Here is a 72,089-nt window from a genome sequence, read left to right as displayed (position 1 = left end):
AGTGAACTGGCGGTATATTTCCGTTATACATTGTATTAACATTTTGAACAGTCAACTTTTTGAACTTTTTGGATACAAGGCAATTCATAAAAGCATATACTTTAAACCCACCTACAAATTTTCAGTTTCTCTGCAGTTTTGCTCCTTGCTGTTTCTTTATCTGTCTTACTAATCAGCAAGCAGGCTATAGCACAGGAAGGAGAGGGTGAGTGTCCTGACTGGAGACAGTGCTGCACCCTGGAGATGTAAATGTGATCCAACAGTGTGTTTTTTTCTGTGGTGGCTGCCCAGACCAGTTGGGTATATCCTCTTGAGTGAAGAAGGTCAGATATTGGCTTCTTTTCTTTGCACAGAAAATCTTCATTGAAATCTCCACAGAGTATTATAGGTTGGCAATCCATTATTTCCAAAGATTCCAAGAGGCCCAGCAGGTTAGTAAGGAATTGGCCAATACTGTAATCCGGTGGCCTGTAAACAACAGCGATCAAAGCTTGTACAGGGGACTCCAGTTTGACAACCAAGAACTCCAAGTCAGTCACATTGTGATGATACTGCTTTTCAAAAGCCTTGAAATGGTTTCTGACTTACAAGGCGACACCTCCACCACTTTTACTTGCAATGTGAGGAAGGTTCGTGTACGAGAGGTGTCTGTTGCGTTTGAACAGCTTGTAGCCCTCCAGCTGGAGACTTTCAGCAACAGAAGAGCCTGAGAGATGAGTTTCAGTGAAACATAAAACATCTCCAAGTGTCAACTCATGGTGAGATTTGATATCTTCAATGTGAGCTGGTAATACTTCCGTGTTGTGATGGATAATTGTTAATGTTTGCTGTTTGTCTGTTGTCTGTAGAAACTTTAAGAGGGGCATAACACTTTCCAGTGATGCATTCTTTATTGAATCCAGGGAGGCTGTGATTTCAGGATCAGCAAAGATCTTCTTCTCATCAAAGTCGGTTATGTACAGTCCTTGCAGTGTAGTCGTTCTACTCAGAGCAACATAGGCCATTCCCGGTTGGAAGACCCGTTTCAATGAGACCACTGCTGACTGTATCGACATCCCCTGACACTTATGAATCGTACATGCAAAAGCCAACTTCAGGGCGAACTGCCTGCGAACAACTCCTTTCTGTCTCAGGTTTTCCTCTACCCTTTCTATGTACACCAAGTTGTCAGCATCACAAGATGACTTGTTACAGTATCTCTGTCCTGCATTTGGATTGTCCATCATAAGCCCAAGCTTGTTTACCGTAGTAGTACCATTCTCAGTCTGGATGATTATTCTTGCAATCTTGCCAAATGTCCCGTTAACAAGCCCGTCTTCTACATCAATGTTTTTTGTGATCATGATACGGGCACCTTCAGCTGCTTGCAGTGTGTCAATCAGATTGTCTTTGTGTCCTTTGAAAGGTTTGTGTTGCCTTAGCATCACTCCTGTCTTAGGGTCTTTTCTGTAATCGTCGGCATCTATGTTGGTGACGTTTGAATGGAGAGCAGACACAGTTGCAGCATTATGTTTGTGAACCTCTTTGTTGGTGGCAAATATGTGTAGCACGTCATTAGGGCAGTGGGTGGGATCTGTAAAAGCCTGAGCAAGCAGAGCTTTGTCATCATTGCTTAAGGTGACAGTCTTCTGCTTGACTCTGATTCTATTCAAAAGCTCAGCAAATGAAATGTCATCCTTCTGTCGCATGATCTCTGTCAGCGTGATCATCTGAAAGTTGTCTTTCCAGAGGTCATTGGTATTTTCCTCAAACACGCAGAGTGGCTTACTTTTTCCCAGCGGGGGGACCTGGTAAAAGTCTCCTACTGCTAGTACTGACATACCACCAAAAGGTTTCTTACTGCCTTTGATTTGCTGTAATCTCCAGTTGATGTAGGCAAACAGGGGCTTTGAAATCATTGACACCTCGTCAATAACAATGATCTCCGCATTTGACAGCTGTGCCCTCACTTCATCTATTAGATTTCCAAGTCCTTGGTAGGGTGGCTTCAAGCTTCTTGGCAACTTCAGCAGAGAATGCAAAGTGTTGCCTGAAATGTTGAAAGCTGCTGTTCCTGTAAATGCAGTTAGTAAAACGCTGGGCATGGATATGTCTGCTTCCTCAAGTAGTCTGGTAAGTTTACAGAGTATCTTTGTCGCCTCAGCATAGATGCACTTTATCAGGTGTGATTTGCCTGTCCCTGCACCACCAGTGACAAAGTAATAGAATGGGTCAGGATTTAGGCCACGCACACGGTTAGTGCACCAGTCACAAACTGAGTAGAATGTCTGAGCTTGTGTCCGGTTAAGGTTTCTGTACATTTTCCGAAGGAAATCAGGGCACATTTGTGGGGCCTTCACAGTAAGCCCAATTCCACCTGTTTGTTTGTGACGTGTATACTCCGGAACATCATCTTGTTCATTCTCATGAAGTGGCTCCCCTTCTTTGCGTTCCTCTATACATTCCAACCTATCCAACTCAGCTTCTGGGGCAAAGGTGTTCCAAGCATCTTCAACAGGGCCGTTTTTTACAAAGTCATCCAAGACTTGTTCCACAATTTTGTTGTGTTGTTCGAACTTCTTTTGGTTGCTGGTAACAATTGCAGACACTGCTCGAATTGCTTCTTCTCCTGGTAAGCTCACACAGGCGCCTTTGTAAAAATCCTGGTGTGTTGGGAACCTTACAGTTTTCAGTGATGACTCTGAACGGTGGGGGAGGTAGAGTTTAAGCAGTCTGCCGTAGTAGTTCTCGGGGTCCTTCTTCTCTGAGAAGCGTGCGTACCTGATGATTGCAGGCTTCCCTCTCGTGCGTTTTTGAATCATTCCCATTTTATTCAATAGGCTGACACGCTTGCTGTCTTCCTTCTGCTTGCCATAGACAACCCTGTAATGGGATGCAAAGTCTGCCAGACACATGGACTCAAACTCTGGTGTTTCGGGTCTGGCTCTGTATTTGTCGACAAAACTCGTCATCCACACATTAAGAGAATCGGCTGGTTTGTTCTGCAATGCACTGAGCGGGAGACTCATTTTCAGTGCGTTGTCACCAGTTGGCAGAAAAACAACCTCACGTGAGCAAGACTTCATTTTCAGGCTGCACGTACGGGCCACAGACTCCTGGGCGCTGACCTCTCTGTGTTTTGAATAAGCCTGAAGAACCTCTTTCATTTCTTCTCGTTCTGTCGCTGTTTCTGGGCTCATTTCTTTGACTATTGTTTTGAGATAGTCACTCAGCTCCCGTTCTGGCTTGGATATGTAGGACAACATGTACATGATGCAACCATACTCATCAAGAATGTACTGGATGTCCATGTTGGCGTTCCAGGCCGTCAGCAAATGTGGATTGTAGTTGTTCACCCAGCAGTCCTTGACATCACGCTTCATTAGAATCACGCTTGAGGAGGTCAATGCCTGAATGTACGAGTTGTACTGATTCAAAGTCATATCACACTGTACCAGTAGCTGTGACATGTCTTCAAGCTGCACTTTTGGGTTATTAAGCAAATCCCAGACTGGTTTCAGTTTGTTTTTGGCTGCTTGTGGTTTCATTGCACAATCTCCTTGTTCTTCTGGCATCGGGTAAGTTATCCTCGTTTTTCTAATAGGTGGCTTTGGAAATCCAAATCTGCATACTCTGTTACCTTTCTTGCATGATTTTGAATGAGATCTGCTGTGCATTTGAAGTTCTGTTACAAATCTGTGAAGTAAGGCCTGTTTGGCTTCATCAGGCAGCTGGCATGAGATGTTATGATCTATAAAGGCACACACCTTGTCATCACTGTCTTGTCCAAATATAGGAGCTCCTGCTACCCAACAGAGACAATGTATATGAGGGCTCCCTCTCGCCTGAAATTCAACCCGGTAAAAGTAATCGATAACTTCACCAATTGGCTGTGCAGGACCCAACAGCAGCTCTCGCATCAGAGCATCAACCCGTTTGTCAAACATGCGCATGGTGGTCACTGGGTTGCCTCGAAGAATGTCACACTTTTCAGCCCAGTCTAGCCCCGCAAAATCCACCTTTTGACCTTGTTGTGCCTTTATTGCCATTATTACCTCTGGCCATCTGAATTCTGCAGCAGAGAAGGTAAGAAAAAATGTTGGCTTACCCAATTGTCTGACCATGGCTAGCAAATTCTTCAGATTTTTATCCCAGTAAGCTGGACTCCCTCTCAGTGGTTGCATGAACCTTGTGGCATCTCGGTTTCGCACCAACCTCTCAACCTCACACTTGTCCTGTAGCAGCTTGTTGGATATTTTCCGTCCATCCCTGGTATTGGGTTTTCCTTTCCTTAACTGGATGGACATGCTGCTTTTGGCCATGTGTGTTTCTGTGACAAACTGCGCAAAGAAGAGGTAGCTTGTGTCTCTTGCAAAACGAGTATCAACACAAAAAAGCCTTGCATTGAAATACATGCTCGGGGACAGTTTGACTTGTCTTGCCTGGTCCAATGTATTCTGTCCAGTAGGGAACTGAACAGGGAAAGCCATTGCCTCAAGCCTAGGAACTTTAAAGAAGCTGACAGGTGTGTTTCCTTGTGCAGGTGCAATGCTGAATATTCCATCACCGTGTGTCAGTGCTTCCTCTCCAAGGTCAGATGGCTGCAAACAACTGTCTAGGCCAATTCCAGGTCTTAGTGTATCCTTCTCATCCTCTGCATTGGGAGGTTGTTGGTCATGGCCTTCCTGTTGCTCAGAAGCAGCCGGTAAACATGCAGACTGTACCTCTGATGGATCACAATTTTCGATGCGTTCAAGTATCTCCATTATTTCAGTTTCGTCACAACTGTCGAGTTCCATCCCATCATCCCATGAGTTTTGACAGACCTGCTACTACATTTCCCATGTTGACATAATGAAACAGCTGGTGGCCTTTGTAAGTCAGACGTCTTTTCAGCTTGACTCTGTGTAACTGGGATTTGCTGTGCGATCTTGGTAGAGTATTGACCGTGGTTTCCACCTCGGATGGCACACACACTACAGCGCCATGTATAGCTGCCTGTCGACCTTTGGGAAGTGTGATGATCTTGGCAAATGGCAGTATTTTGGCCAAAAGTTGTCTTTCCAGCACATTCAAATCGCAGAGCTCTGGGGGAATGGGCGCCAGCTCCATGTTGTTAGCTACAGCGATGGATGATTTGTGTCCTGCTTTTAAATGTAAATCACAGTTGTGACAAATCCATTCTTTGGTCCTTTCATCTGGTACGGTGCATTGTTCAGGTCCTTGACAGTGATTGTTGCACACATGGACATATTTCCCTGTCAAACAGGCAGCAACAATGTGTAGATTCTTCTTGTAATTGCTGTGAATGCAATGTTTCACTTGGTTAGGGAAAAGGGTGCGATGACACATCGTGCACACAAATGTTGGCCCAGCTTTAATGCATTCATGGAAAGTGGATATAGCTGTCTGCATTAGGCTGTTGTCCACTGGTTGACTGCATTCCCGCATGACATGAGTCCATCATTCTTATTTGAAGGCACATTGCATCTTATGGGTTATGCGAAAATCTGCTTGAGTTTGACGCTTCATTTTCATGTAACTCATGCAATGTTGCAAGTGACGTTTTCTGAAAGCAGGATCATTATGATATTTTCTGGTGATGTATTGCTTCTGCTTCAACTTGAAATCGACATTTGTGGCATATTTTCTGGTGATGTATTGCTTCTTCTTCAAGTTGTAATCTGCATTTGTCGCATATTTTCTGGTGGTGTATTGCTTCTGTTTCAAGTTGAAATCTGCATTTGTCGCATATTTTCTGGTGATGTATTGCTTCTGCTTCAAGTTGAAATTGGCATCTGTTGCATATTTGCGAATGATATATTGCTTCTGCTTCAACTTAAAATCAGTATCTGCTCTGTATCGGCTGGTGATGTATGTCCTTTTCTTATTGGTGACAGACATCTTTGTAGCCTTGAAATCACGCCTTCTTTCATTTCTGTGTCTTGTCTTCAGTTTTTGTCGTCTCTGTGCATTTAATTTGGACAATGCCTTACTGTCCTTCCATATGCCCTGTGAGGATTTCGCATCAACTGACCGTGGAGAATGCTTGCTGGCTGGGAATCCAGTGTGTGTTACATCTTTGGTCATCTGTGTCACTTTGTTCTCCACATGCTTTGCATTATGTGGTTTGTCAGATTGCACCAGTGGGGACAGCAAACCATCTGACAGACGTCTTGCACGATGAAATGAGACTGGCATGAAGTCATACTGCAGTCCATCAATAGGGCCTCTGGTGTCTGTAAGGAGCAATTCATACAACTTATAAATCCTTGCCCCCATATCACTCAAATGTGTAAAAGTGATCATAACAGCTTTTCCTTTTCCAGTGGCAGGAAGTCCATCCTTATTTCGACTATGAGAATCAAACAGTCCATATCTCCCAGACTTGTCTCTGAACAATGCAATGCAATATGGCACTACTATAAAAAGTGCATGTGTAACATCTGCATTGAGGCACTGAAGTCTTGTGGAGAGGTCAACAAACCAACCTTGGTTGTCACCGTCTACCGTGTCTCTCATACATCCCGATAACACTGGAGATTTAACAACGTTATACTCATATTTGTCAGTGTTGACTCTGAGGGGCACTTCTTCCATTGTCAAGTGTTGATGCTGATAGACATTTCTTTGTTTTAGCTGTTTTATTGTTGAGCCATACAAGCTGTTGCCCTTCTTCAGTATTTGATCAAGATCACCCTTTCTCACATCATCAAGCTCACTGTGGTATGCCAAAAATGTCAGAGCCATGCATGTACACTGTTTGTTCCTTAACCTTCCATAGCCATGATGACCCTGATGAAATGATGCCTGCACAGAAATCTCACTTGGTACACATGGTTTTTGCTTGCCATGGTTTTCAGAAGTGCCCATCACACTGTCACTGTGCTCTTGAACTTGACACTGAGTTGAACATGAAAATGACACCACAGGTTCACTATGTACCTCCTGGGCACATTCACTGTCACAAACCTCCATATCCACTATGCTGCTGTGGGGCTCCGGATCCAGTTTAGTCCAGCGTATCTTTGCAGCTTTAGATCTCTTTCCTTTAGATGGCATGATGATATTTGTGGAAGGAGCTATAATTCTCCTCAGAGCTTTGTTCGAAGAGCTATAATTCCCCTCAGAGTTGTGTTGGAGGAGGAGCTATAATTCGCCTCAGAGCTGTGTGGGAGGAGCTATAACTCCCCTCTGAGCTGTGTGGGAGGAGCAATAATGCTATAATTCCCCTCAGAGCTGTGTGGGAGGAGATACAATTCCCCTTAGTGTTGTGTGGGAGGAGCTATAATTCCCCTTAGAGCTGTGTGGGAGAAGCTATATTTCCCCTCAGAGCTGTGTGGGAGAAGCTACATTTCCCATCAGAGTTGTGTGGGAGAAGCTATAATTCCCCTCAGAGCTGTTTAAAAGGAGCTATAATTCCCCTCACAGCGGTGTGGAAGAAACTATAATTCCTCTCAGAGTTGTGTGGGAGGAGCTCTAATTCTCCTCAGCTGTGTGGGAGGAGCTATAATGCTAAGCTGTAATTCCCCTCAGAGCTGTGTAGGAGGAGCTATAATTCCCCTCACAGCGGTGTGGGAGAAACTATAATTCCCCTCAGAGTTGTGTGGGAGGAGCTATAATGCTAAGCTATAATGCTATAATTCCCCTTTGAGCTGTGTGGGAGGAGCTATAATTCCCCTCAAAGCTGTATTGGAGGAGCTATAACTTCCCTCCAAGCTGTGTGGGAGGAGCTATAATGCTATAATTGTCCTTAGAGCTGTGTGAGAGGAGCTATAATTCCCCTCAGAGCTTTGTGATTTTTTTTTCAAAAATGATTTTGTTTTTTCAAAAATGATTTTTTTTTTGTTTTTTCAAAAATGATTTTTTTTAATAATTTTTTTTTTCAAAAATGAAATTTTTTTTTTCAAAAATGAATTTTGTTTTTTTCAAAAATGATTTTTTTTTAATTTTTTTTTTTCAAAAGTAATTTTTTTTTCAAAAATATATATTTTTTTCAAAAATATTTTTTTTTTCAAAAATTAATTTTTATTTTTTTCAAAAATATTTTTTTTTTTACATGGGGCGGTCATAATGTTTTGGCTGATCATGGGGTGGTCATAATGTTTTGGCTGATCATGGGGTTGTCAGCTTTTGTCACCTCCCACTCTAGTTTTGAACATTTCGCCATTCATTCCTATGGGACCAATTTTGCCGCAAAAACGACGATATTTCGTGGACCATTCGGCGAAACGTTCCACAAAGTAATAGCACACCAATCGGGAAAAATCCGCACGTTTCGGTATATTACTTGTCTCTGTAGTGTGGAAAATGTGGGAGGAGTCTACAAGCATTATCAAGTCTAGCAGATGAAGTCACATGCATTTGGGGTGTCTCAGCATCTTGTGTTTACAACCACTGTTTCCTAGCAACATTTCCTTTTGAACATTTTGCCATTCATTCCTATGGGACCAATTTCGCCGCAAAAACGACGATATTTCGTGGACCATTCGGCGAAACGTTCCACAAAGTGATAGCACACCAATCGGGAACAATCCGCACGTTTCGGTATATTACTTGTCTCTGTAGTGTAAAAACTGTGGGAGGAGTCTACAAGCATTATCAAGTCTAGCAAATGAAGTCACATGCATTTGGGGTGTCTCAGCATCTTGTGTTTACAACCACTGTTTCCTAGCAACGCTCATGCCCTGTTTATGCTTCCCAAATACTACTTCATCAAAACTGCCCCATCAGAATTACCCCATCAAAACTGCCCCATCATATTCCTCTATTATAAATCAGTACATGGTGTGTCTGTCCCCTCCCCCGGGCTCTGTAATCAGCTGAGATGCTCCAGCCACCTTCCCCCCCTGTGTATAACAGAAGCTTTGGTAACCATGGCAACAAAACAAACACTAACAGTACACTCTGATTAATGGCTAAAATTTCCTGAAATGACCTCTAAACAAATGGCCGTATTTTAAAAACTATACATCCTACAGCGAAGATCTTTATATTGTGAGAATCACAAGACCCAGACCTAGATTTTGATGTATAGTATGTCTGTGAAATATTAAAAATGAAGGCACGGTCACAGTTTAGAAATTGCCCTTCAAATTTGGAGGGGGCTAGAGTGTAGTTTCAATGAATGTCAATGGACGTCGTGAGTTACAAACAAATGGTCATATTGTGAAAACTATCAGGACTATGGCTTAGCCGTGGACATGTTTAGTGGCAGCAGGGATAGTTGAACGTTTTGATATAAGATTTGTGTAGGTGGGCTTGAAAATGAGGGAGTGGCGGCAGTTTAGAAATCATGTTCTGATTTTTCAGCTTTTGTCATCTCCCACTCTAGTTTCCCCATTCATTCCTATGGGACCAATTTCGCCGCAAAAATGACGATATTTTGTGAACCATTCGGCGAAACGTTCCACAAAGTAATAGCACACCATTCGGGAACAATCCGCACGTTTTGGTATATTACTTGTCTATGTAGTGTAAAAACTGTGGGAGGAGTTAGGGTGGTAAATTTGGCTATAATAATAAGAATAATATATATGTGAGATAACAGTAAGTGGTCTTGCTATGCAAGAACACTTAAATATATATGTGAGATAACAGTAATTAAGTGTTCTTGCATAGCAAGACCACTTACTGTTATCTCACATATATATTGTTCCCGATTGGTGTGTTATTACTTTGTGGAATGTTTTGCCGAATGGTCCACGAAATGACGTTTTTGCGGCGAAATTGGTCCCATAGGAATGAATGGCGAAATGTTCAAAACTAGAGTGGGAAGTGACAAAAGCTGACAACCCCATGATCAGCCAAAACATTATGACCACCCCATGATCAGCCAAAACATTATGACTGCCCCATGTAAAAAAAAAAAAATTTTTGAAAAAAAAAAAATAATTTTTGAAAAAAGTAAAAAAATAATTTTTGAAAAAAAAAAAATCATTTTTGAAAAAAAAAAAAATATTTTTGAAAAAAAAAATATTTTTGAAAAAAAAAAAAATTATTTTTGAAAAAAAAAAATATTTTTGAAAAAAAAATTTCTTTTAAAAAAAAAATTATTTTTGAAAAAAAAATATATTTGAAAAAAAAAAATATTTTTGAAAAAAAAAAATTATTTTTGAAAAAAAAATTACTTTAAAAAAAATAATAATTTCGAAAAAAAAATTATTTTTGAAATAAAAAAATTCATTTTTGAAAAAAAAAATTACCTTTGAAAAAAAAATTACTTTTGAAAAAAAAAATCATTTTTGAAGAAAAAAAAATCATTTTTGATTAAAAAAAATTCATTTTTGAAAAAAAAAAATTACTTTTGAAAAAAATGTTCAGCTCTTTCAGCGAATGATGGAACTTTTTTACTACTATTTATACTTTTTAAAATATTAAGCTTTTTAACACTTTTCACAGTTACTCAAGCCACTCCACCCCACCCAGTTACTCCGCCCACTCCAGTTGTAGAGGCAAGAACACTTTCACAATTTCCCCAGAAATTGTACCTTTTCTAGGTGGTCTTGCTATGCAAGAACACTTAAATAAGTACATACCATTGCATGCATTGGAAGAGGTAAAATATGGAATAAACCAAATTGATGTGCATTGGCTATTTATGCTGCTGTCTAATTATGCTGCTGAGTACAATGCATGCCTTATGTTCTGGCCAATTTATGTATGCTTTTTCTTTCACCTCCAGTATTTCCTTGCTGAGCTGGTCCCGGTTTGCACACGGGGGATCACGGTATCTGCCTGTCCCTCCAAAGTGAGGAGACAATACTCCTCTCCACCCCTTTCTCCCCATCTATCCATTGTGGCCATCTGGTCTCTGTGCCTGTCATTTTGGGCCCTACTCATTTATGGACATGTGAGTATGTGAATAATGTGACCTTTATGTTCTCTGCCTTTTTAATGGGTTGCCATTTTTCGAAGATATTAATGGCTATGGGATATATAATGTTCTCTAAAGAATTATTTTCTATTTGTTGTAGATTATTAAAACATTAAGCTACATATCAAACTCTCCCTGATGTAGGAAATACGATTGTATTTAATGTTTTCATATTTGTGTTATATGATCAAATATTTGGGTATTTTATGCATTTTTTATGCTTTATAATAACAACTCAACCATATAAATATATGTTTTTCCTTATAATACTACTTCTTTGATAAAATAAAATTTTTTTATAAACATATACTGTTTCACAATCTGTGCCTAAAAAATCCCATTTTCCAAGGGGAAAATTGTATATTACTTTAATTAGGGATGCTGGCCTTTACATAGCAAATAACAAACCTCCAATCCTTTGATATAATGCATGCTTTCAGAAGGTGATACTGTCAGTGGGATTTTAACTCATGGCTTGAACCTTTGAAGCCAGCAGGACATACCACTACAGAGCTGAGCACATGACTGCAGATAAAATACATACAGTCCATAGCCATGCTGTGTCACAAGCATTATACAATATATTGGCCTAAGTATTGGGAAGCCTGCCTTTATACATACATGAACTGTAATGGCATCCCGGTCTTAGTCCATAGGGTTCAATATTGAGTTGGCCCACCCTTTGCAGCTACAACTCTTTTGGGAAGGCTGTCCAAAAGGTTTAGGAGTGTGTCTATGGGAATGTTTGACCATTCTTCCAAGACACACTAAACCTTGTGGACAGGCTTCCCAGCCTTCCCAGAAGCTGTTCTAGCTGCAAAGGGTGCGCCAAATCAAATTTTAACCCTACGGACTAAGACTGAGCTGCCATTAAATGTGTGCGTAAAGGCAGTTGTCCCAATACTTTTGGCTAGATAGTGTATCTGGCAAGATTTACAATGGTGGCGGAACCCTCCTACACATAAATACTACATTTAGACATAGTTTTAGGACCTTGGAGATGAGACAACTTCTCCATATGAAGCAGAATATTTGGGATTTGAACCCAGACACTCAGGGATGCTAAACAGATGTTCTAACCTCTAAGCCACAGAGCTGCCACATGTGAAAACCTCCTACACATAAATACACAAAAATACTGCATTTCTTTGGACATACAGGTGATGGAATTACATTACTCAAGAGTTATTTTTCTTGATTTATTCTGTGATATTTGCTGATTCTTTGTGGATGAATGTATATTAATATTAGTAGTGAATAGTGATATTATCCTCAAATTTTTGATTTCTGATGTTGGTACACATATCACATTTTTTGGGCTCAAATTATGATTATTTGGAAATAATAAAAGCACAAAAAATTGTGACTCATTTTAAATTTGCATCAGCAATGGTATTGTTTGTGCTTTGTAAAGACATCTGTGTCAGTTTGGGTAAAGATTGTTGTGAGTGCAAGTGACAGCGAAAAATATATTTTACCAAAACATCAAAACATTCCATATTCTAGTATTCTTAAAAACAAAATAGATGAGAAAAAACAAAATAGAAGCAGCAACATTGTTGCAAGGAACATTTATTTCAGAGAAAGATACATTTAATTTCAACATTAAAAGTATTTATTTATTGTACCATTAGAATCAATGGCTGAAACTTGTATTGGACTATTATAGCATTGATTTTCATTCTCAAAAACGCATATTAGCCTAGCGCTCATTTTCGTATTTACTATAGCACCTGGTAAAAAAGACACTTGAGCTAAAATGAGAGCTATTTGCAGGTCTGAGCATGCTCAGTTGAGTTGGCACCTAGTTGTACAAAAACAGGGAATGTATCTCTTCTCAGACTTTTAACCACTTGACGACCGCCTCACGCCGATGTACGTCGGCAAGGTGGCACGGACAGGCAAAATCACGTACATGTACGTGATTTGCCTTCCGCGGGTGGGGGGTCCGATCGGACACAAAACACCCCGATCGCCCCCCGATCCCCCCCCAATCACACCCCCCCCCCGTCACAAACTGACACCAGCAGTTTTTTTTTTTTTTTTCTGATTACTGCATTGGTGTCAGTTTGTGACAGTTACAGTGTTGGGACAGTTAGTATTAGCCCCCTGTAGGTCTAGGATACCCCCCTAACCCCCCCTAATAAAGTTTTAACCCCTTGATCACCCCCTGTCACCAGTGTCGCTAAGCGATCATTTTTCTGATCGCTGTATTAGTGTCGCTGGTGACGCTAGTTAGGGACCTAAATATTTAGGTTCGCTGTCAGCGTTTTATAGCGACAGGGACCCCCATATACTACCGAATAAATGTTTTAACCCCTTGATGGCCCCCTAGTTAACCCTTTCACCACTAATCACCGTATAACTGTTACGGTGACACTGGTTAGTTTGTTTATTTTTTATAGTGTCAGGGCACCCGCCGTTTATTACCGAATAAAGGTTTAGCCCCCTGATCACCCGGCGGTGATATGCGTCGCCCCAGGCAGCATCAGATTAGCACAAGTACCGCTAACACCCACGCACACAGCATACGCCTCCCTTAGTGGTATAGTATCTGATCGGATCAATATCTGATCCGATCAGATCTATACTAGCATCCCCAGCAGTTTAGGGTTCCCAAAAATGCAGTGTTAGCGGGATCAGCCCAGATACCTGCTAGCACCTGCGTTTTGCCCCTCCGCCCAGCCCACCCAAGTGCAGTATTGATCGATCACTGTCACTTACAAAACACTAAACGCATAACTGCAGCGTTTGCAGAGTCAGGCCTGATCCCTGTGATCGCTAACAGTTTTTTTGGTAGCATTTTGGTGAACTGGCAAGCACCAGCCCCAGGCAGCGTCAGGTTAGCGCCAGTAGCGCTAACACCCACGCATGCACCGTACAGCTCCCTTAGTGGTATAGTATCTGAACGGATCAATATCTGGTCCGATCAGATCTATACTAGCGTCCCCAGCAGTTTAGGGTTCCCAAAAACGCAGTGTTAGCGGGATCAGCCCAGATACCTGCTAGCACCTGCGTTTTGCCCCTCCGCCCGGCCCGGCCCAGCCCAGCCCACCCAAGTGCAGTATCGATCGATCACTGACACTTACAAAACACTAAATGCATAACTGCAGCGTTCGCAGAGTCAGGCCTGATCCCTGCGATCGCTAACAGTTTTTTTGGTAGTATTTTGGTGAACTGGCAAGCACCAGCCCCAAGCAGCGTCAGATTAGCGCCAGTACCGCTAACACCCACGCACGCAGCATACGCCTCCCTTAGTGGTATAGTATCTGAATGGATCAATATCTGATCCGATCAGATCTATACTGGTGTCCCCAGCAGTTTAGGGTTCCCAAAAACGCAGTGTTAGCGGGATCAGCCCAGATACCTGCTAGCACCTGCATTTTGCCCCTCCGCCCAGCCCAGCCCACCCAAGTGCAGTATCGATCGATCACTGTCACTTACAAAACACTTAACGCATAACTACAGCGTTCGCAGAGTCAGGCCTGATCCCTGTGATCGCTAACAGTTTTTTTGGTAGCTTTTTATTGAACTGGCAAGCGCCAGTGGCCTAGTACACCCCGGTCGTAGTCAAACCAGCACTGCAGTAACACTTGGTGACGTGGCGAGTCCCATAAGTGCAGTTCAAGCTGGTGAGGTGGCAAGCACAAGTAGTGTCGCGCTGCCACCAAGAAGACAAACACAGGCCCGTCGTGCCCATAGTGCCCTTCCTGCTGTATTCGCCAATCCTAATTGGGAACCCACCGCTTCTGCAGCGCCCGTACTTCCCCCATTCACATCCCCAACCAAATGCAGTCGGCTGCATGAGAGGCATTTTCTTTATGTCCTCCCGAGTACCCCTACCCCACGAACCCCCCCAAAAAAGATGTTGTGTCTGCAGCAAGCGCGGATATAGGCGTGACACCCGCTATTATTGTCCCTCCTGTCCTGACAATCCTGGTCTTTGCATTGGTGAATGTTTTGAACGCTACCATACACTAGTTGAGTATTAGCGTAGGGTACAGCATTGCACAGACTAGGCACACTTTCACAGGGTCTCCCAAGATGCCATCACATTTTGAGAGACCGGAACCTGGAACCGGTTACCGTTATAAAACTTAGTTACAAAAAAAGTGTAAAAAAAAAAAAATATATATAAAATAAAAAAAAATAGTTGTCGTTTCATTGTTCTCTCTCTCTCTATTCTCTCTCTCTATTGTTCTGCTCTTTTTTACTGTATTCTATTCTGCAATGTTTTATTGTTATTATGTTTTATCATGTTTGCTTTTCAGGTATGCAATTTTTTATACTTTACCGTTTACTGTGCTTTATTGTTAACCATTTTTTTTGTCTTCAGGTACGCCATTCACGACTTTGAATGGTTATAACAGAATGATGCCTGCAGGTTTAGGTATCATCTTGGTATCATTCTTTTCAGCCAGCGGTCGGCTTTCATGTAAAAGCAATCCTAGCGGCTAATTAGCCTCTAGACTGCTTTTACAAGCCGTGGGAGGGAATGCCCCCCCCACCGTCTTCTGTGTTTTTCTCTGGCTCTCCTGTCTCAACAGGGAACCTGAAAATGCAGCCGGTGATTCAGCCAGCTGACCATAGAGCTGATCAGAGACCAGAGTGGCTCCAAACATCTCTATGGCCTAAGAAACCGGAAGCTACAAGCATTTTATGACTTAGATTTCGCCGGATGTAAATAGCGCCATTGGGAAATTGGGGAAGCATTTTATCACACCGATCTTGGTGTCGTCAGATGCTTTGAGGGCAGAGGAGAGATCTAGGGTCTAATAGACCCCAATTTTTTCAAAAAAGAGTACCTGTCACTACCTATTGCTATCATAGGGGATATTTACATTCCCCGAGATAACAATAAAAATGATTAAAAAAAAAAAAATGAAAGGAACAGTTTAAAAATAAGATAAAAAAGCAAAAAAATAATAAAGAAAAAAAAAAAAAAAAAAAAGCACCACTGTCGCCCCCTGCTCTCGCGCTAAGGCGAACGCAAGCGGCGGTCTGTTGTCAAACGTAAACAGCAATTGCACCATGCATGTGAGGTATCGCCGCGAAGGTCAGATCGAGCGCAGTAATTTTAGCAGTAGACTTCCTCTGTAAATCTAAAGTGGTAACCTGTAAAGGCTTTTAAAGGCTTTTAAAAATGTATTTATTTTGTTGCCACTGCACGTTTGTGCGCAATTTTAAAGCATGTCATGTTTGGTATCCATGTACTCGGCCTAAGATCATCTTTTTTATTTCATCAAACATTTGGGCAATATAGTGTGTTTTAGTGCATTAAAATTTAAAAAAGTGTGTTTTTTCCCCAAAAAATGCATTTGAAAAATCGCTGCGCAAATACTGTGTGAAAAAAAAAAAATGAAACACCCACCATTTTAATCTGTAGGGCATTTGCTTTAAAAAATATATAATGTTTGGGGGTTCAAAGTAATTTTTTTGCAAAAAAAAAATAACTTTTTCATGTAAACAATTAGTGTCAGAAAGGGCTTTGTCTTCAAGTGGTTAGAAGAGTGGGTGGTGTGTGACATAAGCTTCTAAATGTTGTGCATAAAATGCCAGGACAGTTCAAAACCCCCCCAAATGACCCCATTTTGGAAAGTAGACACCCCAAGCTATTTGCTGAGAGGCATGTCGAGTCCATGGAATATTTTATATTGCGACAAAAGTTGCGGGAAAGAGACAAATTTTTTTTTTTTTTGCACAAAGTTGTCACTAAATGATATATTGCTCAAACATGCCATGGGAATATGTGAAATTACACCCCAAAATACATTCTGCTGCTTCTCCTGAGTACGGGGATACCACATGTGTAAGACTTTTTGGGAGCCTAGCCGCGTACGGGACCCCGAAAACCAAGCACCGCCTTCAGGCTTTCTAAGGGCGTGAATTTTTGATTTCACTCTTCACTACCTATCACAGTTTCGGAGGCCATGGAAAGCCCAGGTGGCACAAAACCCCCCCAAATGACCCCATTTTGGAAAGTAGACACCCAAAGCTATTTGCTGAGAGGTATAGTGAGTATTTTGCAGACCTCACTTTTTGTCACAAAGTTTTGAAAATTGAAAAAAGAAACAAAAATTTTTTTTTTCTTGTCTTTCTTCATTTTCAAAAACAAATGAGAGCTGCAAAATACTCACCATGCCTCTCAGCAAATAGCTTGGGGTGTCTACTTTCCAAAATGGGGTCATTTGGGGGGGTTTTGTGCCACCTGGGCATTCCATGGCCTCCGAAACTGTGATAGGCAGTGAAGAGTGAAATCAAAAATTTACACCCTTAGAAATCCTGAAGGCGGTGCTTGGTTTTCGGGGCCCCGTACGCGGCTAAGCTCCCAAAAAGTCCCACACATGTGGTATCCCCATACTCAGGAGAAGCAGCTGAATGTATTTTGGGGTGCAATTCCACATAGGCCCATGGCCTGTGTGAGCAATATATCATTTAGTGACAACTGTTTGTAAATATTTTTATTTTTTTTTTTTTTTTGTCATTATTCAATCACTTGGGACAAAAAAAAAAAATATTCAATGGGTTCAACATGCCTCTCAGCAATTTGCTTGGGGTGTCTACTTTCCAAAATGGGGTCATTTGGGGGGGGTTTGTACTGCCCTGCCATTTTAGCACCTCAAGAAATGACATAGGCAGTCATAAACTAAAAGCTGTGTAAATTACAGAAAATGTACCCTAGTTTGTAGACGCTATAACTTTTGCGCAAACCAATAAATATACGCTTATTGACATTTTTTTTAGCAAAGACATGTGGCCGAATACATTTTGGCCTAAATGTATGACTAAAATTTAGTTTATTGGATTTTTTTTATAACAAAAAGTAGAAAATATCATTTTTTTTCAAAATTTTCTGTCTTTTTCCGTTTATAGCGCAAAAAATAAAAACTGCAGAGGTGATCAAATACCATCAAAAGAAAGCTCTATTTGTGGGAAGAAAAGGACGCAAATTTTGTTTGGGTACAGCATTGCATGACCGCGCAATTAGCAGTTAAAGCGACGCAGTGCCAAATTGGAAAAAGACCTCTGGTCCTTAGGCAGCATAATGGTCCGGGGCTCAAGTGGTTAAAGATATTTCAGTGTAGAAATCACTTTTTTCACACAGTTTAAAAGCAGATTATCTTTAAATAATATACCGCATATTTCAGTACCATTTAGGCAATTATATCATGCTCTAAACATTATTTTCATGTGCAATTCTCCAGCTTTTAGCAGAGTAAGGATTTGGGCACTATTTTAGTAAATTCGATTTTGGGAGTATTTTCTCACCAGCGCTATAGTGAATACCGTTCTAGCGCTAATTTGCGCTAATTGCCACGAATTAGAGCTAATTTGTGGCAATTAGCGTAAATTAGCGGATCAGCGCTATTTTAAATGACCCCCATATTTGCCATATTTTATATGAATTGAATATGATCATTACAATTATAATAGCACCTTTCAGAAAGACCTTGAAAGAACTAGGGGGTTAGGCAGCTACGTGGCAGCTTTACATTATATGAGAAAGGGTTAGAAAGTCTGTCATGAAAGATTTATCCTCACTTCCTACCCTTCAGATATAACAGGAAATAAGGAGAAAATTCTCGGCATTGGGAGAAAATCCCACCTGGAAAAAAATTCCGATGCTGGCCCACAACCTATCAATCAGTTCCACCATAGAAAAAAGTTATTTACTTTTTCCTATAGTAGAAAATATGTAGAAATTGCTTGGGCTTATTTCAAGAAGGCCTTTAGTCTAACTCATTTAGCCACATATGATGTTTGATGTAATAAAAAATGCAAATAGTTCACTTCATAAAAATGATAACATACTGCTTACTGCATTTGTGTTTTTGGTAATTTTTTTTCATTGGACACCTTGGTTCTCCTAGTAATTATTAATTGCTTATTCCTAAATATTGTAAGACACAGCCCCCTTTTCTAATTAGGGATTTGGGGACAGCTACAAAAGGTATGACGCCTGACCTCCGGCTTGCTGGGTGTACCTGAGGGTAAATCTTAGGAGGTTGGAACCAGGGAGACAGTAATTTTAACCTTGTTACAGAATTGGTTGGTTATAGATGACTTGTGGGCAAAGTAAATTGTTCTGTCGATTTGTGTAGTGGTAAACAAAGTTTTTCATTCTGTTTCATATTTGTGAATGTGTGGAGACACAAACCCATCTGGACGTGTAATCATCAGCTTGTGTGGGCAAGAGGGAAAATAGGGAATGAAGACATGTCCATACAAACATCCTTAAATGGTGTTGTAGGTCAAGCGAGTAAGTCCCTCAGAAATGGGTTCTCAGAATGTGAAAGAGTTGGTACTCTTTCACATGGACAAAAGCATGAGAGGGCTGGCTCTTGACTGGGGGAAGTAAAATAGTGGTGTTGGGCCATTTATTGTAGGATATAGCTGACTTTGTTGACATTGACAATTTGTGGTATAAAGTGGAGTAGTTAACTGACTAAAATTTTTTAAGGGTTTAAAGTGTATTTCCACTTTTGCAGCCAAATTGGAATACACCTACTTATTTTTCACATAGCAGAACTTTTAAAAAATGCTTAAACGTTGCAGCTTACCTTTTTTAGATGCTCTATTCGGGACCCTCCAGCAACAAAAAATCCTAAATTTTTTGTTTATGAGGGGGCAGGACAGCTGTGTTTGCCATACTTAACCCCGTTCGTACTGTGCATGCAGATGTAAGTTATCAATTGTAACTAGATCTGATAATGAAAGAGTCACTTTTATTCAGATTCACTCTGCACATTGACGTAATCAAACAGCCATAAGCGTGCATGTGAGGTGATTCCAGATGTGCCTGGGCACACCCTAATAACCCCTACGCATACCTCCCAAATGCCCTGGATTGGGTAGAATCGTCCCAAGATTTCAAGTAAATCCCGGTGTCCCTCCAATTTAGGCTGAATCACAGAACCCAGTGCCGAGAGACATTCCATGTAACGCTGCTCCATTCCCCCTTTCTGTGTCTCCCCCCACAGCTGCTCTTGTCACAGGGAGCTACAGAAGAAACGCTGCTTGTTTATTTTCTGGGGAGGGAGCGGGTAGTAACAGCAGTGGGGGGCGGGGCTGAAAGCTGATCACAGTCAAGTATAGCCCTGCCCCCTACTCCCCGTGTCATTCTTTAGTTCTCGTGCCCTTCCTGGCATAAACAAACAGCGCTTCCTTTGTAGCTGTCTCTGACAAATGCAGCTGCAGGGGAGACACAGAAAGAAGATTGGCTAACTTCTGTTCTTCTCAGTGGGCCTCTTCACAGTACTCTGAGTACTACAGTTCCAGCTCTTCTACCCCTTCTCCTATTCCTTGGTTCAGTAAGTTGGGCTATGAGAAGCTGTTATTTAATTCTTCCTACTGGACCAGGGAATAGATGAACCAGAAAAAGAACTGGAACTACAGTACCCCAAGTACTGTAAAGTGTCCAGAGAGAAGAAGAACACAAATAAGCAGTGCAGAGGTGAGACAGACAGTCACTTCCTACTGCACTCTGTACTCTGTGTCACTTCTGAAGTGACTCAGAGGTCAGTAGGAAGTGAGGCAGGATTCCAGGTCAGTAGTAAGTAATAGAAAGTTCAGGGGTCAGTAGTAATTAACTAAGAGTTCAGAGGTCAGTAGAAATCAAAGGTCAGCTTGGCTTTCAGACTAATGCAGAGCAGTGTTCCTGCGGTTTTTGTGTGGGTTAGCTGCTCTTTGCATTGGACTTCTATTATGTCCCATGATTTTGATGTGCACGTCTATGCAAACAGCTTTTTCTTCAGAGAAGAAACAGGTAGGAATCTGCAACAATTTTTTTAAAATGCTTGCAATACACATTGATCACTCAGAGGGGATTGTCTTTTTCTTAACAAAAGTGGGGTTACTCTTTAAGGTCTACATTTAACAGGACAATCGGACTGTAACTGTTGCATTAGGTAAGGTATTTGTCTTCAATAAGAATCACTGTTATTGTGCTCTAGTGTATCCAGGCTGCTGGCCTTTTCAAATTTAGTTGTAGGCCTGGGTGAAATGTTGGGTAGAAGTGTCCTGAAAAGTGAAGGTGAAGATCTTCTGGACTTGGTGATTTGCCTGTCTTTGACAAGGAGATTGCTAAATTCCTCTGGGAAGAGAGGACTCCAGTACCTCCATTGCCTACCAGGAAATCACAGGGTTGTGTGAGGACCAGAGATAAGTATTTATGAGTTGTTGGTGTGAAGTTACCTCCAAATTTTAAATTCTATGGACAGGATGGATAGCTTTTAAGAGCACAAATAAATACAACTCTCTCATGATATGTCAAGTCTTTAATATGCTTTATTTAACTAATCAATGAAAAAGGGGCATAACATGTCTGTCAGTGACCAACCTCAAATCAGCCCCAGAACATTTAACTGTTTCTCTTTTGTCTTTACTCTCCATATATGATTTCGGCCTGTATATCCCCCCTAATTTACTGTATTATTATTTCATTTCATTTGCAAAAATGGAAAACCCCTCTGTTGTATATACCTTCATCCAGTTACAAACAGTTTATAAATGTCTGTCAATTATATGTGTACAAGTAAAGAAAATATTAGGAAAAAATAAAATATTACCTGACAGCTATCACCTAAGTAATTGTTTTCTCTAGAAGATTTCCACTCTAATACTGGCAACCGAAAAATTTTAGATTTTAGGATAACAACAAGGCAAATCCACCATGTAGTTCTGTGATGATTTTTATTGAAAATAATCCCAGCTGGGTCTTAAATGGATGAGTGAGTTACCTCCTAGGAACTCCACCATTGGAGACAGTGCATAGGTGCTCCCACCACCAGTTCAGCAGTATGGGTGCTGATAAGCCTGCTGTGTCAAGGGATTCTGTAAGGGCATACAATATTGTTTTATTTCCAATAAAATTGTCACAGTATTGCAGTTGGTTAATGAGCCTTTTTTGTCATTTTGTTATCTTTCAGTGTATTCCCTGCTCATATAAGGAGTTTTCGAGACCTACTGTATTACTTAAAAGTTATTTCAATCTCTATTTTATGAGGTGACTGTTTTTAAATTGATGTACTGGTACTGTGATTATATCATAGAGGGAAAAAAACATCAGGGGGGATTTTTTTCTATCCTGGTGACATTGTTTACCAGACAAAAATGAGAATAAAGGAAATAAAAATCCTACAAGATTTAACCCTTCCCCACTTAGTTTTAGCTGAAACTTCACAGTAAGATTGTAAAAGAGCAACATGCTTTCAACAACATGTAAAGGAGTAAGATGCAAAAAAAAAAAAGTTAACAGAATTCTAATATATACAGTATATGCAGTGCCTTGAAAAAGTATCCATACATACCCTTTGAAATTTTCCACATTTTGTCATGTTACAACCAAAAATGTTAATGTATTTTATTGGGATTTTATGTGATAGACCAACACAAAGTGGCACATAATTGTGAAGTGGAAGGAAAATGATACATTTTTTACAAATAAATATGTGAAAAGTGTGATTTGCATTTGTATTCAGCCCCCTGAGTCAATACTTTGTAGAATCCCCTTTTGCTGCAATTACAGCTGCAAGTCTTTTTGGGGATGTCTCTACCAGCTTTGCACATCTAGAAAGTGACATTTTTGCCCATTCTTCGTTGCAAAATAGCTCAAGCTCTGTCAGACTGGATGGAGAGCTTCTGTGAACAGCAATTTTCAAGTCTTGCCACAAATTCTCAATTGGATTTCGGTCTGGATCTTGACTGGGCCATTCTAACACATGAATATGCTTTGATCTAAACCATTCCATTGTAGCTCTTGCTGTATGTTTAGGGTAGTTGTCCTGCTGGCAGGTGATTGCCCTGTATTTGGCTCCATCCCTTCTCCCATCAACTCTGACCAACTTTCCTGTCCCTGAAGAAAAGCATCCCCGCAACATGATGCTGCCACCACCATGCTTCACGGTGGGGATGGTGTGTTCAGGGTGATGTGCAGTGTTCGTTTTCCGCCACACATAGTGTTTTGTTTTTAGGCCAAAAATTTCAATTTTGGTCTTATCTGACCAGAGCACCTTCTTCCACATGTTTGCTGTGTCCCCCACATTGCTTCTCGCAAACTGATTCTTATGACTCTTTCAACAATGGCTTTTGTTCTTGCCACTCGACTAATAGTCCTGTGGACAGATTCTCCCACCTGAACTGTGGATCTTTGCAGCTCTTCCAGAATTACCATGGGCCTCTTGGCTGCTTCTCTGATAAATGCTCTCATTGCCTGGCCTGTCATCGTAGGTGGACGGCCATGTCTTGGTAAGTTTGGGGTTGTGACATATTCTTTCCATTTTCAGATGAGGGATTGAACAGTGCTACGTGAGATGGCCAAAGCTCGGGATATTTTTTTATAACCTAACCCTGCTTTAAACTTCTCCACAACTTTATCCTTGACCTCTCTGGCGTGTTCTTTGACCTTCATGATGCTGTTTGTTCACTAAGGTTTTCTAACACGCAGAACAGCTGTATTTATACTGAGCTCACATTACACACAGGTGGACTCTATTTACTAATAAGATGACTTCTGAAGGCAATTGGTTCCATTAGATTTTAGTTAGGGGTATCAGAGTAAAGGGGGCTAAATACAAATGCACACCGCACTTTTTACATATTTATTTGTAAAAAATGTTGAAAAACATTTATCATTTCCCTTCCACTTCCGTCACTTTGTGTTGGTCTATCACATAAAATCTCAATAAAATACATTTATGTTTTTGGTTGTAACATGACAAATATATATATATACAGTATCTCACAAAAGTGAGTACACCCCTCACGTTTTTGTAAATATTTTATTATATCTTTTCATGTGACAACACTGAAGAAATGACACTTTGCTACAATTAACGGTGTAAATTTACTGTCCCCTCAAAATAACTCAACACACAGCCATTAATGTCTAAACCGCTGGCAACAAAAGCGAGTACATCCCTAAGTGAAAATATCCAAATTTGGCCCAATTAGCCATTTTCCCTCCCCGGGGTCATGTGACTCGTTATACCCCGTACACACGGTCGTACTTTGTTCGGACATTCCGACAACAAAATCCTAGGATTTTTTCCGACGGATGTTGGCTCAAACTTGTTTTGCCTACACACGGTCGCACAAAGTTGTCGGAATTTCCGATCGCCAACAACGCGGTGACGTACACCACGTATGACGAGACTAGAAAAGGCCGGTTCAGAACCAAGCGCGGCACCCTTTGGGCTCCATTTGCTAATCTCGTGTTAGTAAAAGTTTGGTGAGAGACGATTCACGCTTTTTCAGACTCGTGGCTTTCAGATCGTTTTCTGCCGTTCAGTTTGTGCTTGTGGGTTTGTATCTGCTCTTCAGTGCGTGCAAGCAAGTTCCGCGTGCCTTTAAGTAGTCATTGTATTCTTGTTCGTTCGTTACTGGTTTTCAGGTCGCTCTTCACAGGCCTTGCTGTTCTTCAGTGCGTTCTGTTACTTAGTTCTGAGCAGCCGACCGTTTTCTAGCCATGTTTCGTATGCGTACTCCTCGTAGAGTTCGTGCTGTGCGGGGGCTTGGTGTTGGGGTCCTGACCTTGACACAAGTCCAGTCCATGAACAGGGTGGGGAGGAGTTCATGGACCAAGAATTGGTTGCTTCAGCGTGACCAGTTCTCTCATATGCCTTTGCTCCGTGAGATCCGTGAGAATAATCCTGATGATTTCAGGAACTTTCTCAGGATGACGGACCCCGTGTTTCACCGTTTGTTGGCTTCGCTGACCCCCTATATCAGCAGGCAGGATACCTGCATGAGGCAAGCCATCACTCCGGAGCAGAGGTTGGTTGCTACCTTGCGGTATTTGGCCACAGGGAGAAGCCTGCAGGACTTAAAGTTCTCGACAGGCATCTCCCCCCAGGCTCTGGGGATCATTATCCCAGAGACCTGTTCTGCCATTATCCAGGTCCTGCAGAAGGAGTATATGAAGGTAAGATTTTTATCCTTTTATCTCACATTTTATTGTATTTAATGTTTGATAATATCTTGTATTTCTTCCCTCATTCCCTAATTACCATGATTGTAATATGCTGTGAATGTCCCCTTTGTCCTCATGCATGCTGGATTGTTATGTAATTATTATGTTAGGTCCTTCATACATATTTGCCCTTCAATAACCTCTCCAGCATGGTGTCTCCTGCCCTATATTCACCTCATGTAGTCACTTAACAATGTATTTTATAAGCTCTATAGTAGTGCTTTACCCCAAACACCCCCTAAAATGTTTGTAAATGTGATTTTTGATTTCAATTCAGGCAGAGTGCCAGAGGGTTTTTTTTGTGGTGTCCCCCAATTTTTTTTAACCCTCCCTCCCCCAACTGCTAAGTCATCTGCTGACTTTGCCAAACCCATACACACTATACTCATCTCTTTACTGGTCAGATGTATGGATGAATTCCCCAAAGCATGTAGTGCAAGGGCCTGCCTGTATACTTTCCAATGGTACTGTTTAAAGTTTTGTTATTCTATTATTATCTTGATAGGTAATAGCAGAATGTCCAAATGTCCTCAAATGTGTACAGTGTGTATTTATATCTTTGTATTCTGACACTTCTTACCTGTCCAGTGGGCTGCCAATAGTGTAACTAAGGAGGGGCTGTTACAAGTAATACCCTGTATTTAGGCATTCATCTCTCAATGAAGTGAAGAGGGTTACCTGTCCAAGAGTTCCCCCCCCTATAATGTTAGAAATGGCCCATGAGAGGGGGGGAGGGGGAATATGATAGGTGTACCTTATACTTTGGCCTTGTTAAATTCCCCTTAGTAAATGCTATCTGGTGGTTGCCCCATAATGTTTGTGTCTAATCTGCTTGCCATGTATCTTAGAAAAAATAGTAATGTTTATTGTTTTTTCCTCAACAGTTTCCTTCAACGCCACAGGAATGGCAGACTGTGGCCTCCCACTTTGCCCAGCGGTGGGACTTTCCTCCTAACTGCGGAGGGGCAATTGATGGGAAACACGTCCACATCGTCCCACCACCCAACTCGGGGTCATACTATTATAATTACAATGGGTTTAATAGTATAGTGATGTTGGCGGTGGTGTCGGCTAATTACGAGTTCTTGTATGTGGACGTGGGGAAGAATGGCCGGAGGTCCGATGGTGGAGTGATCGCCCAGACGGAGTTCTACAGGCGTCTCCAGAATGGCAGCTTGGACTTGCCACCTCCAGAGGACAATGTTGAAGGTCTCCCATTTGTGTTCGTTGCTGATGAAGCATTTGCGCTGGGGACCACCTGATGCGGCCATTCCCGATGAGGACCCTCACCCCGGAACAGAGGGTTTTTAATTACCGGCTGGCCAGAGCCCGAAGAGTGATGGAGAACACATTTGGAATCCTGGCCAGCCAGTTCCGATTATTTCTGACACCCATCCATATGGCGGAGTATAAACTGAACCATATAATACTTGCCTGCTGTGTTCTCCATAATTTTTTAAGAAAACATTCAGCCAACTATGCTGGCTCAGTTGGGCCTGAGGCTGGAATCCCAAATCCATCAACACTGACGGCGCTTGAAAGTGGCCGTCCTGGCTTGCCCTCCCTGAATGCCCGTGATGTCTGGTTACGCTACCTGGAGTTCTTTGCGGGTAGGGGGGCTATCAATATGCCAGACAATCTGTGACACCTTTTTCAAATAAAAAACAACCAAAAGAAATTCTTTGTGGACATTTACTGCTTGTGTCTGTTTTAGCTGACCCTGACAGAAATGTGTTGAGTGCAGAAAATGTCCTGATTGGGTAACCTTATAAAAAACAGTGTTGGCTGGTACTTCCTAAATGCCAAAACACATTTCACTACAAGTGCACTTGCAACTGCACTGAACCTGCACTTGTAGTGCAAAGTGTATTTGCCCTTAGGAAATAACCCCCATTTTTGCATAAAACAGCAATTACATCACTCCAAAAGTGTTGTAGTGTTGAGACAATAATCCACACATTCTTGAGTAAGGCACTTTTTTATACCTGCACAATCACATGTGCATTTCCCAAAGGTTTTTAAAACAAACCAACATGTTTGTTGTATAACAATGTTTGCAGTAGCATTCTCAAAAATCGAAATATCCATTTCAGATAAAACAGGCCTGTGTAAACCAACAAGAAAGCCAAAAAACTTGAACTTACAAAGTTCACATATGGTAAAACCTGAAGGCTATATCAGACATGAGTATTTAGGAACTGTGTTTGATATAGCGTTCAGATGGGGGGAAATCACCACTGGAAAAGCCAAATTTGGAAGATGCACACCAATTTACGAATGTCAACATGTGCTATCTGCCATCAGGGGGGATCAAGGGACGTGTTTTGGGGGAGCAAGCCCTTCCTCAATGCGACTTTATAATTGAGGTAGGGGTTGCACCCCCAAAACGCATCCATTGATCTCCCGTGATGGCAGATAGCACATGTTGGCACACTGTGTGCATCCTCCAAATTTGGCTTTTCTAAACATTGTAAAAATTTTCGTAAGATAAAACAGGTGATTTTGTGGGGTCTAAATTCGCCCCAAAACATCAATGATGTTATTATTTTTTTTAATAACATCAGTGATTTGTTGCTGGATGTTTTGCAATTGGAGATTACACCCCATGATCTCCCCGATGAGTATCTGGGCACTTTCAGATGTAAAGCGTTCTGGATCACGATCACCTAAAAAGAGATAAAGAACAAAAAAAAAGGTCTCAAAAATCTGCCAACATCCATCTCTTTTACCTGAGCCTGTGGTCGCAGACACTCACCTGTTGTGGTGCCAATCTCCACCACGTCTTCTTCTTCCTCCTGCTCAGCTTCTTGGGTTGCTATTTCCCCTTCTTCCAGAGGGGGGGGCTCTGGTCTCCTGGGATGAGGGGTGTCCTCCGAGTCTTTTCTCCCCTATGTAAAACAAAAATGGTATACTTAGCACACAGATATTTGATGGCAGAACTAGAAATAGGAAACATTGCTTGGAAGTGGGGTACAATTGTCTATTTTAGCCGAGTTCCAAGATGTATCTTTTTTAGTGTCCTTTGTCAAGCTGCAATACTTTACCTGTTTGGTACAAGCTTCACAGATGTAGCCCCCCCTATAGTATACACTGGAGCACCTGTGTGGCCCCCCTAATAAAAAGGGTGTTCTGGGGTCCAACACTAGTGCTCCAGTGTCCAGATGTGAAAACAGCTGCTCAGTGTCCTCTCCTTACACACAATCTAGTTTGCATTTCATTCTAGTAACAAATCCATCTACACAAACAAATATTTGGCATCCAAGTAGGCCCAAAAAAATTTGTGAAAATGCATATGGCCTAAACAATGGTGTTCTAGAGGCCGAAAGAAAAATGTTTGATACGAACGAATAATGGGCCCATGAACATTAAAGTTGACCTTTTTAAACGTTACAATTAATAAAAGCATATGGAGCAGAACGAACGGAATAAAGACAGAAAGAATAGGAACACAGCACAACTACTTACTTTTTTGCAGCACTCTCCGGATCTTTCGGTACTGCTCTGACTCTCTCAACTTCAGGTCCGACCACCGCTTCCTGAGCTGATCTTTCGATCTTCGGACCCCGAAATTCCGCTCAAGACTCCTGACCACTTTCGCCATGATCTTGGCCTTTCGGATGTTCGGGTTGGGGTAAGGCCCATATTTTCCGTCATAGTCGGACTTCTTCATGATGTCGACCATCTCCAACATCTCCCCAAACGACATATTTGTGGCCTTAAATCGTCTCCTTCTGGATCGGGACGTGCCTGGATCCGGGCTTTCCTCCTCCTCCTCCTCCTCGTTGTTAGAATTATCACACACCTGTTGTAACTCCACCATCATGCTCTTCACCCACTGCGCCGAACGAAAAGGGGCGGGGAATACACTAGAAAGAACGTCAGGGGCGGGCGGAGTTACACGCATGCGCAGTGTGTATAAAGCGTAACACGCGTGCGTATTACGTACGATCTGTGAGCGGAGGAAGGAGCATTGGACGCGCCAATCGTAAGAACGAAGGTAAGAGACAAACTTGTGCCTATACTGCTTCTAGATTGAGACCTATATTGTAACAAGATTAGGAGAGTTTTGTGTGACATTAGGCTTTGTCTTGTGTTGTGTCTTGCAGTGAACATGGATATCTTAATGAAAGATAATGACTTCATGTCAGTATTCATAGATATGCTAAGTGAGCTGCCCTGTCTGTGGGAGATTACCCACCCCCATTTCAAGAACCAAGCAAAGAGGAAGGCAGCACTGGAGCAATTGTGTGAAATTGTGAAGCAAGTGATCCCCACGGCAGACATCACTTATTTAAAGATTTTCATTGGTGGCCTGAGGAGCACATATCTGAGGAAGCGCAAGAAAGTCCTGGATTCACAGAGATCCGGAGCAGCAGATGACATCTATGTCCCCAGGATGTTGTACTATGACAGGCTGCACTTTCTGGCAGGCCAGACTGAACCCAGGCCATCCCTCTCCAGTCTTCCTTTCACGCTTCCTTCCCCCCCAGCTGAGGCTTCTGACGCCCAACCTGGGCCTTCCAGGCCGCATGTGGAGGAGCCCAGATTGAGCCAGGTATAGCATTCCTCTAAATATTTCTGCTTGTCCAATCAATGATGTTAACTAGATGTTAGTTGGGAGTACTAATTTAGGATTGTGATTGATGATGCAAAAACTAAAACTATGTCCCTTTTTCATACACAGGGAAGTCTCAGCCAGGAGGTGGCCGGGCCGAGCTGGCTGGCTGATATCAAGGTCCCTCCACCCCCCCTGAAAACAGAAAGTGGCAGTAGGAGGAGTACCCTAGAGGAGGCGGCTATAGCATTCTTTTGGAGGGCTACAGAGGTCCTGGGAGCACCACACACCAGGCAGGAGAACATTGCTGCCTTCATAGCATATAAAATGCAGAGGATGGAGGAGGGCCAAAAAGCCATGTGTGAGGCCCTCATATCGGAGGCTCTGGAGAAAGATATGAGGGGCCAAATTACACCTCACACACATCTTTGGGATGGTCCTCCTCCTCCTCCTGCAGGTCCTCCTCCTCCTCCTCCTTTTCCTCCAGGTCCTCCCAGTCCTCCTCCTCCTGCAGGTCCTCCTCCTCCTCCTCCTCCAGGTCCTACTCCTCCTCCTGCTGTTATGGTAATGATTAAGAGCTCCAATCGAGCCCAAGGTTATCTGCTGCTGTCTCTAATTGAAAAGTGTGGATATGCATGCATATAAAAGTAAACACTCTGAGACACGCTCAGCTCCGTTACTTCTTACACTTCTAATTTATTCAAGGCGGTGCTAATGTTTTATACACACAAATACGTCATTGATATGTTAGTCTAATAGGTACATCTCATTGGTTAAGATAGAAAAGAAGATGGAGAATCTTCATAACGAGATTTGGCTGTCCTTGGTTTTATCTTCAGTTCCGTGTTCTTCTGATGTGTGGGATGTAGGGGGTACCCGCCATTTTGAGAAAAATATAGGAACAGAGCTAATCTGTATACTTATATAATGAGTAAGGAGAAAAATATGTATGCACATAAGAAAATAGACATTTTCAAATTATTATTATTATTATTTACATCACATTCCTTCACAATCCCCCCTAAAATGACTATTTTCTTTTTTCTGTCCCTAATACTAAAGGTCCCACTTTGGCCTGGCCCTTCTCCTCAGCACCTCTTTTAGGCTGTATATAGAATTGGGCAGCAACTGTTCACTTCCCTCCTCGATACAGCTGGAGAGGTGCAGTCAGGCGCTATCTATCCCTAAAACCCTATAGAATTGTGAGATTATGGACAGGGAGTGACTGTAGAGGAGTGAAGGGTTTGTCATCTTCCATCATAAGGGTATCCTCTTCTTCTTGGTGGAGAAATGTAGGTGTGCTATTGTCTACAGCCTTGCTCATTAACTTTTTTTTTTTTTTCAAAAGGTAGAATACAGCATACAATCAGGGCTAAAAGAATCAGGATTATTAATACCGTTACCCGTATCTGGGCGAGCACCTTCTGCCACCCACTCATCCAGCTAAAGTATTGATCCCATGGGTCTGTGATACCTGAGTTCTTCTTCAACAGTGACAGATCTTCTAATTTCTTTATAGCTAAAGTAACCTTACCATTTGGGCCAGTATTATCAGGAATGTATGTACAACAGGTTCCCGTTTTTTCCTATGATTTTACAAAACACCTCCTTTCCCAGCTAGCACCATGTCTAAGGCCATCCGGTCCTGGAATGTCATGTAGGAAGTGGGGGCTAACTGGTCAGCAATTCCCTGGAGGGCATCTTTAGAGTAATTTACAAATCTCTGTTGGTTATAATATGTGTAGTGTCAGGTCACCTAGAGGCTGGGTGACAGATGCACACCGTTGGGATCAGGAGTGCACCGCAAGGTAGTGGACCCTACGGTTGACTGCTGCGGATTGAACCCTGGGAGGTTCGGGAAGCAGGTCTACTGGATCACTGACACAGATCCCACTGGGAGCTAGAGCATAGATTCCCCAGGGCGCGGAGTCTAAGAGCCAGCAGGTGTTCACCAGAGCCTTTAATGGTAAGGATGGACTGCGCTGCAGTCTGGCTCCAGGTCGCGGCCCCCGGGGTCTCACAGCTCACGCTCACCGTAGACTACAGGAGAAGAGGAAGGAGGCAGCAGGCTGGAACATCAGGGTCACAGGCAAACAGGGATGGTCGGGAACACGCCAAAGTCGGTAACAGGAATCAGATGTAGGAAACACAGCAAGTACACACAGAGGCTAACACACAATGGTTGATCAGCACTGCTGGCTTGCGGTGCACAGGTTAATATAGGGTTCCCTGATAGGGCCTGGGGTGGGGCCATGCTTAGAGTAGAGGTTACAAAAGCAGTCAGGTGAGGGTCAGCTGGTCTCTAGAGATGAACACATGGAGACAGGTATGCTGATCGACAAACTCTATTGCATAACCATGACATGTAGTTAATCCAATCTACATTGTTGCTGACAGTTGTTATGGGGATCAAAGACTCAAAACCAGCTTTTACCTGATCCCTGGCTTTAAACTCATCAGGGACCCCCCTTGTAACCCTTATGGCATCTATGTATACATGAGGATCAAAGCTTCCGGAGAGAGCTGCTCGCTTCCTCCTCTGACTGTGTGCTGGGTCAGTGTATGTATCAGGGGTATCTTTGGTTAGGATATGGGGGTTTTCTATTTTCATCTTTTTTGTCTAATGCACTCTGTGGTCGCCCAGTCTGGCCCTGTGTTCCAACCCACTGGCCCCCACAGAAACCACAACTCTGTCCCCAGTAACTGTCTGTGTGGCATACATATATGTCCTTACTGTCAGGGATATCACTGTACCAATGGCATCACCATGAAGGGTCAAACGGACAAGGTACTATGTCACAGTAATCTAAGGTAAAGGTGGTCACATGTGTACCTGAAGAGTTACACCAAAACGTAATTGTTATCATTTTTGTGATGGCCACCTCCTGGGCCCCTCCCCCCTAGATCAAACAGAAAAAGGATATGCAGCACCCGAAAACACGCTCTCCTGCAGTGATAAGCGTGCATTCAGGTGTTCTTCCTGGTCAACTTGACTGAGGTGGCTGTGGTCAGCAAAACTTGGAATGGACCATCATATCTTGGCTCAAGGATCTCCAGACAGTAGTTGGTGTGTTCCTGTATCTAATTCAGGATGTGGAATGGAAGAAAACACCTGGACATGCATTCAGGTTAATTCTCGTGATAATGTGGTTACATAATTAGTCAACACATCAGACTGCAACTGTAACTGTTGTGGAAAGTAACAACCAAGTCTGGGAGCTGAACCAAACAAAATTTCATAAGGGGATAGGGCATGTTTCCCCTGGGGGTGTGTCTGACACTGAACAGGGCAATGGGCTAACTGTCTGGCCAACTCATGTTAGTCTCTTGGGCCATCTTTAACATCCTGTTTTTAGTGTACCATTCATCCTTTCTACCTTCCCGCTACTTTGAGGGTGGTATGGGATGTGTAGTGCCAACTGAACCCCCAGTGCTGCCCAAATCTCTTTAGTAAGGGTTGCTGTTAAGGCTGGGCCCTGATCTCTCAATATCACCTCTGGGACCCCAAATCTACATACTATCTCACTCAGTAGTTTTTTCTTAGCTGTGGTCCTGGCAGTCATGACCACTTTCACTAGGGCGTTTTCGAATCTGCCACTTCTTGGCACTTGAGAATGATCAATTTGCATCCTCTGGAATGGGGTATAGGGCTTTTGCCAGGTGCTTCTTCTGTGTTTTTTTTTTCTGTGCGTCCTGGGTTACATTTGGTGCAGATAATGCATTATCTGCAGAAGTTGTCGGTCAGTGGAGTAACTCTTGGTGCAACACTTGTTGATATGAGAGTTCATAAAAGTCTTTGTCAAGTGGGCAGCTCCATGTGCCCATTGCACCACGGCTGGGTACATACTCCTGGGTAGACAAGGCTTCTTGTTGCACTCCAATAGTCCATTTCTGAGAGTTGCTCCTCTCCATTTCCAGCTTTCCTTCTTATCCGGACTTGTTGTTTCCTGTAGTTCTTTTAGATAAACTCTGTCCACTGGGAAAGTCTGTAAGGTAAGCACGGGGTGGTCTTCTTCTACCACCCTGCTGTCCACTTCCCGTGGACCACCAGCTGTCTGGCAGCTGAATTGGCTAGATGATTGCTTCAAGCTTCCTTTGAGTTCATTTTGTCGTGTGCTTTACTCAGAATAGTCACTTGGGTTGGGAGAAGCAAGGCATCAATCAAGTTTTCACAGGTGTTCCTGCAGCCGTCAGGAATCCTCTGTCCTAGATAACACCATAATCATGGGCAATGCTGAAAGCATATCTTGAGTCCATATGACTGTTGGCTCCTCCTCCTTTCCCCCCTCGAGAAGTGGAAGAAGGGTGGTAGGGTTCAGTGTTTGACAACTTAATAGAATAATGCTGTCCAGTAGGAGGAAACACAGGAGTCTCAAGTGTCTGGTAGTGGACAAGTGTTTCGGCTGGATCCTGGTTGAATATGGCAACAATGTCATGGGGAGTAAGCAGAACGAGGCAGTGTCTGAGGACCAAGTTCAAAGTTTTGTCAAGCAAGGCTTGTATAGCAAAGCCAGCTCGCAGACACAATAGGCCTCCTCTTGCTACCGCATCCAGCCGACAGGAATAATATCCTACGGGGCGTAGGCTGATGCCGTGTGATTGGGTGAGTACACCTGCAGCATGTCCCAGACGTTCGGATACAAAGAACTTGAGCGTTTTGTCGTAGGCTGGGAGCCCTAGCGCCGGGGGTGGCGCACTTAAAGGCTTCAAACTTTAGATATTTCTTCAGGAGACATCTGGAAGGGGTCTGATTGCAGAGCATCAGTAGGAAGGCTTCTGTAATCCATGCTCTGCACTAGGAAATTAGTCCAAGGAAAATGACAGGTGTTGAGCACCACTGCAATTTGGGCTTTGAGGCTCTGCAGCCCTGGTTGGCAAGATAGCACAACAGGCTTTCTGAGGTGACTTCAACAGGGGGTAAGTCAGCTGCACAAAGGAGAAGGTCATCAACATGTTGGAAGAGAATCACTTCCGGGTGTTCCTCCTGTCATGTGTCAAGGATGATAGCCATAGCTTTTGCAAACTGGCTTGGAAAGTTCTGTGCCCCTTGTGGCACAACTGTTTAGGTATGTTGCCGTTTCTTTCCGTGGATGAATGCAAAAAGGTACCAGCAGGAGGGGTGAGGGTGGACACTGAAGAAAGCGTTTGTAAGGTCCACCTCTGTGAGGTATTTTGCAGTCAAAGGCATCCACAGCAGGTACCTGGTTCTTCTTTAGGATTCTCTTCTTGGGGTTATTGTGGTTTCCGGGGCAATGAAGCGCCCTCTTTTAGCTTGACTGAAACTGGTCACCTTTAAGTGACTGTTGTCTTCCGGTCCTGTGGACCATAGGCACGCAGGGATTCTGTCAAGTACTTCCTGCAGTATTGAACTTGAAGTTTTTGCTTCATTAAGTGTCATCAGGAGAGGCAGAGAACACAAAGCAGATTAGTCTTCTAAAGATAGGGGAGTATGTAACTTCATCCCCCCTTCAGGCGTGTCCTGATTGAGGCCTGTAGTCCGGACAACACATCAGCTCCTAGTAGATTCAAGGGACATGTAGAGGACACCACAAATCTGGCAAGCAAATCAGGAAATGTCCCCACTTGGAGTGGCTCTACAAATGGACTGGAGCGGAGCACCCCATCCATTCCCACGCAGGAAACGTGTGTGTCTCTTTTCATAGTGGGAGAAACTCAGATCATCAAAGGCCTGTACGAGTTTAGCATGATACTTCTTCACAGACTCCCCTTTATCTTGGGTAATATCTTGGATTGTGGTGGTCTGATCCGTCAACTTCTCCTTTGCCCAGTCGTGGAGTTGTGCACAGAACTCCACGCCTGAGGTGTAGGAAGTGGCACTTGTCAGGTAGGCATCATTGAAGGCCATCTGCATGACTGGCCAAAAGACATATCCTGCTTTGATTTGGCATAGGCTGATCAAGTCTCTCCAGGCAGCTGAGTAAGTTTCTTGTATCTGCACTATCCTGTGGTAGAAGGGAATTGGCTGCTTCTCTGGGTCAGGCAGACTTGTCACTAAGGCCGCTGCTTGTGATAGAGTAAAAGCGACATACATCACTGGTGCTCCTTCTGGTAACCGAGACTGTTGTTGGGGCGGGGGCTGGCAAGAGGCACTGTTCCTTACGGTTGCCAGCATGTGTTTGAGATCCTCTCGGAACTGAGAGTCTGGAGCCGGATTGGGGGTTTAATCAGTGGGTGGCTTTGCTGCCTGCTGTTGGGCTTCCCACTCAGATGCTTCTTCATCATTAACATATCCGGCCTGGGAATGTGATGCTTCCATATTGGGGAAGACAGGTGTGTGGTATGAACCATCCTGGTTAAAACAGGGAGGGCTGGGTACAGGCTGTTTAAGCTTACTGGGTGTACCAAGATGGCCGCCGGCAGGAAGTGCACTGGACTGGGTAGAAAGTGAAGGCATGGGTGCACTAAGATGGCCGCCGGGCTGAGTTGTCACAGTGGGTTGTGCTTGGGTGGTGAGAAAGGAGTGGTTGTTAGACGGAGGGCAGTGCTGTCCCTCCCCTCCTTTGTTTCAAGTTCCAACATATCATCAGCTCTGTGATACACATACATAATACAATCGCCATCTTTCTTAACTTCCTTTATCCAATTTTCTTTATCACACAGGATTTTTCTCCCTGTTTCTTCAGCAACATAACTTTCGCCACTTCTTTCAACTTTGTTAACTATTTCAACATCTTATCTCCTCTTCACTATCACATTCTTTTCTCTCTCTGTTTCTCGGCTAACGGCTTGAGAGGAGAATACATACAACCAAGGGGTTAATATTCTTTCTCAGTGTTCTTATCAACAAATTCCTTGGGTGGGAGCACATAAGACTGCGCTCCTAGCTTCTACTGTTTGCTATAACCCTGTAATGTACGGTTAATCTCAGAACAAGAACAAACACGTCAGGGGTAGTGAGGAGCAACGGCCCGCGACCCAACAGATCCCCCGGGCAGCCCCCCCTCCGACCTTAACCAGTCCCCAACCCCTCTCGTGTATAGCAAACAGTAAAACACAAATACACTCACGACAGGACATTACACCTGCCACTCTTCGAACTGCAAAATTTCAGCAGGCTAAGATAACGCCGGGGGCAGACAACTCCCCTTAAACCCAGTTAAAGGCCGTCATTACAATTACTCCCAGAGGCCGACAGCTCATCTGGGGGTGATACATCTGTAATGCTTTCAGACTGCAACACCAGCAGCTGAGATAACCCTCAAAGATTTGTTAAAACCCATAGTAACCCGTCCTATAACCGACTACTACAATAACCCATCTCACTCCAGAGACCGACAGCTCATCTGGAGATGAGAACACACATGTAGCACTTTTAGACTGCTGAGTTTCGTAGCCCAAAGAATGGCAGACAGTGAACAAATACAGTCAGCAGAAACCCATTGACAGGTTCGTTAAAACAACCTCAGGCGAGGAAATACCTGCCTCTAAGACAGTCTCAGCATACCGATAGAATCCAGCCGTCAACCGAAAGATAAGAAAGTCGTACAGTGGTAAGAATATAAATAAGACTTACCGGTACTGTTAGGGCTGCGCAAACCCCCATCTCATCAATCAGTTAACGCCCGAATACTTATCGCGGTATAGCTATAGCTGTAGCCTGAGGTCCCGGGTTTCGGCACCATCTGTTATGGTAATGATTAAGAGCTCCAATCGAGCCCAAGGTTATCTGCTGCTGTCTCTAATTGAAAAGTGTGGATATGCATGCATATAAAAGTAAACACTCTGAGACACGCTCAGCTCCGTTACTTCTTACACTTCTAATTTATTCAAGGCGGTGCTAATGTTTTATACACACAAATACGTCATTGATATGTTAGTCTAATAGGTACATCTCATTGGTTAAGATAGAAAAGAAGATGGAGAATCTTCATAACGAGATTTGGCTGTCCTTGGTTTTATCTTCAGTTCCGCGTTCTTCTGATGTGTGGGATGTAGGGGGTACCCGCCATTTTGAGAAAAATATAGGAACAGAGCTAATCTGTATACTTATATAATGAGTAAGGAGAAAAATATGTATGCACATAAGAAAATAGACATTTTCAGATTATTATTATTTACATCACATTCCTTCACACTGCCACATCTCCAACTGCACAGCCACAGCCCGGAATGAAGCGTGAAAGGAAGACCAGAAAGTGAGGACCCTGGATCCAGTCTGGTCGGCCAAAAAATGCAGCCTCTTGTGGTACCACAGCCTGGGGACACAGATGTCATCTGCTGCTATCCGAGTCGCTGTGAATCCCGGACCAGACTGCACTCCCTTACATATGGACTCCTCAGGCCACCAATTTTGATGTTGAAGAATTGATGTCTGCCGTGGGGGTCCCAGGCTTCGCTAATTTCTCATGTTGATCCAGTGTTGCCTTCCTCTTTGTTTGGTTCTGATCCCTTAATAAAGGATTTTTGTTTTGAATTATACTCTCCTATGTGTTTTACTTCAAAAATGACAGTTGGTTTGTGAGGATTCAGGTACATTTCAAATATACAATGTGAAATGAACAAGGGACACCAACACCAAACAATCTCCTGGAGATTAAATAATAAAAGATATCAATGGTGTTGGGGTAATTTGACACACAAAACACACCCAAAAATATTCTGGAGTAAAAATAAAAATAACATTGAACAAAGATCAGCCTTGGAAAAAATCCAAACATTAAAGAAAAAAAAAGGCTTAAAATCCAAAATAAAAAAAAATAAAAAAATTTAAAACTGTCAGATGTGACAACTAATAACAATATATTCAGGGAATCCCACTAAAAAAACACAAATAAAAGTTTGTGAGAAGTGTGTGTGAATATGAGCAGCAAAACGACTTAATTCTTGTCACATTATAAAGAAGAAGAGAGTGCACTGTATTAAACCATTTTTAACATTGCAGCGTGACGAAAATGCTGTATCCATTGCGAACGCTAAGTTTACCAGAACGAGCTGTCCCGTGTCGGAATTTCTTCTGAGCATGCGTGGCACTTTGTGCGTCGGAACAGGCCACACATGGTCGGAATTGACGCGATCGGATTTTGTTGTCGGAAAATTTTATCTCCTGCTCTCCAACTTTGTGTGTCGGAAAATCCGATGGAAAATGTCCGATGGAGCCCACACATGGTCGGAATTTCCGACAACACGCTCCGATCGGACAATGTCCATCGGAAAATCCGACCGTGTGTACGGGGCATTAGTGTTACAAGGTCTCAGGTGTGAATGGGGAGCAGCTGTGTTAAATTTGGTATTATTGCTCTCACTCTCTCATACTGGTCACTGGAAGTTTAACATGGCACCTAATGGCAAAGAACTCCCTGAGGATCTGAAAAAAAAAGAATTGTTGCTCTACATAAAGATGGCCTAGGCTATAAGAAGATTGCCAAGACCCTGAAACTGAGCTGCAGCACGGTGGCCAAGACCATACAGCGGTTTAACAGGACAGGTTCCACTCAGAACAGGCCTCGCCATGGTCGACCAAAGAAGTTGAGTGCACGTGCTCAGCATCATATCCAGAGGTTGTCTTTGGGAAATAGATGTATGAGTGCTGCCAGCATTACTGCAGAGGCTGAAGAGGTGGGGGGGTCAGCTTGTCAGTGCTCAGACCATACGCAGCACATTGCATCTAATTGGTCTGCATTGCTGTCATCCCAGAAGGAAGCCTCTTCTAAAGATGATGCACAAGAAGCCCACAAACAGTTTGCTGAAGACAAGCAGACTAAGGACATGGATTACTGGAACCATGTCCTGTGGTCTGATGAGACCATGATAAACTTATTTGGTTCAGATGGTGTCAAGCATGTGTGGTGGCAACCAGGTGAGGAGTACGAAGACAAGTATGTCTTGCCTACAGTCAAGCATGGTGATGGGAGTGTCATGATCTGGGGATGCATGAGTGCTGCTGACACTGTGGAGCTACAGTTCAGAGGGAACCTTGAATGCCAACATGTACTGTGACATACTGAAGCAGAGCATTATCCCCTCCCTTCGGAGACTGGGCTGCAGGGCAGTGTTCCAACATGACAACGACCCCACACACACCTCCAAGATGACCACTGCCTTGCTAAAGAAGCTGCAGGTAAAGGTGATGGACTGGCCAAGCATGTCTCCAGACCTAAACTCTATTGAGCATCTGTGGGGCATCCTTAAACGGAAGGCGGAGAGGTGCAAGGTCTCTAACATCCACCAGCTCCGTGATGTCATCATGGAGGAGTGGAAGAGGACTCCAGTGGCAACCTGTGAAGCTCTGGTGAACTCCATGCCCAAGAGGGTTAAAGCAGTGCTGGAAAATAAAGGTGACCACACAAGATATTGACACTTTGGACCCAATTTGGACATTTTCACTTAGGGGTGTACTCACGTTTGTTGCCAGCGGTTTAGACATTAATGGCTGTGTGTTGAGTTATTTTGAGGGGACAGCAAATTTACACTGTTATACAACCTGTACACTCACTACTTTACATTGTAGCAAAGTGTCATTTCTTCAGTGTTGTTAGATGAAAAGATATAATAAAATATTTACAAAAATGTGGGGGGTTTACTCACTTTTGTGAGATACTGTGTGTATATATATATATATATATATATATATATATATATATATATATATATTGTAATAGTCCCTGTCACTGGGAAAAGGGATGGGATCTCTAACCCTGTGTCCATGTCTTATGGAGAGCCAGCAGGTTGTGTGCCCAGGTGCACACAGCCCATATAACGAGGGGCTAGTGAGAGCAGAGGGTGGAGGAAGGTGGAGTGTGTGTAGCTTGTTGCTACTGCTGTGTGAAGATAGACCTGTGTCTGGAGAGTGGTCTGCCCTGTGGGAGTCTGCAGCCTATGTAAAGGGGATTCTTTGCCCAGGGACTGGGAAAGGCTGGCCAGCCTTGAGAGTCGGGGAGACTGAGGAAGCCAGTGAGTCCAGGGGGCTGTAAAGAATTGGCAAATCTGTTGAGAGCAAGCAGAGGAACTGCTGACAAGAGAGCCAGGTGGCTTGGTATGTTTTCCTTATTTTTGGAGTGCTTAATGAAGTTAAACCCCTGCGTGGGAATCCTGAATGGACCTTTTTGCTTTTGTTTTTCGGTTTAATAAACGTGGGCTACCAGGCCCTTAACTATAATGCCTGTCTGAGGTGGACTCACTGCACTAAAAACGCATTTATCGCTTGAGCTAAATACCCCAAACATTACAAGTGGTGGCGAATGCGGGCAGACAGACGGTGAAGTCCGGGTCTCTGCGCCAGTAGTGAGTCATTTCAGGAATTGCTGCTAGCGGTGTGTGGCAGCCAGGCAAACTGCATTGCGCAGAAGTTAAATTGATGAACTGTGTTTGTGTGCATGAGACAGCACAATCTGTGTGTGCACTGTGCAGGTGAGGAAAGCTTGCATGAAGTGAAAAGCAACTTGCTTTAAAGTAACAGTGCTTCATTTTTGCTGGAAAGCGCAAAAGTGTGGTGGAGTGACTGCAGAGATGAAGCAAGAGTTTGAGCCTGCCGGAGAACATTGCAGACTGTTTTTTGCTACACTTAAAGGGGAAGTGCATGCTGTTGCCCCTGGCAACGCTGGTGCAAGCAGGCCAGCTATTAAGGTGCAAAGTCCCAAGCTTACAAGAGGATGCAATTTGGGAAGCCCTGTCAAGGCTCTGAAGCAAGAGCGCTGTTTTCGGTGCAGAGAGTGGGGGCATGTTATGTCCAAGTGCCCTTTGTCTCAGTCTCCAATACAAGGCGACACGGCCAGACAGAGGTCTGCAACAAGGTTTAGAAAGCCTGATTTAAGTCCCAGGAGTGTCCAAAAGGCTTATCAGAAGTTTGACAAGTATGTGGTTGCCCGTAGCAATGGCAGTGATGTCAAGTCTGTGGACTACGCGAGAAACGTATTGCCGACAGAGGATCGTGGCATGTTTAAAGCAACAATGCTTCAAGGAGCGCAAAGTCGCTGCTTTTGGGAGAGTCAGCAAAGTACAGCTGGAAGAGTGCCATCTCCCTTAGCAACAAGGGATCGGGTGTTAACCGGAAGGAGGAGATACAGTGGAGATGTGGAGCGGCATCCCATTAAAGATATGTGTAAAAATGTACCATGCCTGGAATGTGGTCAACTGGGGCATGAAATTTTTTCTTGTCCCAGGTTATGGAACATGCCTGGAGATGTGGTTACTGGGCAGAAGTCTTTGTCTGCAAGCCCAGATTTTTGTGCAAACCTATTTTCAGTCACCTCTGGCAACAGTGAGGAAGTACCTGTTGTGCCTGCAGGGGGTGCTAAGGAGTCAGAAGTGGCTGCTGCAGTTTCATCCCATGGCCACCAGGGAGAGTTAGTCAGTAAAAGTGCGATAAAGGATAGACAACGTACTCAAATGAAGCCAGAGCTACCTGCTACAGATTATGGTAAGACTGTTGCAGTTTGCGGGACTGATCCCAGTGAAGTGGGAGTATATCCGGCTGGGAGATCAGCAGAAGTGGTAAAAATGGACTTGCTGCAGTTTGCTACCCCGAGTAGTGGGGAGACACAGGTTGAAGCTCAACCTGCAGCAAGGTTAAGAACTCAAAAAGACTGGACTCTGTATGTACCTGGTGTAATCCACCAGAGTGCTGGAAGTGGTAACCTAGGGGTGACCAATACAGTTTGTGTGCCAGGTTCCCTAGTGACAGGTGCTACAGAGATGCCCAGGGAAACCTCCCAGGAGCCCGCAGTGGTGAGGCACATGGTTTCCCAGGACAACTGTGGAGCCGCCCTAGTGGGCAAAAGAATGCCTTTGGAGAGGAAGGGTGGTGTGCTGAGCGTTACACGGGGTGCTGTGTGTTCTGACCAAAAACAGCCTGTTAAAGCTTATAACACTGCTATGTCTATGGCTGATGATACATGTACTTATTGTGATGTATTCAAAAGTAATGATGATGTTGAAAAGTGTATTACTGACAAAGTTGATGGTTTGGTGTCTCCCATGGTAACCACAGGTAGTGCAGCAGAGTCGTCCCAGGAAATCTCAGGAGGACTCCCAGTGTTGGAGCCGGCGGGGCTCCAGGACAGCTCTGATACTGCTCAGGTGGAAAACAATGGGAAAATAGCTCAAATGAGGGAGTATGTATTATCACAATCTGATGTGGTTGACAGTGACTGGTGCAGATTGTCTGCTGCTAAACCACTCTGTCCACCTGTGTCTCCATGGGCAGAGGGAGCAGTACTACAGAGTGCTGATGACTGGAGCACAGACAGGATAGACTGGGATAGTCTCGCCATTAAGGTGTTAGCGTGGTGGAAAGAAATTTCTGAAGGTAATAGTAAGCTGGACACTATTGCTGCTGTGACAAATGGAGAGGCTGCAAAGCCAGTAGACACAGGTGCGTTGGCTGTTGCAGAACTTAACCCCCTCCAGGCGGAAGGATTGGAAAAGGGCGCATATATAGCAGAAGTTTTGTCCACAGCAAAAGAGATGAGTCATGTTGAGTGCCAGGATGATGGGATAATGGATAGGGACTTGGAAGGGCTCAGTGTTGCTGAAAATGAGACAATGAGTATGACACATGCATTTAGCGGTGCTCATTGGGAGCCGCAAGTTTTGTCAGTGGCCTCTGAGGTGGAGGTCTCTTTGAGTGTCTCAGCCTCTCAAGCCTTAGCAAATGAGCCCCTCCACGTCGTTAGTAAGGGAAAAGTCCCTAGAGTTCTGTGTTTAGATGTGGCATGTCTAGAAATAACTGAGATGTTGTTGGAATTGGTGAAAATCTTTCCGCTGTATACCTGCATGTATCCACCGCAGATGGGCGACCTGGTACTGCGTAGTACCAATCAGTGGAGACACGTGGTACAGGCGATGTTAAGCAATGTTGATAAAAATTGGTTACTGCAATGTTGGTTACTTTTGCAGAAAGTGGTCTCGCAGTTCTCTGCGAGAATGCTTCCAGCGACAGTTATGTGTGGAAGGCGTTCAGGGGAACTGCTAAAGGAATCAGAAATGATAGACATAGTAGAAGTCTCTCCGTATGCTGGTGTGATGAGGTGCATTCCTGCTGGTGCGATCCGAGGTGCAGCTGAGCAGTGGTTGGTACATGGCGCGTGTGCTGTCTCACCCGCTAGACCTCGTGAAAGGGAAGGGCCCGGAAAAGACGCAGCAGTAGTGGGAATTCAATCCATCACTCGCAGGGAGGTGCAGTTTGAGGTACCCGGAGACACTTTGACAGGAAATGGCAGTGTTGGTAACTGTAATGAAAAAGTGTATGAGAAGCACTGTAGAGCACTGTCGGACAACTCAGAGGTATTGGTTGAGGTACCAATGGACACAGAAATGGTTAAAGAGATTGGTGTGGAAAAATGTGGCGCAAAATGTGTGTTGGTAGGACAGTCGCTATTGGAGTGTTGGACAACCGGGAGCGATGTGAAACTGCGGGAATGTCCCATAGGGAGTAACTGCTTGCCTGTAGATGGTCCCTCCCTAGACCCTGTCCTAGCAAACCAGGTGACAAGAGGTCTTGATGATGATGATAATATTGAATTAAATAACCCCTTGTGGAACATTGCTATCGAGGTTAAACAGAAGTATGTGGTGTTGATCTCAGATGATTTGGTTGCCAAGGGTAACCACACAGGGGTTAGTGAACCTGATAAACAGATGTTGTTGGTTAGTGTTGCGTCAGGTAGTGAGAGGGGTCAGTCCCTGACAGATTTCATGGAAATGGGTCCCCAACAGTCCCAGGAGAGTAGGTCTGTGGGAGGGAAAAGGAGGATCCCGTGGCCAGAAGGTGGAAGGGATAGAGAGATGAGTGGGAGCCCATGGTTCAAGGTGAAGTGCTGGTGGAAACATACCCAGAAAAAGAAATGGGCCTACGCAGCGAATGGCTGGCACAGAGGTGTCCCATTCTTAGTGACTGGTTTATGTGTTCCTCCCTCCGGTGCGAAACAAGGGGGGAGTATAGGGAAATGTAGGACCCTGTTAAGAGCCAGGGTGGGACGTACCTGGAAGCGCACCCGGAAAAAAGGTTGGGCCTACGTGGCTGACAGCCAGCACAGAGGTGTCCCAACCATAACGGGTGCTGGTGTTCCTCCCTCCGGATCGAAACAAAGGGGGGGGATATGTAATAGTCCCTGTCACTGGGAAAAGGGATGGGATCTCTAACCCTGTGTCCATGTCTTATGGAGAGCCAGCAGGTTGTGTGCCCAGGTGCACACAGCCCATATAACGAGGGGCTAGTGAGAGCAGAGGGTGGAGGAAGGTGGAGTGTGTGTAGCTTGTTGCTACTGCTGTGTGAAGACAGACCTGTGTCTGGAGAGTGGTCTGCCCTGTGGGAGTCTGCAGCCTATGTAAAGGGGATTCTTTGCCCAGGGACTGGGAAAGGCTGGCCAGCCTTGAGAGTCGGGGAGACTGAGGAAGCCAGTGAGTCCAGGGGGCTGTAAAGAATTGGCAAATCTGTTGAGAGCAAGCAGAGGAACTGCTGACAAGAGAGCCAGGTGGCTTGGTATGTTTTCCTTATTTTTGGAGTGCTTAATGAAGTTAAACCCCTGCGTGGGAATCCTGAATGGACCTTTTTGCTTTTGTTTTTCGGTTTAATAAACGTGGGCTACCAGGCCCTTAACTATAATGCCTGTCTGAGGTGGACTCACTGCACTAAAAACGCATTTATCGCTTGAGCTAAATACCCCAAACATTACAATATATATATATCCATGCTTGGCCAGTCCATCCTTTAACAGCAGCTTCTTTAGCAAGGCAGTGATCATCTTGGGGGTGTGTTTTGGGTCATTATCATGTTGGAATGCTGCCCTGCGGCCCAGTCTCCAAAGGGAGGGGATCATGCTCAACTTCAGTATGTCACAGTACATGTTGGCATTCATGGTTCCCTCAATGAACTGTAGCTCAAGATAACCAGTGAGTCTCCTAACTGGGGTCACTCCCACTTCACAGCGGACAGTCTCATAGTTTCTTTAATGATTCAATTGGCACTTTCAGCATTTAACCCCTTCCCGCCGACCCTACGCAGATATGCATACTCGGCTTTCCGGGGTTATACCGGGATGATGCCCGCAGCTGCAGGCATCATCCCGGTACCGTTGTTTACAGCGGGCGATCGGCTACCCGAGTATAACAACCGATGCGGCTAAAAGCCGCTCGGCTGTTATACCGGAGGATCTTTTAGACCCCTGATCCCTCCATAAAGAGTACCTGTCACCACCTATAACTGTCACAAGGGATGTTTACATTCCTTGTGACAGCAATAAAAGTAAAAAAAAAAATTTTTAAACACAATTTATAAAGTATAAAAATAAATAAATAAAAAAAAATTTTTTTTAAAGTGCCCCCGTCCCCGCAAGCTCACGCAGCGAAGAAAATGTATACGGAGGTCACGCCCGCATATGTAAACGGTGTTCAAATCACACATGTGAGGTATCACCATGATTGTCAGAGCAAGAGCAATAATTCTAGCCCTAGACCTCCTCTGTAACTCAAGCCTGGTAACTATAAAAAAAATTTAAAGCGTCGCCTATGGAAATTCATAGGTACCGTAGTTTGTCGCCATTCCACGAGTGTGTGCAATTATAAAGGGTGACATGTTTGGTATCTATTTACTCGGCGTAACATCATCTTTCACATTATAGAAATAAAAATTGGGGTAACTTTAGTGTTTGGATTATTTAAAATTCATGAAAGAGTCCCTTTTCCAAAAATTTGCGTTTAAAACACAGCTGCACAAAAAATGTGATATAAACTATTGCAATAATCTCCATTTTATTCTCTAGATTCTCTGCTAAAAAATATATATATAATGTTTGGGGGCTCTAAGTAATTTTCTAGCAAAAAATACGGATTTTAACTTGTAAACACCAAATTTCAAAAATAGGCTTAAGCCCCGTACACACGGTCGGATTTTCCGATGGAAAATGTGTGATAGGACCTTGTTGTCAGAAATTCCGACCGTGTGTAGGCTCCATCACACATTTTCCATCGGATTTTCCGACACACAAAGTTTGAGAGCAGGATATAAAATTTTCCGACAACAAAATCCGTTGTCGGAAATTCCGATCGTGTGTACACAAATCCGACAGACAAAGTGCCACGCATGCTCAGAATAAATAAAGAGGTGAAAGCTATTGGCCACTGCCCCGTTTATAGTCCCGACGTACGTGTTTTACGTCACCACGTTCAGAACGATCGGATTTTCCGACAACTTTGTGTGACCGTGTGTATGCAAGACAAGTTTGAGCCAACATCCATCGGAAAAAATCCTAGGATTTTGTTTTCGGAATGTCCGAACAAAGTCCGACCGTGTGTACGGGGCATTAGTCATGAAAGGGTTAAATCATCAACAGCATTCTAACCTATCACCTCAGTAAGCATCGCCATCTTCATTTGAGTATGCTGAAACCAGTCTATCATTTCCTTCTCTTCACTGGTGTTCCATATTACCCATGCAACCTCACAGGCTCCTTACCACCTGATGCTGACCCAATAGAAGTATGCTCACTGTTGCCAGGGTTGCCAGCAAACATTTTGGCACCAAAAGTTGGGCTTGCAGATACAACTTTAGGCCCAAAATTATCATCTCACAATAGTATTGTTGAGCACAGGGCAGGTTACCACACCATGCCACCTTTGGCCACATGTCAAGCAAGGTACTTGCTGATATTTGTTACTAGGGATGGATGAGCTCGATGTTTGGGTCAAACATAAGTTCGACTCGAACATCGGGTGTTAGCCCGTTCGCAAAACAGCGAACATTATGGGGTGTTCACAGGAAATCCGAGAACCACGTAGCTCCCCATAATGCACTCCGAGATTGAAGTGAATTGCTGAATGATGATTGGCCAAAGCATGCACCAGACCTGAAGGGGCTGGTATGGAATTTAGGGGGAACCCCACGCATTTTTTTAAATTTTGGTTCGGGGTTCCCCTGTGGGGGAATCCCATGCCGTTTTTATCAATGAACTTTTATGTGTATTGCCAGACCGACAATTCATTATAGCCGTGAGTAGTTTTAAATGACTTTTTTTCCTTTAGAAATGTAATTTTGCTGTCAGACTGTTCTAAACACGGGAAACATGCGCCACTTTACAGGCATACTATAGACAACCCCCAGGTACGAAATTTAAAGGAATATTACACTTTTATTGTTTCACTTTAAGCATTATTAAAATCACTGCTCCTGAAAAAACGGCCATTTTAAAACTTTTTTTTGCATTGATACATGTCCCCTGGGGCAGGACCCAGGTCCCCAAACACTTTTATGACAATAACTTGCATATAAGCCTTTAAAATTATCACTTTTGATTTCTCCAATAGACTTTTAAAGGGTGTTCCATGGCTTTCAAATGTGCTGCGAACACCCCAAATTGTTCGCTATTTGGGGAACGGGCGAACTGCCAATGTTCGAGTCGAACTCATGTTCGACCCGAATATAAAGCCCATCCCTGGTACACAGCATCTAATACAGTGTGTACAGTTTCTACTACTTTTCTGGTGATATACACAGTATCTAATACAGTGTGTACACTTCAGGCAGTGTACACAGTACAGTGTGTACAGTTTCTACTACTTTTCTGGTGGCATACACAGTATCTAATACAGTGTGTACAGTTTCTAATACCCATCAGGCGGTGTACACAGTATCTAATAGAGTGTGCACAGTTTCTACTACACTTTTGGTGGTGTACACAGTAAACAATACAGTGCAGCCGTTGTATAGTTTCTAATACAGTGCAGGTGGTGTACACAGTATCTAATACAGTGTGTACAGATTCTAATACACTTTAGGTGGTGTACACAGTATCTAATACAGTGTGTACAGTTTCTACTACTTTTCTTGTGGTGTACACAGTATCTAATACAGTGTGTACAGTTTCTAATACAGTGCAAGTGGTGTACACAGTATCTAATACAGTTTGTACAGTTTCTAATACACTTCAGGCGGTGTACACAATATTTAATACACTGTGTACAGTTTCTACTACTTTTCTGGTGGTGTACACAGTATCTAATACAGTGTGTACACTTCAGGCGGTGTGAACAGGATCTAATACAGTGTGTACAGTTTCTAATACCCTTCTGGTGGTGTACACAGTATCTAATACAGTGTGTACAGTTTATAATATAGTGCAAGTGGTGTATACAGTATCTAATACAGAGTGCACAGTTTCTAATACACTTCAGGTGGTGTACACATTATCTAATGCAGTGTGTACAGTTTCTACTACACTTCTGATGTTGTACACAGCATACAATACAGTGCAGTCATTGTACAGTTTCAGATACAGTGCAGGTGGTGGACACCATATCTAATACAGTATATATAGTTTCTACTACACTTCTGGTGGTGTACACAGTACACAATACAGTGAAGCCGTTTTAAAGTTTCTAATACAGTCCAGGAGGTGTACACAGTATCTAATACAGTGTGTACAGTTTCTACTACACTTCAGACAGTCTACATGGTATCTACTACAGTGTGTACAGTTTCTATCACACTTCTGGTGGTGTACACAGTATACAATACAGTGCAGCCATTGTATAGTTTCTAATACAGTGCAGGTGGTGTACACAGTATCTAATACAGTGTGTATAGATTCTACTACTTTTCTTGTGGTGTACACAGTATCTAATACAGTGTGTACAGTTGCTACTACTTTTCTGGTGGTGTATACAGTATACAATACAGTTCAACCACTGTACAGTTTCTTATACAGTGCAGGCGGTGTATACAGTATCTAATAATATATGTACAGTTTCTAATACACTTCAGGTATATATATATATATATATATATATATATATATATATATATATATATATATATATATATATATATATATATATATATATATATATATATATATATATATATACATACACTCTGCATTCAGTGTAGCCCATATATACAGTGCATTCGGTGGTGTATAGTTTCTAATACACTTCAGGCGGTGTACATAGTATATAATACAGTGTAGTGTGGTGTTGCAAAACAAAAAATACATCATGTCCGGAAGGCCACCAAGGAGAGGCAGACACTCACAGGCCACTAAAGAGGGCAAGCAGCCTCTGTGTCTACAGTCAACAGTGGTTGTCATGGACATGGTGCATACTCTGTAGGTGGCTGTGGGGGCACGCTTGTCCTTTTTTTCTGCTGCTGGCCGTGTTATTGAGCCACAACATGCAGAAGAGTTGGTGGAGTAGATAACAAAGGCGTCCTCATCCTCCTCATCCTCTGTTCCCCAGGCTCAGAGTAGTTTGCCTTCCAATGCAGCTGCCAAAGTGGTCTATTCCACCAGCTCTTTGTCCACAGTCACTCCTTCTGTAGCCCCACCATCATGCACGGAGGAGTCTCCAGAATAATGCGACAACAGTGTTGGGTATATGCTGCTGGAGGATATGCAGCGATTTGAAGGCTCCGATTTTGGTTTCCAGATTGAAGAAGGGAGTAACGTGAGCATAGAGAGAAGGGGTGCCACAGAAGGACAAGAAACTGGCAGTCATGTTCCCCTAGCTGAAGCATACTCCCAAGTTTGCTCCAGTGATGAGGAGGGAGGGGATGATGAGATCACTGACTGTACTTGGGTGCCTGAGAGAAGAGAGGAGGAAAGTGGAGAGGAGGCACAACTGCAACGAGGAAGGCTTTCCTCTAGGGGGCAGCCACCCTATTGCTTCACACTGCAGAGCTCCACAGATGCAGGGCACTGCTGACTCCCCACTGACTTTTAAAATTTCCTTGGTGTGGGCCTTTTTCGACATGTGTGCAGCAGATCGCACCATTGCTGTTTGCAACCTAAGTCTGAAGCGGATCAAGCGTGACCAGAACAGTAGGCGCTTGGGCACCACATGCTTGACCAGACATATGAGGACCTGCCATGCAGTCTGTTGGGAACAGCACTTGAAAGATCCACATCAAAGAAAAAAAGAGTCTTCTCCTTGCTCCTCATCTGGGATCTCCAACCCTACTATACCTCCAGTCCTCTTAAAAACCTGCACTGAGAGGAATGAAGGTGTGACAGACCTAGCCAGGACAGAGGTTTTTGGAGGGGACTGAATGCAAGCCTCTTGCTGACAGATTATGGGCCCTGGCATTTGGTGGAACGGTGCTCTTTGTGAGCTGTATGCCTGGGGACCCTTGAGGTGGTATTACTTTGGATTCAGGTCCTTGTCCCCCAGGACACACAGACTCTGGGGACCCTGTGTATGCCATATGGGAAATGGTGACTTGGAGGGTATGTCTTTGCTTAAAATGGGACAGTCTACTCCTACTATAGTTTGTTGATGACTAGGCTGAGGAGAGGGGAGATCACTGTTTGTATTCTTGATTATAATTAGCTTCTGCTATTGTGAGAATGCTACTGTGTGAAGCTCGGTGACCACAAGTCTGTTCTAAAAGGTCACGTCTCTTAGTCACCTAGGCTGGATAAAGGATTAGATAATTAGCTCATGTTAATTAGGTTAGGTTTTAGTCATCCTGCTGTATATATTTGTGTGAGATCTCAAATAAAAAGTTAGTCCTGATGTACTCCAAGACTGGTGTTGTCTAGTTCTTGGGGGTTCCTATAGCCAGATCTAGGGATGAGCTTCATATTCGAGTCGAACCCATGTTCGACTTGAACATCGTCTGTTCGACTGTTCGCCAAATTGCGAATGATATGGGCCATTCACGCCAAATTTGAATGGCCCATCACGGCACATAATTCACTGCGGCATTGCAGTGCATTGCTGGCTGATGATTGGCCAAGCATGCACTATGACCCACATGCTTGGCCAATCACAGCGCCGTCTGTACAGAGAGCTGTAATTGGCCAAACCCAGGGTGGCTTTGGCCAATTATGGCTCAGGGGGTTTAGTACACGGCCCACACTATATATGGCCGCCTGCACGTCGGCCCTGTGTAGTGTGTTCCGGCGTTGAGAGACAGAGACAGAGTCGGTGTCATTTGAATTAAGTTAGATAGATTAGGCAGGACAGTCAGTCAGTTAGCTGCACTTACAGTGTATTGTGTATATAGATGCATCCCAGGTGTTGTGTGTGTGTGTGTGTGTATATATATATATATATATATATATATATATATATATATATATATATATATATATATATATATATATATATATATATATATATATATATATATATATATATATACACTGTATTCAGTTCAGGCAGGTGTTGTTACAGTATTTGAAGAAAATTGCTGGTGTTCTCTGATCCTATTAGTCCTATTAGCTACAGTATTTACAGTTAGTGTAGTGCGACCTCTGCACAGTGTTAAGCTAAAGCTACCTGTAGAAGATTGGTGGTGTTTTTCTGATCCTATCACTACCGCAGGCAGCTACATTATTTTTTAGTGTAGTGCGACCTCTGCATAGTGTTCAGCTAAAGCTACAAGTTAGTGTAGTGCGACCTCTGCACAGTGTTCAGCTAAAGCTACAAGTTAGTGTAGTGCGACCTCTGCACAGTGTTCAGCTAAAGCTACCTGTAGAAGATTGGTGGTGTTTTTCTGATCCTATCACTACCACAGGCAGCTACATTATTTTTTAGTGTAGTGCGACCTCTGCACAGTGTTCAGCTAAAGCTACAAGTTAGTGTAGTGCGAATTCTGCATAGTGTTCAGCTAAAGCTACAAGTTAGTGTAGTGCGACCTCTGCACAGTGTTCAGCTAAAGCTACAAGTTACTGTAGTGCGACCTCTGCACAGTGTTCAGCTAAAGCTACAAGTTAGTGTAGTGCGAATTCTGCATAGTGTTCAGCTAAAGCTACAAGTTAGTGTAGTGCGACCTCTGCACAGTGTTCAGCTAAAGCTACAAGTTAGTGTAGTGCGACCTCTGCACAGTGTTCAGCTAAAGCTACAAGTTAGTGTAGTGCGACCTCTGCACAGTGTTCAGCTAAAGCTACAAGTTAGTGTAGTGCGACCTCTGCACAGTGTTCAGCTAAAGCTACAAGTTAGTGTAGTGCGACCTCTGCACAGTGTTCAGCTAAAGCTACATGTTACTGTAGTGTGACCTCTGCACAGTGTTCAGCTAAAGCTACCTGTAGAAGGTTGGTGTTGTTTTCCTGATCCTATCACTACCGCAGGCAGCTACATTATTTACACACTAGTGTAGTGCGACCTCTGCACAGTGTTCAGCTAAAGCTACCTGTAGAAGGTTGGTGGTGTTTTCCTGATCCTATCACTACCGCAGGCAGCTACATTATTTACACATTAGTGTAGTGCGACTCTGCACAGTGTTCAGCTAAAGCTACAAGTTAGTGTAGTGCGACCTCTGCACAGTGTTCAGCTAAAGCTACAAGTTAGTGTAGTGTCACCTCTGCACAGTGTTCAACTAAAGCTACAAGTTAGTGTAGTGTGACCTCTGCACAGTGTTCAGCTAAAGCTACAAGTTACTGTAGTGCGACCTCTGCACAGTGTTCAGCTAAAGCTACAAGTTAGTGTAGTGCGACTTCTGCACAGAGTTCAGCTAAAGCTACAAGTTAGTGTAGTGCGACCTCTGCACAGTGTTCAGCTAAAGCTACAAGTTAGTGTAGTGCAACCTCTGCACAGTGTTCAGCTAAAGCTACAAGTTAGTGTAGTGCGACCTCTGCACAGTGTTCAGCTAAAGCTACAAGTTACTGTAGTGCGACCTCTGCACAGTGTTCAGCTAAAGCTACCTGTAGAAGGTTGGTGGTGTTTTCCTGATCCTATCACTACCGCAGGCAGCTACATTATTTACACATTAGTGTAGTGCGACTCTGCACAGTGTTCAGCTAAAGCTACAAGTTAGTGTAGTGCAACCTCTGCACAGTGTTCAGCTAAAGCTACAAGTTAGTGTAGTGCAACCTCTGCACAGTGTTCAGCTAAAGCTACAAGCTAGTGTAGTGCGACCTCTGCACAGTGTTCAGCTAAAGCTACCTGTAGAAGGTTGGTGTTGTTTTCCTGATCATATCACTACCGCAGGCAGCTACATTATTTACACGTTAGTGTAGTGCGACCTCTGCACAGTGTTCAGCTAAAGCTACAAGTTAGTGTAGTGCGACCTCTGCACAGTGTTCAGCTAGAGCTACAAGTTAGTGTAGTGCGACCTCTTCACAGTGTTCAGCTAAAGCTACAAGTTAGTGTAGTGCGATCTCTGCACAGTGTTCAGCTAAAGCTACAAGTTAGTGTAGTGCGACCTCTGCACAGTGTTCAGCTAAAGCTACAAGTTAGTGTAGTGCGACCTCTTCACAGTGTTCAGCTAAAGCTACAAGTTAGTGTAGTGCGATCTCTGCACAGTGTTCAGCTAAAGCTACAAGTTAGTGTAGTGCGACCTCTGCACAGTGTTCAGCTAAAGCTACCTGTAGAAGGTTGGTGTTGTTTTCCTGATCATATCACTACCGCAGGCAGCTACATTATTTACACGTTAGTGTAGTGCGACCTCTGCACAGTGTTCAGCTAAAGCTACAAGTTAGTGTAGTGCGACCTCTGCACAGTGTTCAGCTAAAGCTACAAGTTAGTGTAGTGTGACCTCTGCACAGTGTTCAACTAAAGCTACAAGTTAGTGTAGTGCGACCTCTGCACAGTGTTCAGCTAAAGCTACAAGTTACTGTAGTGCGACCTCTGCACAGTGTTCAGCTAAAACTACAAGTTACTGTAGTGCGACCTCTGCACAGTGTTCAGCTAAAGCTACCTGTAGAAGGTTGGTGTTGTTTTCCTGATCCTATTACTACTGCAGGCAGCTACATTATTTACACTTTAGTGTAGTGCGACCTCTGCACAGTGTTCAGCTAAAGCTACCTGTAGAAGGTTGGTGGTGTTTTCCTGATCCTATCACTACCGTAGGCAGCTACATTATTTACACATTAGTGTAGTGCGACTCTGCACAGTGTTCAGCTAAAGCTACAAGTTAGTGTAGTGCGACCTCTGTACAGTGTTCAGCTAAAGCTACAAGTTGGTGTAGTGCAACCTCTGCACAGTGTTCAGCTAAAGCTACAAGTTACTGTAGTGTGACCTCTGCACAGTGTTCAGCTAAAGCTACAAGTTACTGTAGTGCGACCTCTGTACAGTGTTCAGCTAAAGCTACAAGTTACTGTAGTGCGACCTCTGCACAGTGTTCAGCTAAAGCTACCTGTAGAAGGTTGGTGGTGTTTTCCTGATCCTATCACTACCGCAGGCAGCTACATTATTTACACGTTAGTGTAGTGCGACCTCTGCATAGTGTTCAGCTAAAGCTACCTGTAGAAGGTTGGTGGTGTTTTCCTGATCCTATCACCACCACAGGCAGCTACATTATTTACACGTTAGTGTAGTACGACCTCTGCACAGTGTTCAGCTAAAGCTACAAGTTAGTGTAGTGCGACCTCTGCACAGTATTCAGCTAAAGCTACCTGTAGAAGATTGGTGGTGTTCTCATACGAATAATACACAGGTAGGCAGTTGATTTTGCTAGCTGCAGTATCAGTATATATATATATATATCCCAGCTTAGTGCAGCTACATCTCACTGCAGGCCATTAGTATGTCTGGAAGGCCAACAAGGAGAGGCAGACAGTCACAAGTCAATAAAAGAGGGCACGCAGGCTCTGTGTCTAGAGGCAACAGTGCTGGTCGTGGACACGGTGCATCCTCATTAGCGCGTGGCCATGGGACAGGCTTGGCCTTTTTTTTGGCAGCTTGCCGTGTTGAGCCACAACATGCGGAAGACTTGGTCGAAGGGATGACCAAGCCGTCCTCATCCTCCTCATCCTCTCTCACCCATGCTCAGGGTACTTTGTCTGGCAAAGCAGCTGCCAACGCGGCCTCTTCCCTCGGCTCAATGGCATCAGTGACTCCTTGCCTAGCCCCACCATGTGCTCTTGAGGAGTCCCTCGAACTGTTTGACCACAGTGTTGGGTAGATGCTCCAGGAGGATGCCCAGCGTTTAGAAGGCTCTGATGATGATACTGAGCTAGATGAAGCCAGTAACATGAGCACGGACAGAGGGGGCGCCCAAGAAGGACAGCAATCTGGCAGTCATGTTCCCCCTGCTGCAGCATACTGCCAGGTTTGCTCCAGTGATGAGGAGGGAGGGGACGATGAGGTCACTGACTCAACGTGGGTGCCTGATAGGAGAGAGGAGGAGGAGGAGGCACATCACCAACGAGGCAGGATGCCCTCCAGGGGCCAGCATAAGGGCAGCACAGTGACTGCATCACACCTCAGAGCTCCACATGTGCAGGGCGCTGCTGTCTCTGTGCGTTATTCCAAAAGTTCTTTGGTGTGGGCCTTTTTTGAGATGAATGCAACAGATGGCACCGCTGCTATTTGCAACATATGTCTCAAGCGTATCTCGCGTGGCCAAAACATCTCCCGCTTGGGCACCACATACTTGACCAGACATATGTTGACCTGCCATGCAGTTCGTTAGCAAGCGTACCTAAAAGACCCACACCAAAAAACAAAGAGGACCTCTCCTTACTCCTCATCAGCTGGGATCTCCAACTCCACTATACCTTCAGTCCTCCCTGAGACCTGCACTGAGAGGAATGAAGGTGTAGAATTAGGCGTGTCACAGCCTAGTACTTATGGGCAATCTGCTATCGGTACACCGATGTCAGATTGTACCAGGCAAATTTCCCTGCCCCAGCTGCTGCACCGCAAAAAGAAGCTCGCTCCCAGCCATCCACATGCCCAGCGGTTGAATGCTAGCTTGGCAAAATTGCTAGCACTTCAACTGCTACCTTTTCAGTTGGTAGACTCTGCCCCCTTCCGTGAGTTTGTGGAATGTGCGGTTCCTAAGTGGCAGGTTCCCAAATGCCACTTTTTCTCACAGAAGGTGATTCCGGCTCTCTACCGGCATGTGGAAGGCAATGTCTTGGCCTTGCTGGACAGGGTGGTCAGCGGTAAGGTGCATATTACCGCTGACTCATGGTCCAGCAGGCATGGACAGGGACGTTACCTAAGTTTCATGGCACATTGGGTGACTCTTCTGGCAACTGGGAAGTATGCAGGACAAGGTGCAGTAGTGTTGGAGGTTGTTCCACCACCACGCCTCCAAAATGCCACTACTAGTGATTCTGACACACCTCTCTACGCAAGTACGCAGGCCAAAAGATGCCATGCGGTGCTTAAGGTGGTGTGCTTAGGGGACAGGAGCCACACTGGGGCAGAGGTTCTGTCAGCTCTGCAGGGGCAGGTTCAGAGATAGTTGACGCCACGCCAACTTAAGGCAGGAATGGTGGTTTGCAACAATGGCACCAACCACCTCTCCGCCTTCCCACAGGGACAAATGACCCATGTGCCCTGTTTGGCTCACGTCCTTAACTTGGTGGTGCAGCGGTTCTTGGGCAGGTACCCGGGCTTACAGGATGTCCTGAGGCAGGCCAGGAAAATCTGTGTGCATTTCCGCCAGTCATATAATGCCAGTGCTCGGCTGGCAGACCTCCAAAAGGAATTTAATCTGCCCAAGAACCACCTAATCTGTGACATGCCCACCAGGTGGAACTCAATGTTGGCCATGCTGCAGTGGCTGCACACGCAGCGGAGGGCCATCAATGAGTACCTGTGCGACTATGGCACCAGGAAGGGTCAGGGGAGCTTGTTTTTTTTCCCCACGCCAGTGGGCCATGATCAGGGATTCATGCACTATCCTGTCACCATTTGAGGAGGCCACGAGGATAGTGAGCAGTGACAGTGCATGCATCAGTGACACTGTCCCCCTTGTCCACCTGTTGGAGCACACGCTGCGTGGAATAATGGACAGGGCACTTGAGGCAGAACAGAGGCAGGAAGAGGAGGACTTCCTTAGCTCTCAAGGCCCCCTTTATCCAGACAGTGTTCCTGCGTGTCCGCCGATCACACAGGAAGAGGAGGAGGAGGAGGATTGTGTCAGTATGGAGGTGGAGCCTGGCACTCAGCATCAGCAGTAGGGATGAGCTTCATGTTCGAGTCGAACCCATGTTCGACTCGAACATCGTCTGTTCGCCCGTTTACCAAATTGCGAACGATATAGGCCGTTCGTGTCAAATTCGTGTGGCGCATCATGGCCTATAATTCACTGCGGTATCGCAGTGCATTGCTGGCTGATGATTGGCCAAGCATGCACTATGACCCGCATGCTTGGCCAATCACAGCGCCGTCTGAACAGAGAGCTGTAATTGGCAAAAGCCAAGGAGGCTTTGGCCAATTATTGCTCAGGGGATTTAGTACACGCCCCACACTATATAAGGCCGCCTGCACGGCAGCCCTTTGTAGTGTGTGTTCCGCCATTGAAAGAGATAGACAGAGAGACAGTGTCATTTGATTTAAGTTAGATAGATTAGGCAGGACAGTCAGTGAGTTAGCTGCACTTACAGTGTATTGTGTATATATATGCATCCCAGGTGTTGTGTGTGTGTGTGTGTGTGTGTGTGTGTGTATATATATATATATACTGTATTAAGTTTAGCTAGATCTGTTCCTGTTATCTTCCTACTGACAGGCAGGCTTGTCTTGTTACAGTATTTACAGCTACCTGAAGAAAATTGCTGGTGTTCTTTTGATCCTATTAGTACCACAGTCAGGCAGCTAGACTATTTACAGTTAGTGTAGTGCGTCCTCCTCACAGTGTTCAGTTAAAGCTACAAGTTAGTTTAATGTGACCTCTGCACAGTGTTCAGCTAAAGCTACAAGTTAGTGTAGTGCGTCCTCTGAACAGTGTTCAGCTAAAACTACAAGTTAGTGTAGTGCGACCTCTGCACAGTGTTCAGCTAAAGCTACAAGTTAGTGTAGTGCGACCACTGCACAGTGTTCAGCTAAAGCTATAAGTTAGTGTAGTGCGTCCTCTGAACAGTGTTCAGCTAAAGCTACAAGTTAGTGTAGTGCGTCCTCTGAACAGTGTTCAGCTAAAACTACAAGTTAGTGTAGTGCGAGCTCTGCACAGTGTTCACCTAAAGCTACCTGTAGAAGGTTGGTGGTGCTTTCCTGATCCTATCATTACCGCAGGCAGCTAAATAAGCTACAAGTTAGTTTTTTTGCGAGCTCTGCACAGTGTTCAGCTAAAACTACAAGTTAGTGTAGTGCGACCTCTGCACAGTGTTCAGCTAAAGCTACAAGTTAGTGTAGTGCGTCCTCCTCACAGTGTTCAGCTAAAACTACAAGTTAGTGTAGTGCGACCTCTGCACAGTGTTCAGCTAAAGCTACAAGTTAGTGTAGTGCATCCTCTGAACAGTGTTCAGCTAAAACTACAAGTTAGTGTAGTGCAAGCTCTGCGCAGTGTTCAGCTAAAGCTACAAGTTAGTGTAGTGCGTCCTCTGAACAGTGTTCAGCTAAAACTACAAGTTAGTGTAGTGCTTTCTCCTCACAGTGTTCAGCTAAAACCACAAGTTAGTGTAGTGCGAGCTCTGCACAGTGTTCAGCTAAAGCTACCTGTAGAAGGTTGGTGGTGTTTTCCTGATCCTATCACTACCGCAGGCAGCTAAATAAGCTACAAGTTAGTTTTTTGCGAGCTCTGCACAGTGTTCACCTAAAGCTACCTGTAGAAGGTTGGTGTTGTTTTCCTGATCCTATCACTACCGCAGGCAGCTAAATAAGCTACAAGTTATTTTTTTGCAAGCTCTGCACAGTGTTCACCTAAAGCTACCTGTAGAAGGTTGGTGGTGTTTTCCTAATCCTATCAATACCGCAAGCAGATAAATAAGCTACAAGTTAGTTTTTTGTGAGCTCTGCACAGTGTTCAGCTAATGCCGCGTACACACGAGCGGACTTTATGGCAGACTTTGCCCGGCGGACGGGATTTCATCGGACAATTCGATCGTGTGTGGGCTCCAGCGGACTTTGTTTGCTCAAAAGTTGGACGGACTTAGATTTGAAACATGTTTTAAATCTATCCATCGAACTCAAGTCCGGTCGAAAAGTCCGCTCGTCTGTATGCTAGTTCGACGGACAAAAAGCCACGCTAGGGCAGCTATTGGCTACTGGCTATGAACTTCCTTGTTTTAGTCCGGTCGTACGTCATCACGTACGAATTCGACGGACTTTGGTGGATTGTGTGTAGGCAAGTCCATTCATTCGGAAAGTCCGTCATAAAGTCCGGCGTAAACTCCGCCGAGCAAAGTCTGCCGTAAAGTCCGCTCGTGTGTACGCAGCATAAAGCTACCTGTAGAAGGTTGGTGGTGTTTTCCTGATCCTATCACTACCGCAGGCAGCTAAATAAGCTACAAGTTATTTTTTTGTGAGCTCTGCACAGTGTTCACCTAAAGCTACCTGTAGAAGGTTGGTGGTGTTTTCCTGATCCTATCACTACCGCAGCCAGCTAAATAAGCTACAAGTTAGTTTTTTTGCGAGCTCTGCACAGTGTTCAGCTAAAGCTACCTGTAGAAGGTTGGTGGTGTTCTCATACTACAGGCAGGCAGTTGATTTTGCTAGCTGCAGTATCAGTATATATATATCCCAGCTTAGTGCAGCTACAAGCCATTAGTATGTCTAAAAGGCCAACAAGGAGAGGCAGACAGTCACAAGCCAATAAAAGAGGGCAAGCAGGCTCTGTGTCTAGAGGCAACAGTGCTGGTCGTGGAGACGGTGCATCCTCATCAGCACGTGGCCGTGGGACACGCTTGGCCTTTTTTTCGGCAGCTGGCCGTGTTGAGCCGCAACATGCGGAAGACTTGGTCGAGTGGATGACCAAGCCGTCCTCATCCTCCTCATCCTCTCTCACCCATGCTCTGGGTAGTTTGTCTGGCAAAGCAGCTGCCAACGTGGCCTCTTCCCTCGGCTCAATGGCATCAGTGACTCCTTCTCTAGCCCCACCATGTCTTCCTGAGGAGTCCCTCGAACTGTTTGACCACAGTGTTGGGTACATGCTCCAGGAGGATGCCCAGTGTTTAGAAGGCTCTGATGATGATACTGAGCTAGATGAAGGCAGTAACGTGAGCACGGACAGAGGGGGTGCCCAAGAAGAACAGCAATCTGGCAGTCATGCTCCCCCTGCTGCAGCATACTGCCAGGTTTGCTCCAGTGATGAGGAGGGAGGGGATGATGAGGTCACTGACTCAACGTGGGTGCCTGATAGGAGAGAGGAGGAGGAGGAGGCACATCACCAACGAGGCAAGCTGCCCTCCAGGGGCCAGCCTAAGGGCAGCACACTGACTGCATTACACCCCAAAGCTCCGCATGTGTAGGGCGCTGCTGTCTCTGTGCATTATTCCAAAAGCGTGGGCCTTTTTTGAGACGAGTCCATCAGATCGCACTGCTGCTATTTGCAACATATGTCTCAAGCGTATCTCGTGTGGCCAAAACATCTCCTGCTTGGGCACCACATGCTTGACCAGAGATATGTTGACCTGCCAGGCAGTTCATTGGCAAGCGTATCTAAAAGACCCACACCAAAGAACAAAGAGGACCTCTCCTTGCTCCTCATCAGCTGAGATCTCCAACCCCACTATTCCTTCAGTCCTCTCTGAGACCTGCACTGAGATGAATGAAGGTGTAGAATTAGGTGTGTCACAGCCAAGTACTTGTGGGCAATCTGCTTTCGGTACACCGACGTCAGATTGTACCAGGCAAATTTCCCTGCCCCAGCTGCTGCACCGTCGAAAGAAGTTCGCTCCCAGCATCCACATGCCCAGCGGTTGAATGCTAGCTTGGCAAAATTGCTAGCACTTCAACTGCTGCCTTTTCAGTTGGTAAACTCTGCCCCCTTCCGTGAGCTTGTGGAATGTGCGGTTCCTCAGTGGCAGGTACCCAAAAGCAACTTTTTCTCACGGAAGGCGATTCCAGCTCTCTACCGGCATGTGGAAGGCAATGTCTTGGCCTCACTGGACAGGGCGGTCAGCGGTAAGGTGCATATTACCGCTGACTCATGGCCCAGCAGGCATGCACACGCAGCAGAGGGCCATCAATGAGTACCTGTGCCACTATAGCACCAGGACAGGGTCAGTGGAGCTTGTTTTTTTTTCCCCACGCCAGTGGGCCGTGATCAGGGATGCATGCACTGTCCTGTCACCATTTGAGGAGGCCATGAGGATGGTGCGCAGTGACAGTGCATGCATCAGTGACACTGTCCCCCTTGTCCACCTGTTGGAGCACACGCTGCGTGGAATAATGGACAGGGCACTTGAGGCAGAACAGAGGCAGGAAGAGGAGGACTTCCTTAGCTCTCAAGGTCCCCTTTATCCAGACAGTGTTCTTGCGTGCCCGCCGATCACACAGGAAGAGGAGGAGGAGGAGGATTGTGTCAGTATGGAGGTGGAGCCTGGCACTCAGCATCAGCAGCAGTCTTTAAGGGATCAGTCCCCTGAAACAAATGGATTTGTACGTGGCTGGGAGGAGGTGGCTGCGGACCATGTCGTCCTTAGTGACCCAGAGGACTCCGGACCGAATGCCTCAGTAAATCTACGCTGCATGGCCTCCCTGATCCTGCAAAGCCTGCTTAAGGATCCTCGTATTCGTGGTATTTAGGAGAAGGACTAATACTGGCTGGCAACCCTCCTTGATCCACGTTACAAGGGTAAGGTTGCAGACCTTATCTTGTCATCGCAGAGGGAGCAGAGGATGGAACATCTTCGGGAGGCCTTGCAGAAAGGTCTGTGCAATGTGTTCCCAGAGACTGGGAGGTTACAAACTCCTGTTTCTGAACAACGTGTTGCTGAGGCTTCGGTCAGTCAAAGAAGGAGCGGTGGAGAGGGTGGCCGTCTGACTGATGCGTTCAGACAATTTTTTAGTCCGCAGCCCCAAGGTATGATCGGTTCCAGCAACCATCGCCAGCATCTTTTAACATGGTGCAGGAATACCTAGGGGCAAGATCTGACTTGGACAACTTTCCCACTGAAAATCCTCTGGGTTACTGGGTCTTGAGGATGGATCACTGGCCAGAGCTTGCACAGTATGCAATTGAGCTACTGGCCTGTCCTGCATCCAGCGTTCTTTTGGAACGTACATTCAGTGCTGCTGGAGGCTTTGTAACTGATCACAGGGTGCGTCTTTCCACCGACTCGGTCGATCGACTGACCTTCATAAAAATGAATCAGTCTTGGATCGCCACCAGCTACCAAGCACCTGATGCTGATGTAACCGAATAATTTTTTTTGAAATCTCAGATCCCTTCAAAGACTGCCTATGCTGATGTTGAGTGACTATCCTGTTATGCTGAGTAATTATCCTCTTCCTCCTCAATGATCATGCTGATAGCTGAACATTTTTGGGTCTGGGCCCCGCCACCATTACCTAAGGCCCAATTTTTCAGCCCCTGTTTAACAGGGGCATGTAATTACAATTTTTGATGCAATTCTTTGCAGCAGGGCTAGTTCCTGCGCTCCAACTAGAGTATCTGTGAGGGGTTGCAGTGTTGTGGCACCAGCACCAGTGCCTAAGGCCCAATTTTTCAGCCCCTGTTTAACAGGGCCGTGTAATTACAATTTTTAATGCAATTCTTTGCAGCAGGGCTAGTTCCTGCACTCCAACTAAAGTATCTATGAGGGGTTGCAGTGTTGTGGCACCAGCACCAGTGCCTAAGGCCCAAATTTTCAGCCCCTGTTTAACAGGGGCATGTAATGACAATTTTTGATGCAATTCTTTGCAGCAGGGCTAGTTCCTGCGCTCCAACTAGAGTATCTGTGAGGGGATGCAGTGTTGTGGCACCAGCACCAGTGCCTAAGGCCCAATTTTTCAGCCCCTGTTCAACAGGGACATGTAATTAGAATTCTTTATCTAATATTTCACAGCAGGGCCCGTTTCTGCGCCCACCAAGAGTAACTGTGAGGACTTACAGTGTTGTGGCACCAGCACCACCACCACCAAAGGCCCAATTTTTCTGCCCCTGTTCAACAGGGACATGTAATTACAATTTTTGATCTAATATTTCACAGCAGGACCCTGTGAGGGCTTACAGTGTTGTGGCCACAACAACACCTAAGGCCCAAATTTCTGCTGAGTATATAGGGCAGGCCCCTACTTTCAAACATCCAACTTACAAACGACTCCTACTTGCAAATGGAAGGAGACAACAGGAAGTGAGATGAAATCTACACTTAGGAAGGGTACGAGTTAATAGGGGAAAAACTTTTCTCCTTTACACTGATGCTTTATTACCAATCCTTGTTTCACTAAAACCCCCAAATTTTCAAAAAACATTTGCCATTGGGACAAAAAGTGAGGTGAAATCTTCTGAAGAGGAGCACAGACAGCAAAACAAATGTCATAGGGGTGATAACCCTTCCCTATGTTTTCCAAAAAGATTAAAATAGATTTTTTGGCTGGAGCTAAACACGTTAAAAATGTACCAGTTCAAAATTACAAACAGATTTTACTTAACAACAAACCTACAGTCCCTGTCTTGTTTGCCCCGCCTGTATACTGCTGATCAGAGTATATAGGGCCTGGGGGCCCCACACCTTTCCTTTTTTAATTTGGGTGCGGGGTTCCACTTAATATCCATACAAGACCCAAAGGGCCTGGTAATGGGCTGGGGGGTACCCATGCCGTTTGTCTCGCTGATTTTCATCCATATAGTCAGGACCTGACATTGCAATAAAGCCGCAAGCGGTTTTAGATTACTTTTATTCCTTTAAAAATGTCATTTTGTGCAGGGACTGTTCTAAGCACGAGAAACACACGCCACTTTACAGGCATACTATAGACACCCCCCCAGGTACGATATTTAAAGGAATATTTCACTTTTTTTTTTTTTTTTACTTTAAGCATCATTAAAATCACTGCTCCCGAAAAAACGGCCATTTTTGAAACTTTTTTTGCATTGATACATGTCCCCTGGGGCAGGACCCGGGTCCCCAAACCCTTTTTAGGACAATAACATGCAAATTAGCCTTTAAAATGAGCACTTTTGATTTTGAACATTCAAGTCCCATAGACGTCAATGGGGTTCTAATGTTCGTGCAAATTTTCGGTCCATTCGCAGGTTCTGGTGTGAACCAAACCAGGGGGTGTTCGGCTCATCCCTAGCCAGATCCATTTTACTCGTGTTCCAGAACTTAGGAAGCGGTATACTGACGGAAGCACTCAAGCGGAGTGTGGGACGTTCCGTGACAGAAGGTATAGCAATAGTTGTCCCAAGTACTTGCAGCCAATCCGCTAGCAGTACACCACCAATTGATTTTAGCAGACAAAATTCCCTACCTAAGTTGCTGAACCGTAAAAAGAAATTTGGTTCCAGCCATGCACATGCTCAGCGTCTAAATGCTAGCACGGCAACTGCTGCCTTTACAGCTGGTAGACTCTGCCCCCTTTCGTGAATTTGTGGAATGTGCTGTACCTAAGTGGCGATTTCCAAAAGACCATTTCTTTTCACGGAAGACCATTCTGGCTCTCTACTGGCATGTGGAAGGCAATGTTTTGGCCTCGTTGGACAGGGCGGTCAGCAGTAAGGTTCATATTACCGCTGACTCATGGTCCAGCAAGCATGGGCAGGGCCATTACCTTTCCTTCACGGCGCACTGGGTAACTGTTGGCAGCTGGGAAGGATGCAAGACAGGGTTCAGTGTTGTAGCTTGTTCTGCCACCAAGCCTCCAAAAAACTAGTGGTGATTCTGCCACAACATCTGTATGCTCCCCTCCCTCCTCTTCTTTTTCCTCTATGGCCTCTTCTGCAGAATTGTCCTCTGAACAAGCAGTGCTCCCTAAATGCTCAAGGGGCTACGCAAGCAGTCAGGCAAAAAGATGTCATGCGGTGCTTGAGTTGGTCTGCCTAGGGGACAGGAGCCACACTGGGGCAGAGATTCTGTCATCTCTGCAGGGGTATGCTCAGAGGTGGTTGACGCCACACCAGCTTCAGCCAGGAATGGTTGTATGAGACAATGGCAACAAGGTTCATATTACCGCTGACTCATGGTCCAGCAGGCATGGGCAGGGACGTTACCTTTCCTTCATTGCACACTGGGTAACTCTGCTGGCAGCTGGGAAGGATGCAGGACAGGGTTCAGTGTTGTTGGAACTTGTTCCGGCACCACACCTGCAAAATGCTAGTGGTGATTCTGCCGCAGCTCTCTCCTCCACCTGCTCCTCCTCTTCTTCCTCTATGGCCTCTTCTGCAGATTTGACCTCTGAACCAGCAGTGCTCCATAAGCATTCAGGGGGCTACGCAAGCAGTTAGGCTAAAAGATGCCATGCAGTGCTTGAGTTGGTCTGCCTAGGGGACGGGAGCCACACTGGGGCAGAGATTCTGTCAGCACTGCAGGGTCAGCCAGGAATGGTGGTATGTGACAATGGCACCAACCTTCTCTCCACCCTCTGACAGAGACACTTGATTAATGATCCGTGTTTGGCACACATCCTGAATTTGGTGGTGCAGCGGTTCTTGAGCAGGTACCCAGACTTACAAGATCCCCTGAGGCAGGCCAGAAAAGTCTTTGGTCATTTCCGCCAGTCATACAATGCCAGTGTTCGGCTGGCTGACATTCAAAGGGAACCTGCCCACCAACCGCCTCATTTGTGACATGCCTACTAGGTGGAACTCAACGTTGGCAATGCTGCAGCAGCTGCACACACAGCAGATGGCCATCAATGAGTACCTTTGTAAGTATGGCACCAGGACAGGGTCAGAGGAGCTTGGCTTCTTTTCGCCACACCAGTGGCTACTGATCAAGAATGAATGCACTGTCCTGTCACCATTTGAGGAGGCCACAAGGATGGTGAGCAGCGACAATGCATGCATCAGTGACACTGTCCCTCTAGTCTTCCTGCTGGAGCACACGCTTCGTGGAATCACGGACAGGGCACTTGAGGCAGAATAGCGGGAGGGTACTTTCCTCTCAAGGCCCCCTTTATCCAGATAGCATTCCTGCGGGCCCACCAAACACACAGGCAGAAGAGGAGGAGGAGGAAGATTGTGTCAGCATGGATATAGAGCAGGGATGAGCTTTGAGTTCGAGTCGAACTCATGTTTGACTCGAACATGGGCTGTTCGCAAGTTCGGTGAACAGCGAACAATTTGCCGCGGAACACCCTTTAAAAGTCTATGGGAGAAATCTAAAGTGCTAATTTTAACCACTTCAGCCCCAAAGGGGATTTACCCCCTTCCTGACCAGAGCACTTTTTACAATTTGGCACTGCGTCGCTTTAACTGCTAATTGCGCGGTCATGCAATGCTGTACCCAAACAAAATTTGCGTCCTTTTCTTCCCACAAATAGAGCTTTCTTTTGATGTTATTTGATCACCTCTGCGGTTTTTATTTTTTGCGCTATAAACGGAAAAAGACTGAAAATTTTGAAAAAAAATGACATTTTCTACTTTTTGTTATAAAAAAAAAAATCCAATAAACTAAATTTTAGTCATACATTTAGGCCAAAATGTATTCGGTCACATGTCTTTGGTAAAAAAAATGTCAATAAGCGTATATTTATTGGTTTGCGCAAAAGTTATAGCGTCTACAAACTAGGGTACATTTTCTGTAATTTACACAGCTTTTAGTTTATGAATGCCTATGTCATTTCTTGAGGTGCTAAAATGGCAGGGCAGTACAACCCCTCCCCCAAATGACCCAATTTTGAAAAGTAGACACCCCAAGGAAATTGCTAAGAGGCATGTTGAGCCCATTGAATATTAATTTTTTTGTCCCAAGTGATTGAATAATGACAAAAAAAAAATTACAAAAAGTTGTCACTAAATGATATATTGCTCACACAGGCCATGGGCATATGTGGAATTGCACCCCAAAATACATTCAGCTGCTTCTCCTGAGTACGGGGATAGCACATGTGTGGGACTTTTTGGGAGCCTAGCCACGTACGGGGCCCCTGAAAAACCAATCACCGCCTTCAGGATTTCTAAGGGCGTAAATTTTTTATTTCACTCCTCACTACCTATCACAGTTTTGAAGGCCATAAAATGCCCAGGTGGCACAAACCCCCCCCAAATGACCTCATTTTGGAAAGTAGACACACCAAGCTATTGCTGAGAGGCATGTTGAGTCCATGGAATATTTTATATTTTTACACAAGTTGCGGGAAAGTGACACATTTTTTTTTTTTGCACAAAGTTGTCACTAAATGATATATTGCTCACACAGGCCATGGGCATATGTGTAATTGCACCCCAAAATACATTTAGCTGCTTCTCCTGAGTATGGGGATACCACATGTGTGGGACTTTTTGGGAGCCTAACCGCGTACGGGGCCCCGAAAACCAATCACCACCTTCAGGATTTCTAAGGGTGTAAATTTTTGATTTCCCTCTTCACTGCCTATCACAGTTTTGAAGGCCATAAAATGCCCAGGTGGCACAACCCCCCCCCAAATGACCCCATTTTGGAAAGTAGACACCCCAAGCTATTTTCTGAGAGGCATAGTGAGTATTTTGCAGCTCTCATTTGTTTTTGAAAATGAAGAAAGACAAGGAAAAAACTTTTTTTTTTCTTTTTTCAATTTTCAAAACTTTGTGACAAAAAGTGAGGTCTGCAAAATACTCACTATACCTCTCAGCAAATAGCTTGGGGTGTCTACTTTCCAAAATAGGGTCATTTGGGGGGGGGGGGTTGTGCCACCTGGGTATTCCATGGCCTCCGAAACTGTGATAGGCAGTGAAGAGTGAAATCAAAAATTTATGCCCTTAGAAAGCCTGAAGGCGGTGCTTGGTTTTTAGGGTCCCGTGCGTGGCTAGGCTCCCAAAAAGTCTCACACATGTGGTATCCCCGTACTCAGGAGAAGCAACAGAATGTATTTTGGGGTGTAATTTCACATATTCCCATGGCATGCTTGAGCAATATATCATTTAGTGACAACTTTGTGCAATAAAAAAATGTGTCTTTTTCCCGCAACTTGTGTCACAATATAAAATATTCCATGGACTCAACATGCCTCTCAGCAAATAGCTTGGGGTGTCTATTTTCCAAAATGGGGTCATTTGGGGGGGTTTTGAACTGTCCTGGCATTTTATGCACAACATTTAGAAGCTTATGTCACACATTACCCACTCTTCTAACCACTTGAAGACAAAGCCCTTTCTGACACTTTTTGTTTACATGAAAAAATTATTTTTTTTTGCAAGAAAATTACTTTGAACCCCCAAACATTATAAATTTTTTTAAAGCAAATGCCCTACAGATTAAAATGGTGGGTGTTTAATTTTTTTTTTTTCACAGTATTTGCGCAGCGATTTTTCAAACGCATTTTTTGGGGAAAAAACACACTTTTTAAAATTTTAATGTACTAAAACACACTATATTGCCCAAATGTTTGATGAAATAAAAAAGATGATCTTAGGCCGAGTACATGTATACCAAACATGACATGCTTTAAAATTGTGCACAAACGTGCAGTGGCAACAAAATAAATACATTTTTAAAAGCCTTTAAAAGCCTTTACAGGTTACCACTTTAGATTTACAGAGGAGGTCTACTGCTAAAATTACTACCCTTGATAAGACCTTCGTGGTGATACCACACATGCATGGTGCAATTGCTGTTTACATTTGACGCCAGGCCGACGCTTGCGTTCGCCTTAGCGTGAAAGCAGGGGGGGACAGGGGTGCTTTTTTTTTTGTTTCCTTTATTATTTTTTTGCTTTTTTATCTTATTTTTAAACTGTTCCTTTCATTTTTTTTTAATCATTTTTATTGTTATCTCAGGGAATGTAAATATCCCCTATGATAGCACATAGGTAGTGACAGGTACTCTTTTTTGAAAAAATTGGGGTCTATTAGACCCTAGATCTCTCCTTTGCCCTCAAAGCATCTGACCACACCAAGATCGGTGTGATAAAATGCTTTCCCAATTTCCCAATGGCACTGTTTGCATCCGACGAAATCTAAGTCATGAAATGCTCGTAGCTTCCGGTTTCTTAGGCCATAGAGATGTTTGGAGCCACTCTGGTCTCTGATCAGCTCTATGGTCAGCTGGCTGAATCACCGTCTGCATTCTCAGGTTCCCTGTTGAGACAGGAGAGCCAGAGAAAAACACAGAAGACGGTGGGGGGGGCATTCCCTCCCACTGCTTGTAAAAGCAGTCTAGAGGTTAATTAGCCGCTAGGATTGCTTTTACATGAAAGCTGACCACTGGCTGAAAAGAATGATACCAAGATGATACCTAAACCTGCAGGCATCATTCTGGTATAACCACTCAAAGTCGTGAATTGCGTACCTGAAGACAAAAAAATGGTTAACAATAAAACACAGTAAACAGTAAAGTATAAAAAATTGCATACCTGAAAAGCAAACATGATAAAACATAATAGCAATAAAACATTGCAGAGTAGAATACAGTAAAAAATAGCAGAACAATAGAGAGAGAATAGAGAGAGAGAGAACAATGAAACGAAAACAAATTTTTTTTTATTTTATATATATATATATTTTTTTTGTTTTTTACACTTTTTTTGTAAATGTAACTTTTATAACTGTAATCGGTTCCAGGTTCGGGTCTCTCAAAATGCTATGGCATCTTGGGAGACATTGTGAAAGTGTGTCTAGTCTGTGCAATGCTGTACCCTACTCAACTAGTGTATGGCGTTCAAAACATTCACCAATGCAAAGATCAGGGTTATCAGGACAGGAGGGACAATAATAGCGGGTGTCACGCCTATATCCGCGCTTGCTGCAGACATGAAATCTTTTTGGGGGGGGGGGTTCGTTGGGTAGGGGTACTCGGGAGGACATAAAAATGCCTCTCATGCAGCCGACTGCATTTGGTTGGGGATGTGAATGGGGGAAGTACGGGTGCTGCAGAAGTGGTGGGTTCCCAATTAGGATTGGCGAATGCAGCAGGAAGGGCACTATGGGCACGACAGGCCTGTGTTTGTCTCCTTCTTGGTGGCAGCGGGACACTACTTGTGCTTGCCACCTCACCAGCTTGAACTGCATTTATGGGACTCGCCACGTCACCAAGTGTTACTGCAGTGCTGGTTTGATTACGACCGGGGTGTACTAGGCCGCTGGTGCTTGCCAGTTCACCAAAACGCTACCAAACCCCCCCACGTTATTTAAGAACCGTCAGAAGAGGAGAAGCATCACACAGCGGGAGCCTCCCTCCATGCCAGCATGGATGCGGAGCGGCCCGAAGAGAAGATGAAGAGAAGAAGATGAAGAGAAGAAGATGAAGAGAAGAGCGGGAGCCTCCCTCCATGCCATGGATGCGGAGCGGCCCGAGGAGAAGAAGGGAAGAAGATGCCGCGGAGGAGATGCTGGATGAGAACACCGGAGGAAGAACCAGAAGAACCAGAAGAAGAAGATGAAGGAAGAAAGAAGAAGCATTTAAATAAAGGAATTGTCTAAAACTGTCTCTTGTCATTTTTAACATTTTTGACAGTTTTTTAGTGAAATGGTAGGGGTATTTTTGTACCCCTTTACCATTTCACACAGGGGGGAGGGCCAGGATCTGGGGGTCCCCTTGTTAAAGGGGGCTTCCATATTCCAATAAGCCCCCCGCCGCAGACCCCCACAACCACCGGCCAGGGTTGTGGGGATGAGGCCCTTGTCCTCATCAACATGGGGACAAGGTGTTTTGGGGGGCTACCCCAAAGCACCCTCCCAATGTTGAGGGCATGTGGCCTGGTACGGTTCAGGAGGGGGGGTGCTCTCTCGTCCCCCCCTCTTTTCCTGCGGCCTGCCAGGTTGCATGCTCGGATAAGGGTCTGGTATGGATTTTTGGGGGGACCCCACGCCGTTTTTTTTTTTTAATTTTGGCGCGGGGTTCCCCTCAATGTCCATACCAGACCTGAAGGGCCTGGTATGGAATTTAGGGGGACCCCCCACGTCATTTTTTTTTTTTAATCTTGGTTTGGGGTTTCCCTGTGGGAAATTCCCATGCCGTTTTTATCAATGAACTTCTATGTGTATTGTCGGACCGGCAATGCATTAATAGCCACGAGTAGTTTTAAATGACTTTTTTTCCTTTGAAATGTCATTTTGCATTTTTCAGACTGTTCTAAACACGGGAAACATGCGCCCCTTTACAGGCATACTATAGACACCCCCCAGCTACGAAATTTAAAGGGATATTACACTTTTATTGTTTCACTTTAAGCATTATTAAAATCACTGCTCCCGAAAAAACGGCCCTTTTTAAAACTTTTTTTTGCATTGATCCATGTCCCCTGGCTCAGGACCCAGGTCCCCAAACACTTTTTTATGATAATAACTTGCATATAAGCCTTTAAAATTAGCACTTTTGATTATTCATGTTTGTGTCCCATAGACTTTAACGGTGTTCGCGTGTTCGAACAAATTTTTTGCCTGTTCACATGTTCTAGTGCGAACCAAACAGGGGGGTGTTCGGCTCATCCCTAATGTAGAGGATAACATTCAGCAGCAGTCTTTAAGGGATGGTTTTCAGTCCCTAGAAACCCAAGGAGTTGTACGTGGCTGGGAGAAGGTAGTTACGGATAATGTGATCCTTATTGACCCAGCTTACGCTGCATGGCCTCCCTGATTCTGCAAAGCCTGCGAAAGGACCCTAAGATTCCTAGTATCAAGGAGAGGGATCATTACTGGCTGGCGACCCTTCTTGATCCACGTTACAAGGGTAAAGTTGCAGAACTCATCCTGTTTAACAGGGGCATGTAATTACAATTTTAAAAATAATATTTCACAGGAGGGCCCATTCCTGCGCCCAACAAGAGTAACTGGGAGGGCTTACAATGTTCTGGCGCTACCAAAACCAAAGGTCCAATTTTTCTGCTCCTGTTTAACAGGGACATGTAATTACACTTTTTGATATAATATTTCACAGCAGGGCCCGTTCCTGCACCCAACAAGAGTATCTGTGAGAGGTTACAGTGTTGTGGCACCACCACAACCATCCAAGGCCCAATTTTTCTGCCCCTGTTTAATGGGGGCATGTAATTACAACTTTGAAAATAATATTTCACCGCAGGGGCCATTCCTGCGCCCAACAAGAGTAACTGTGAGGGCT

Source organism: Aquarana catesbeiana, linkage group LG03 (genome assembly GCF_042186555.1).
Source record: "Aquarana catesbeiana isolate 2022-GZ linkage group LG03, ASM4218655v1, whole genome shotgun sequence".
NCBI classification, from domain to species: domain Eukaryota; kingdom Metazoa; phylum Chordata; class Amphibia; order Anura; family Ranidae; genus Aquarana; species Aquarana catesbeiana.
This window is presented reverse-complemented; position numbering follows the sequence as displayed.